Here is a 72089-nt window from a genome sequence, read left to right as displayed (position 1 = left end):
ACTGTTAAGATACTTTACTGTATTATATAATACAGATATTCTTGATTTTCACTGGAGTACCAAAGAAAGCAAAATAACCTCCACAGACCATATAACGTAGCAGAAACACAATATGAATATTAACTAAAACATCAGAGACAAAGGACTAGAAATATGGGAATAAATAATTTATTTTTGTTATCAGTTGTGGAACTTGAATTTAGGGCCTGAGCATTGACCCTCTCTGTGGTCAAGGCTAGTGCTTTACCACTGGAGTCACAGTAACATTTCTGGTTTTGGGGCAGTTAATTGGAGATAAGGGTCTCACGGAGACTTTTCTTCCCTGGCTGGTTTTGAACTGCAATCTTCATATCTCAGCCTCCTAAATAGCTAGGATTACAGATGTGAGCCACCAGCACTAGGCTAAATAAATTTTTAGGTTAATAAAAATTTACAGTAATAATGGAATAGTTTCACTCACGGCAATGCAATGTAGAAAAAAGGAGGAATAACCATTCTAAATAAAGTTCTGTAAGGAAACAGGGTCTGATACCTAGGGTCTTACAATTTATACAAATGCCTTTGACATTTATTTCAAATGCTTTGAGATAACACTAAGGATGCTAAGTCAGAAAGGAAACCATGATGTATTAACAATTTCATAAATTCTCTACCTCCCTGCTTAATCTTACACAGTCCCTTTAACAAAGCAAGAAATAATCCCCTTTTTATTAAATGGAAGCACATCTTTTTTTTTTGGTTTGTCAATAATCTTTCTCTAAAAAGACATAATTTGTGTTTTGTTGTTGTTGTTGTTGTTTTGTTGTTGTTGTTTTTGTCAGTCGTGGGACTTGAATTATGGGCCTGGGTGCTGTCCCTCAGCTCTTCAGCTCAAGTCTAGAACTCTATCACTTGAACCACAGTACCATTTCCAGTTTTCTGGTGGTTTATTGGAGATAAAAGTCTCATGGACTTTCCTGCCCAGGCTGGCTTTGAAGCACAGTCCTCAGATCTCAGCCTCCTGAGAAGTTAGGATTACAGGCGTGAGCCACCAGCGCCCTACAAAAAGACATAGTTTGAATTAAATGTGTGTATATACATACGCAAATATATATGAAAGAATATATGTGAATTGTCTAAAAGTCTTTCTTTTTTATTCATTTCATATCAAACATAACAGAAATGGAAATTAGCCACAAAATTTGTACCCAATTCCTCAGGCAACACCATCAACACACACATTCCTGGATATATTATAGATTTCTTGATTTCTGATTTCTTCACAGTTCAATGTCCAGGTTTCAATGGATCTTCAGTTGTCCTATTGCAAATTAAGTGGTTTCCATGATTTATGACATAGAGCAATTTCTGCCTTGGGCAACATCTCCTTAAAAGGTCACATATATATATTCTTCACTGCAGTCAGCAACAAAAAGAACCCTCCAGTTGCTAGTATTGACCCCTTGACAGATACTGAAAATTATAAATCACAAGTTATTGTACATACAGATACACACTCAGGCACAAACAACACAAACCTGATTTATTTTCCATACCATCAAGATGCTTACATTGTGTCTAACTAGAAAACAAAAGAATACCTACTTCCTATGAGTATCTATTCAAACATGAACATTAGAATATCAGTAAATATTTTCTATGAATACCTAGTATTCAAATAATAATAAACAAATACATATTATATAATATAACATATATAGTATAATATATTGAATAGTAATAATGCCCGTTAAAATAACAATGATAGCTACTAGGATACTAGAGAATGAAAAGAACCTGTATCACTCTTTTTCTTTTAAATTAATCTCTTGGTATTTTATATTTACATTTGTTTTAGATTTTAGTTGAGAAATAATGAAAAGGAAATATTATGTTGTATTGTAAAGTCTCAGAACACCTGAACATTCATAAATATTTGTGAGAAGGATTTTACTTAAGCTACTAAATCAGAAGTGCTCAAGAGAGGCTTTAGGGTCTGAATACTGGCATTCAGAGGAGCAACACTCTGCCACAGCCCTTGGCGACCATGGATTAATTAGTCTATACCTAATTGCTCTCTTCCAATTGTTTGTTTTAGGACTATCTTATGGATTTCAAATGCTTGTTAAAACATTTCACACAAAGCATCTTTTCCTTAAGTTTCAAGAAGTGTTTCCTTGCATTAATAATAAACTTATTATAGAAAAGAAATGTGGTTTTATCCAGGGAGTTGTGAAAAACAGTATAGGGAATTAACTACAAAGCAGATGCCCCATTAATCCAAATAGCTTTCTTTCTAGCTACACAGAGATGCAGAGACAATTATTTCAGAAACATCAAATTTTAAAGTGCCCTCAATCTACAGTAATGGCAGAAATGAGATGATTCTTCTCCCTGAAGAAACTTGGAGCTCAGGTAAAACATAATCGTGAACATTTTTATTTGTATCATTAACCTTAATATATAGAGAATCTAAAATAGTAGCAAATTATACTGAGTCATCTTTCTTTTTGGAAAATAAATATGCTTGTATCTCTACTATCATTGAATACACAATGACTAAATACGGGTGAAGCCTGTCATCCCTCCCATCCCTTTAGCTACTTTCATAACTTCCTTTTGCTAGATCTCCAACTTTGGTGATGGCATGTCATACTGAAATTCTGTTCTCGTTCTTTTTCTTACCAATCATTTATCAGATTCTGATGTTTTGTTTGTAGGAATTCCAAAAGGAATAAAGAACAATGGGTATAGCCCACTAAGACAGTATATGCTTAGCCTGTGAAAAGCCTTGAGTTACATACACAGCACTAACATGGAAGAGAGAGAGAGAGAGAGAGACAGACAGACAGACAGACAGACAGACAGACAGACAGACAGACAGAGACAGAGAGACAGAGACAGAGACAGAGAGAGACAGAGAGACAGATTTCTGAGAAACATTTTGTCCAATTTAGTAGATCACACAAATCTTCGTCTGACTGCTCCAAAATTCACATAATCTTCCCTGAAACTATAAAATGTCTCAATTCTTTCATCTTAACTCTTTTCTTCTGTTATTGTCTTTCTCTACCTTCTCTTTTCCCTTATAATCCCACTGTACTACCTTCATTTTCTTTTTATAAATGTTTACATGATTCTCTAAAAATTAGTCCTTACATAGTTGTTATTATTCAGTCTCCAAAAGTAATTGCCTCAACTGCCCTGAAAATTTATCACAAGAGTCTATTCTGTTCTGGATACAGAACTTTCTACTCATTAAAATGGCATCTATATAGAGACCAGACATCCATTTAAGGATACTTTCCTATTTCACAAAGAAAATACTATAGTACTTGATACTATTTTCCATCAGTCTAGGATTCTTTTAAAGAATACAGATAGCATAATAAAATTATTTAATCAAGCTCTTTATATTTACATGTATACAGTTCTGCTACTTTTCTCTACTTTTATGTCATTTTTCTATCCATAATAAGCCATAATTGCATCATAGGAAATTTTCTCTGTAATATTAGATGTAGTCTTGAATTGAGCAGGTTATCTAGAAAATAGATGATGACAAAGTATACAATGTATATTCTTCATTTAGGGTATCCTTAATATACCAGATCAAAGATGAAAAATGAATTGACAGTTAATATACAGAGTGATAAGAGTTATAACATACATAGTATACAGATAACAGGAGAATTTCATTCATAATGGTCTGTGCTGTAGGAAATTCCTAAGAAGAGGAAGTACATGTCAGAGACTTGGAAAAAATTATAATAAGTGAAGTAAGCCAGACCCAAAGAAACATAGGTCCCATAGTTTCCCTTATTTGCAATAACTAGTATATGTTTGAGACAAGCAGAAAAGATCAGATAAGTTGATATTATGTGAAATAAACCCAAAGATAAAGATTCAAATGTTTTTGCTTTCATGCAATTGTTTCTAATATATTTATAAGATGATTTCTTTGTTGTTTTGTATGTCCCTCCCCCACGGTATAACTCCTGCTTTCACTGTATTTGATGTTGGTATAATTTGTGGAGGGGAAGGGAAAAAACAAATTGTTTAAATAGGGATACAGGTGAACCCACTGCAATGAGATGTACAAGATGTTATGTTGAAAAATGAACTTTACAACTGATAAGAAATGTACTCATTACCTTGCCCATGTAATTGTAACCCCTCTGTATGGTATTTACACAATAAAAAAATAGTGATAGAATAGAAAACAGAAAAATAATAAATTGAAGAATCCAAATAGAGAAACAAAGCTAAAATGAGATATTTAGGAACAATAATCAATTTTAAAAATTTGTTCATATAATTATCTAAACATGTGTGCTGTTTTTTTAAGCCTTACCCTTTTCCTGAGTGTGACATTTCCTTCTAACTACTTACTCAATACTTATAGTTAGTTTTTAATATTAATATAATTATTTTAATTATCCCTTTCCATTAAAATGTGTTACACAAGAACACTAATATTTGGAAAAGATATGTATGACAATTGCCACATGAACAATGTGATTTTAGTATAAGATCTATTTCTTAGCCAGGAGCCAGTGGCTCGTGCCCATTAATTCTACAACTACACAGGAGACTGAGAGCTAAGGATTGTGGTTTAAAGCCATCTGGAGCAGGAAAGTTCATGAGACTTATCTGCTATTTACCTCCAGAAAACCAGAAGTGGATCTGTGGCTCAAAGTAGTAGAGCATTAGCCTTGAGCAAAAGAGTTCAAGGTTAGCATCCAGGCCCTGAATTAAGGCCTCATAGCTAATCCCTGCCTCCCCAAAATCATGTCTTTAATAAAAATTATGTGATATTGAAAAACAAAAAGTGGATGGATGTGCTAACACATCTTTGTAATCCCATGTACTTGGGATATGGGACAGGAGAATCATAACTAATGGCTAGCTCAGACAAAAGTTATTGGGGCTCTATCTCAAAATCAAGTCATGCTGTGGTCCCAGCACTATGAAGCCTGCTAGGCAAAAGTGAGAAACTTTATGTGAAAGCAAACTAGAAGCAGAAAGCCTACAAAACATGAGGAGCCGAGTTCAATTCACCTCACTGCCCCAAAATATGCTTAAATGCAGTATAAAACAACTTTCCAAATATTTCGATATAGCTCAATAAAGATGCTAAAATTATCTGGGTACCATGTTCAATAATTAGGCGTATCAAACACAATTCTTTCAACTACCCTGTAAGATCTTGGCTCAATTTAAGATGTAAGCCGGGAGCTAGTGGCTCACACCTGTAATCCTAACTACTCAGGAGGCTGAGATCTGAGGATCGTGGTCCAAAGACAGCCCAGGTAGGAAGGTCCTAGAGATTCTTATCTCCAATAAAGCAGTAGAAAGCAGGAAGTGGTGCTGTAGCTCAAGTGGTAGGCCGCTGGCCTTGAGCTGAAGAGCACAGGAACAGGGCCCAAGCCCAGAGTTCAAGCCCCACGACCAACCAAAAAAAAAAAAAATCAAAATACAAAAAAAAATATGTAGAAAGCTCAAAAACTATGGCTTAATTGATATAGTAGAAATTCAGACCCAAGCTTTCTAGCCCCAATATATCTATTTTAAGCAACTTTCATTTTACATAGAATTATTTTATCCTCAAATTAAACTACTTAGGATTCTTCCAAACTTTTGGGCCTTTAACCAAATATCAAAATAACCAGATTCTTTTGGAGCATGGGGGTCTTCTTTTGGGTAGCAAATTAAAAAGGTGAATATTTTTAATGACAAAATTCTATTTACTTTATGCTTATTCTAGCAAACACTCAATTATAAGTGTTGGTCAAGCCAGGTAGACTGATACATCTCTTATCCCCAATATTTGGAAGGTGGAGGCTGGGGGATAGCAAGTTCAAAGCCTTCCTGGAAAAGTCCTGAGAACCTGTGTCAAAAGTAGTCCGTGAAGCAATGCGACTAAAGGTATTATTCACATGCTAGAGTTTTTGCCTAGCAATCTAGCAGCTTTGGGTCCAATAAAAAGTTTGTCTCTATTAAAGTCACAGTAATTTCTTTAGCTTTCATGGAATAACTACAACTTTATAGAGTATTTATGATTTAACCCTTAAAACAGTACACAATTTATGTTGCATTCATGGTAAATGAGTCTTATTGACTCCGTTTTCCCCAGTGTATTCCATCTATTTGCTACCACTACAGTTATTGATATATAATAGCCTTAATCTTATTTGACCTACAGTTTTGAGTTAAAGAAAGATGTACTGGGATGACATACAAAATAAATAAATGTTTCCTTCACCCACATTTTTAAAAAATGAAAGATGTCTTAATTAAAATTAAAAATTATATATGAAATTATTCAACATTTTTCTCATTATATTTCTAATTCACCTTCATGAATACTTAAATTTCTGGTAAAAATGTCTATGGAGTTCTTTTTAAAGTTTGTTTCAAAGAGGTAAACCAGTAATTAGATACAAATATAATTTCTAATTCTAATGAAAATGGTTTCATAATATTTTATCCCTCAGGGAATGTTTTAAAATCTTCTATTTCTCTGATTGGCTAATTACAATTTGATTTGACAGTTTTACTTTTTTCTTTTCCTTCTTTTATCTTTTTCTTCTTTCTTTCTCCCTTCCTTTTTCATTCTTCCTCATTTTTGATAGCTTAAATGAAAACCTGATTCTTATTCCAAACATATGAAATTTCACCTTGCTTAACTCCTTAAATACATTTAATAAACATGATTCTGCTTGTTCTGCCTGAATACGATTCTAAACTTGAATACTTCAAGAGCAAAGTTCTAACAAAACCTGTGTTGAGAGCCCCTTTAACCTTTATATAAATTACTTGGCTTCAAATCAAATGTTGCTTTTTTTCTTCCTCTTCTTCTTTATTTTGAGCCAAGCAGATTATTTTCCTTTGTACTAAATTGAGTCTAAGGGAAATGAGTGCCAGAAATTTGGTCCATACAGCATTCTGTTTCCTTGTCAGTGTCTTCCAGACAGTTTTGGCAAAAGCTAAAAGCAACTGCAAGTCATTTTGAGTAAAATGTGCTATAGTCATCAAAGGGAAAAATACCAACACATTAATTTTTCTCCTAAAGTGTTAAATTATAGCCACAACATAATATAGACTTAGAGCCCTACTTTCTAACAAAGTCTTTAGTAGTACTAATACTTTACCGAAATGTTGCAACCTCTTGTTTGTAATTACACTTCTCTACGTGCACTGAATTATATTTCATTTATAAGTAATTTAGTCAATTGAGCTATTTCTTTCCAATCCTTCTATGGTAGAGGACCCTAAAATATGGGTATGTACATGCTCAAGCTTTGTTTATGAAGCCAGGCTAAGATATTCCTATCACCACCCACCCACCCTTGCCAAATTTGGTGGGCTCATTGCATTGTCTTTTAGGCTAGCTCAATTGTTCCCACCAAAGGACAAATACTGAGAGGTTTTTTTTTGTAATTTAATTTTATTGTCAAGGTGATGTATGGATGGGTTACAGTTACACATGTAAGGTAGTGAGTACATTTCTTGTTGAACTTGTCACCCTCTCCCTCATTTTTCTCCCACTTTCCCTCCTCCCAAAATCTTCCCCCAAGTTGTAGAGTTCCTTTGCAACATATTGTCTTGTGAGTATCACTGTTGCATTTCCCTCCCCTAATTTAGGTAAGCATATATACAATACCCAGGGTACCAATATCAAATACAGTGACAACAGGGGATAAGCAAAAGGGGGGAAAAACACAAATGAAAAAAGAAATCACGTAGTACATTAAAAACAGCTACAAAGATAAAACTCTCTTGTTACAATATCTTAGAGTTCATTTCACTTAGCATCATTTTATATGGTCATATATATATAGCTATTGACCTATTCTGCTCATCTGCTAGGGCTATCTAAGACATATACTAGTTATTACAGATGAGGTAAACTATGGGACATATGTTTCTTTGGATCTGGCTTACTTCACTTAATATGATGTTTTCCCCAAGTTTTTCCCTTTTCTTATAAATGGGAGGATGTCAGTCTTTCTGATGGAAGCATAGAATTCATTCTTATTGTTCAGTTAGAGGAATCCTTCGTGGCCTCCAATCAATTAAAAGTAGGGTTATTCTTCATGATTGTTCAGAAAGTTTGGCCAAGACTTGAACCAACAAATATGGGATGGTATCAACAAAAATGCTGTCAACAGAAGTCATAGATAGAACATGCATCCTAATTCAGGTAGTGATCAAGTCCACAGTGGCCTGGCATGGCCAAATACGGAAAGCATTCTGTCTTCCACTTGGATTTGAATCTGAAATTGGCTAGCAACTGTGTTGTCAAGAACAATAAGAGAGTGTAAATGATTGTACACCTTCCAATCTTTGAACATCATTCTGTTTCCTGACACACTTTGCCTGACACAAGTCATCTGGAGAAATGTATAAGACATGGAACTGTGTGATTTGTGAAGATACTGTATCTATTTCAGTTTTACTATGACTTCTGTCTCCCTTTGACTCTCCACAATGAACCTTATCAATTCTCACAGAGTTCAATGAATAATTCTAGTCCTCTAAATCTACAAAGTAGCAAGATTTTAAATATTTCTATGAGTAATATGTTCCTTACCTTCTTTTGTTTTGGGGCTTTAGTAGCACACTTTGAAGCTCTAACAAGTGTTAGACCATGGGCCATAATGGGGTAAAAGAGATTCATAAGAAATTTGTGTATTTCAGAAGCACATGGTCAAGCACTCAGATGACAAGACATTTGGGCCTCACCAGGTTGTGATCCTATACAGAGTCCATCAATTTACCCCAAGTCCAAATGACATATTATCTAATGTTCCCAAGTGTAAAGGAGATTCTACCAAAATATTGTGAATTCAGGGTGGTAAAAGAATTTACAGAAATGAGGAACAATACCTGTAAACAATAGGCAGCTTGATAAAGAAGTATAGACTTCTTCAAATTTTATAGACCATAGTTGGGCTATGTGTAGTTATTAGATTAGTTTTCCTTCCACAGTTCTATGGTTTGGGTTTCACACCTGGGAACATTTTCCACACTTAGCCCCCATCTTCTCATTCCATGTGACCCTTGGCAATTTATTTAAAGTATAAGTCCTACCAGAGGTCTTTTTTTAAATCAACATTCCCCTCTCAATGAACAACAACAAAAAACATCTCATTTATATGGGACTTGGGCTATAGCTTCCGGGAACTGCTTCAAACTGGGCAGGACAGTAGAAATGTCCTTACACATTTATTTGTTGTTCGGTCAGAGGTTTATGAAGCATTCTTCAGGAGCATGGAAAGGCCCAATTTAATACTAAAATATAACTGTGTGGAAATATAGCCTATGGGTCTGAGGAGCACTGGGATGCTCAATAGTATTAATTCAAAGCAGTGCTGTAAAATCCCTGGTAGCTTAATGGCCTGCAAGTGAGTGGAAGTAAATTTACTAAAAATATTAATGATGCAGGAAAAAAGTGTGGAGGAGAAGTAATAGAGAAGCAAAGATCCAAAGAAAGGGGGATGATAGAAAAGCCACATTCAAGTATGCTCATTCTGTATGACTTCACAAATGATGAGTTGCAAATCAATCAGTGTTGCTTTAAAATTAGGATAAATGAAAAAAAAAAAAAACAATCAAATGAATTGACTGAGGACTCCAGGAACATACCTAAGTTTCAAGCCACATTCCAATACAGAGAAGAGAATGCAGTCACCTATGAACTTAATTCATATTAAACAGTGTCCTCATTTGTAGCTGTGACTGCTGTGGAAAGTCATCCTTAGTGCCTTATTCTCTTAATCGAGAGTATGGTTGTTTAGTTTCCAAATCTAAGCTTAAATTTATCTTGATTGAGTAACTCCAAAACAAGAGTCTACCTCAACAAGATCAAAGTTTTTTTGTATCTATTTTATTGTAAAGATACTGTCCAGAGGGGTTATAGTTACATGAGCAAGGTAATGAGTACATTCCCTATCGAGCATTGTTGCCTCCTCCTTTGTTTTTCCCCTACCATCCGTTCCCTCCCACCTCTTCAACTCCTCCCTGCCCCACCCCTCTCAAAGTTGTAGAGATCATTTTGCGTACAGTGTTTTGTACTTCTCATTGTTACAATGGGTCATCCTGTATCCCTATTCAGCATTTTGTTATTAGACAAGTATATATACAAGATGCAGGGCAATCGAATAAAATACAGTGAAAACAGGGATTATGGGGGAAGAACAAACAAAAGGAACAAAAATATCAGATAGTGCATTATGAGTACATTAATAATAAGAAAAATAAAAGCAAGAATGATAAAACATCTTGTGTCCCTATCTTTGGGTTCATTTCGCTTGTCATCATCCTATATGATCATATGTACATAGCTTTTGACTTTTTCTGCTTGTACTAGACATATACTAGTTATTGTAATAAGGGAAACCATGGGACCTATGTTTCTTTGGGCTTGACTTACTTCACTTAATATATTTTTTTCCAAGTCTTTCCATTTCCTAACAAATGGGGCAATGTCATTCTTTCTGATGGAGGCATAGAATTCCATTGTGAATATATACCACATTTTCTTGATCCATTCATCTAATGAGGGGCATCTGGGTTGGTTCCATATTGTAGCTCTGGTAAATAATGCTGCAATAAACATAGATGTGCTGGTAGCTTTAGTAGAACCTTGTATATGATCGTTTGGGTAAATGCCAAATTGCTGGTTCATAGGGGAGCTCTATGTGGAGTCTTTTGAGGAACCTCCATAGTGCTTTCCAAAGTGGCTGAACAAGTTTACACTCCCACCAACAATGTCACATCCCCTCCCACCATCTGTTGTTATTAGAATTCTTGATTATAACCTTTCTAACTGGGGTGAGGTGGAATCACAATGTTGTTTTGATTTGCATTTTTTTTATGGCTAGAGAAGCTGAACATTTTTTCATGTGTCTATTGGCCATTCTTATTTCCTCTTCAGAGAAGTTTCTCTTTAAGTCTTTCACCCACTTATTTATTAGGCAGTTATTTCTTTGACCATTTGTTGTTGGGGGATTTAATTTTTTTAGATATGAGACCCTTGTCTGTTGTATAATTAGTGAAGATCTTCTCCCAATCCGTGGGCTTTCTATTGATCTTGCTAGTTATGTCTTTGCCATGAAGAAGCTCTGCAGTTTCATGCAATCCCATTTTAGATTTGTTGTGTTTCTGGGTCTTCAAAAAGAACAAAGTCTTTAACCCTTGGACAACAGGCAATATGTCTGAGCTCCTTCCATTCCGCAGGAACATAGTCACTAGAGAAAAAAATGTATCAATTGATGAGTGTTTGCACCATGGAATCTTGGCTTTTGGCACAGGTTTTCTATTAACAGGAGAGAATTTGTCCAATTCCTGTCCATATTCCTGATGTAATTATGAGGCATACCAGTAGAGGGATCAGATGTCAGTGCCCACATATAGGGAAAGACATCTGGGTTTCTCCAGAAATATAAAAAGAACATACAATAGGAAGGAAGAAGTGTAAGTTTACATCCAGTTGGAACCTGAAAGGCATGGATTGTAGCATCAAGTAATCATAGCAATGAACACATCTTCTTTTTTTGAGTGTTTTTTATTGTGAAAATACCGTACTTACAGAGGGTTTACAATTACATGAGCAAGGTAATGAGTACATTTGTATCAAGCATTGTTGCCTCCTCCTTTGCTTTTCCCCTACCATCCCTGCAATCACATCTCCACAACAACACTCCCCCCCCTCAACAAAGTTGTAAAGTTCGTTTGTCAACATAGCATCTTGTACACCTCATTATTGCAATGGGTCCACCTGTATCCCTATTTAAACGATTTGTTTTTGCCCTTCCCCTCTCCAAATTATGCCAACATCAAATACAGTGAAAACGGGGGAGGGGGAAGGGACAAACAAAGCAACAAAGAAATCATCTTATAAATGTGTTGGAAACAATCGCAAGAAAGAAAAAAATAACATTTGTCAATGATAGTATTGCAAATGGTGTGTATCATCATTTGCAAAGTTTCGTTTATTTCATTATACCTTACACTTAACTCCGCACCAAATATAATTAAGCAATTTCATAGCTACTTTCAACTATTTGTGTGTGTGTGTATGTGTGTGTGTGTGTGTGTGTGTGTGTGTGTGTGTGTGTGTGTGTGTTGAGGATTGTGCTACAGATTACCATTGACTTTGTATCTCTTCATAGCAATTTGTAAATTGTAACTAAAAGATAAAATCAGTTCTATTAAATCTTTATTATGGCCCACATGTCAGCATTATATTGATAAGTACAATATTCAAGGAACCCACGTAGTAGTGACTGCAAGTTTATTTTTACATGTTACATATTACATATTATAATGAGTTCTATGTTAAAAAAAATCTATGAACCATGGTAGACCTCTAACAAACACTAAAAGTTATCAGTGCAATATGGTTACATTATCTTCCTTGTGTTCTTAATTACAGTGTATTGATTTACAATACTCAAAAGTAAAATGATTTCTAAAGTTGTTTCTTCAGATATATAATTGTTACTTAAATATATATTACTTGATAGCTCTCTCTCTCTCTCTCTCTTTCTCTCTGTATGTGTAGAGTATTTTTAAGTAATCTTACCTTCCCCCAAAGCAGTCAAATGTAGGTTTTGTTTTATTTTGCTTCACCTATTTAACAAAGCAGGCCATATACAAAATAACTTTAGAAATCTGATTAGAAGTTGTAATAAATAATTTTATATCTGCATACATTTTTAACTTTTAGAAGGGGTCATTTTTTCTTTTTAATAACTAACTCCATATACTGGATATGAAAATGGAAGGTCCTGGGTAGATTTAATTATAGTTGCCTCTTAGAGGGGAAAATCTTTTGTACAAAGTTTTAGAGCAATAATAGCTCTGAAAATTGCCTTTAAAGAGGCCATGTTTCTGAAGTAGTTTGTCCTTTTAGATTTGAGCATACTGATTTTTAAATGAATTGTTATGTCAGCACTTCATCTATCCCAAATGATAAGCATGATAAATCTACATTATGATTTGAGAAAAGGACATTAACAAACTTTGGTATTAGCTTTAAAACTAGCTATTTATAGTAACAGGTCAGTTTTACCCACTAGCAATCTTGTCACAAAAATGCAAACATTCATTCTTTATGTTGACTGAGCTGAATATTTTTTCTGAATTCACATAATAATTCTATAGTCAGTACAGCATTTATTTTAACACTTAGCAAATTAAATTCATGTGCATTTGTTTTGAAATTTATCTTCTTGGTTAAAGCATATAATTAATTTGCAATATTATCAAAATATAAAATATTTTGATAATTGTAGCTTGCATTTTTCATTATTAACAATTATAAAGTAATATCTTGGCAATAAATCTGTAATATATTAATAAATAGTAATATAATTATATATGAACTTCTAAACTCTTGCAGCAATTGTTTTCTTTTATGTTTATTTGTATCTAAAAAGACGAAATTAGGTCATAGACTTTTCCTCCCACAACTTCATTTTATCCTACTTTGTTAGCTGATACTTATGAGGAATTTAAGATTATGTAGATCAAGGGTTCAAAACTTTTCATTGAGATATTTTTTGAAATAAGTTGATTCTTCAAAAAGAATCATTTCAATTCAAATCATATCAGCTGTCAGCTGTCAATAGAGAGCAAACTTCACAATTAATAGGAAACAAACTCAGCAGTTAGGGAATAAGTAGGCAGCAAAACAACAACAATAACAACAAAAACAAAACAAAAACCCTAAAATGTATACTCTTTCGGTTAGTCTTCAATCACTACAATGAAATACCGGAGGTAATTATAAAGAAGGAAAGTGGGTTTACTTTATTTTATTTTATTTTATTTTGCCTTCAAGTAGTATTATGTTTTAACACTTTTTTTTTATTGTGAAAATACCGTACAGAGGGGTTACAATTACATAAGCAAGATAATGAGTACATTTCTTATCAAGCATTGTTGCCTCCTCCTTTGTTTCCTCTTCCCATCCCTTCCAATCTCCCCCTTCCCGCCCCCCCCACCCCTACGCCAAAGTTGTAAGTTCGTTTTTGTTTGTATTTTAGAATGTTCTAGATTTGGATGTTTGTAACCACTCCTTGCGGATTATGGAGAAGCAGCGTATCACATTCAGATTGTGACAGGGCAATCTGTTTTCTTTATGACAAGGAACAAAGAGCAGAGAGAAGGGGTGAGATTCTACAGTCCCATCAATTTCAAATGTCTGATCACTTCATATAAGACTTCAGAACCCCATTTCCTCCACAGCACCTTCCCACAGCACTACCCGGGGAACCAAGTTTTGGATACTGGTCCTATTTTTTTTTTCAACAAGACTTTTACAGGCCTGTTGTGTTATTGGTAGTATTACTGATTACTTTTTTTTAAGTGGAGAAATAGAAAGAATCCGTAAGATACAACATTTAAATTGTGTTCCTACCTCTGACTGTATTGTAAATAATTTCTTAACTCCCCAGTTGTTATCTTCAATAGTCATCAAACATATTGAGCACCTAACTTAAATACAGCTCACAGGCATGATACCTAAATAAAATCAATCCAAATATGGAAGGAAAAATTCTAATTGTAAGTCTATACAGAGAATATAAATATACAGAGAATATAAATATCCCACCAAAATCTTACATATAGGAAAAAAGTCATTATCTTTTCTACATACCAACAATGAGTCTTTTGAGAAAGAAAAATAATTCTTTTCATAATATTAAAGTAAAAAGAAGTTTATGGCATGCACTTAAATAATGAGGTGATATACTACTAAAATAAAATCTATTAGACCCTGAAGAGAGAAGTATAAGAAGATATAAGAAGATGTAAAGACCTCTCATGTTCCTGGATTGATAGAATTATTGGGAAAATAATTATTTTGAGAAATATTGTTAAAGTGGCTATACCAATGAGAGCTATACTTCTGGATCTATAGATCCAGTGCAGTTGCCTTCCCAGCCTAAATACCATTCTTTGCAGAAATAGAAATATAGCCCTGAAATTCAAATGGAAGTATAGACAAAATAATTTTGAGCAAAATTAATATTTCTTTAGGAATCAGAGTACATTAGGGTCCAACAAAGCCAAATCACAGAGTGGTTAATCAGCAGACAGTTTCAGAATAAAAGGAGGTAGGAGAATACAGTCATATAACATAATGGTATATGTTAACAAAATTAAGAAAATTGAGGGGATGGGAAATGTTGGGAATGATAGAGAAGAATGTTGAAAGGGATAATCTTGATGGAGATGAGATGCATTCTGTTAATCAACTGATTTAGTGAATGGTAACTCCTTTGTACAATTACTTAAAGTTAAAAAAATCAGGGAAAAACTATTCAGAGAAAAACATTGAGATAAAATCTCCTCAGGGTGATGAGAATTTAGAATCTAAATGGAGCGCTTGTTAACAATTTCTAAAATAACCAAAGCTAAAGGTCTATATGTCTGAGACAAGTAGAAAAAGTCCCATACGATGATGTTAGGCGAGATGAACCCCAAGATAAGGACACAAGTGGTTTTTTTCTTGCTTGCTATTGTTTCTAATATATTTACAAGGTGATTATTTTTGTTGCTTTGTATGTCCCTCCCCCACAATATAACCCCTGTTTTCATTGTATTTGAAGTTGGTATAATTTGGAGAGGGGAAGGGAAAAACAAAACGTTTAAATAGGGATATAGGTGGACCCATTACAACAATGAGATGTACAAGATGTTATGTTGAAAAATGAACTTTACAACTTTTGCGGGGGGAGGGAGGAGGGAGGGGGGGAGGGGGGGACACAGCAGGGTGGGGAGGAGATGGGAAGGGATGGGAAGAGGAAACAAAGGAGGAGGCAACAATGCTTGATAAGAAATGAACTCATTACCTTGTCCATGTAATTGTAAACCCTCTGTACGGTGTTTTCACAATAAATAAATTAAAAAATTAAATTAAAATTAAAGATTGAAACATACCTCACACCGTGGATTATGTCTAAAATCCCATACATTGAAGAAACAAAGAAAGAAGGCTCACAGTCCAATGACAAGTACGAGCAAAATATGAGACACTGCCTAAAATAACAACAAATAAATAGATTAATTAGTTAATTAAGACTAACAACAGAAATCACAAATCAAATTATTTTAAGGTTTCTTAATCTTAGCTAGAATATTTCTAATACTCAGTTACACTGAGCTTTTCATTCAATGTTGTAATTTAGCGTTATGACAAATGCTAGGAAATGGACATTTTAAAGCAAATCCTTTTCCATAGGAGAAATCTTTGTATTCAAAACTAGTACTTAATTCTCTTCAAGTTCCTTAATTTTTAGTTTCTCAATAGACTCCCAATATAGTCAAGCAAGTTTCTCCTGACCTTTAATAATAATGTAAACCTAATTAGACAAATTATTTAGTAAGATAAACATTCTCATCCATGAGAAAAATGTCATTTCTGAAAAATTTTCTTTAAGTCATGGATATTAATGGACTTAACATCATTGATTCTCTTTTGATCCTCAATAAGGCAGCAAGAGAAACAAATATTCCGGATCAAGATGATATATTTTATTCACTGGAAATATGTGTCACATAAAATTTTCTACCAGATATCCATTTGCCTTTTAATGTTTGTATATGGGTTCAAAATCCTTCCTCTTCTTACTGCAGTTTATGTAAATGTTTGACTAAAGTGTTCTGGTATTTCTATCTTATTGAAAAATCATTCTTTATTCCTCTTATGAAGTATTTTGGCAAATATATTGTAAGACATTTGAAGGCAATATATGTTTTCACTCATACTCATACACTTAAAATTTTAACAATAATGACAAATTTGGAGTTGAAGTTTAACCCACATACTGTATGATTTATCAGCATATGACGAATACTTTTTGTGTATGTGTGTGAGATTGCCTGGGCATTCATTCAAACAAGATTATCATAAAGCCATTAGCAAAACCATATTCATTGCAGCATTATTCACCATATCCATGATATATAATCAGCCTAGATACTCAGTGGACAAATGGATCAAGAAAATGTGATATATATACATATACATATACATATACATATATAGATATATATACACATACACACACAGATTGGAATTTTACTCATCTATTATAAATAAAGATATTGTACTCTCTGTAAGAAAATAGAAAGACTTGGAAGAAGTATATTAAGTGAAGTAAGGCAGATCCAGGGAAACGAAGGTTACATGGTTTCTTTCTCTAGGGCAGGTAGAATTACCTATTAATAATTGGGTAGGTATGCAAGTGGTAACAAATAAACTCATTGATATGCAATAAACTCTATTGAAAGCCCAAATAGTTTAATCTTTTAGAAAGTCTAGGTCTAAGCCCCAAAAGAACATCATAGGAAATGGGTACATCTAAGAAATCAGGGGGAGCCAAAGTGAGAGAGGTAGACAAATGAGAGAAAGGGAGGGAAAATGAAGTCAAGAATTAATTGTACATACCACAAAATAAAGAAAAGGAAAGGGTGAGTAGGAGGGGCTGGAGAATGTTAAGGGAGTAACATTGATCCAGATACCTTGTAGTCATAAACTGCTTTGTTAAATGGCAGATCCTTTGCACAGCTACTTAAAGAGAATTAAAAACTGATTTTTTTTAAAGAAGAGTCTTACAAATTTTTTTGCCTGGGCTGACTTCGAACCATGTTCCTTAGATCTCAGCCTCCTGAGTAGGTAGGATTACAGGCATAAGCCATCATCATCCACTTGTTTTAATTATCATGTGTATTCATATTATTATTGTATTCCTATTACTAATATTACATTTTTGATTCATATTCTATTTGCCTTATTTCAAGTCTACAAAATCTTCATTTTCTTAAGAAGTGATATTCTATTCTTTTTTTGTTTGTTTGTTTCCCTTTTTAAGCTAGCTCTCCACCATCAACCACCTCGGACCTGATAAAGTGTAGTTTTCGATGAGTGCTGCAACATAGCAAGAAACCTTGTCATTGTACTACATAATCTATGCACAGTTCGTTTTCCATAACTCCTTTGAAGTTCAAAATCATATTTCATATATCCTGATCCCAATTGTCCTCAGCAACCACAAATCTCCTTGTCAATCATTTCTGAAAAGAGAAAAAGGAAGTTAATGTGGAAAATTTTCCCAGTCTAGGCTTTCAGATTGTTTTCTATGTAGCATAACATTAAATCTATCATTTCTAAGACTGTTCTGAGAATCTCATAATTGCAGCACTTAGATTTAAGAGACATAATTTATCATTTTGTTTGCAATTGCAGTAGTATTTGTCAATTTTAAAAGTACTTTTCTAATTTTGTTCCTTAAGGTTATGTTGACATTTCCTTGATGTTGAATAAATAACCTAAGTTCCCACTATCATTTAAGAAATCTAATGTGTGTTACAAAGGGCTATGGTTGCAATTTTATTTCTGGTGTTACATACATAGCATATTTACAGACTGCTAAAAGAATATTTTCTGTTATTGCTCCCTTGAGCATGACGCACAAATATGGTAAAATAAATAACTAAATAAATACCACATACTCTTCAGTCTCTTCCCTTAATTACAGGTCTAGATTTGATCACATGTGTGTAGTTAAGTAAATGCTTAGTTATGGCTGTAATAATTTACTTCATATTGCACAAGCTAAGTTCTAATACACAGGCTAGAAAAAGAAGAAATCCTTGTTTCCACATGTATTGCTATACTTTCATTACTGCATTACATTAAAGACCCAAATAAGCCTCAATTTTTTTTATTATGAAAATATTGTACAGAGGGGTTACAATTACATGAGCAAGATGATGAGTACATTTCTTATCAAGCATTGTAGCCTCTTCCTTTGTTTCCCCTTCCAGTCTCATCCTCCCCCCTCCTCCCATCCCTCTTCTCCCCCCCCCCCACCAAAGTTGTAAAGTTCCTTTTCGACATAAGGACTTGTATGTCTCATTGTTGCAATAGGTCTACCTGTATCCCTATTTAAAAAATTCGTTTTTTCCTTCCCCTCCACAAATTATAACAACATCAAATACAGTGAAAGCAGGGGTTATACCATGGGGGAGGGGCATACAAAGCAACAAAGAAATCATCTTATAAATGTGTTAGAAACAATTGCATGAAAGAAAAAACATTTGAATACATATCTTAGGGTTCATTTCCCTAACATCAACATATCCGACCTTTTCTGCTTGACTCAGACATATACTAGTAATTGCAAATAAGGGAAACCATGGGACCTATGTTTCTTTGGGACTGGTTTACTTCACTTAACATAATTTTTTCCAAGTCTTTCCATTTCCTAACAAATGGGACAATGTCATTCTTTCTGATGGAGGCATAGAATTCCATTGTGTATATATACCACATTTTCTTAATCCATTCATCTACTGAGGGACATCTGGGTTGGTTCCATATTTTAGCAATGGTAAATAAGGCTGCAATAAACATAGTCATGTTGATAGCTTTAGTATGTTCTTGTTTGTGAACATTTGGGTCAATGCCCAAAAGTGGGATTGCTGGGTCATAAGTGAGCTCTATGTGGAGTCTTTTGAGGAACCTCCATACTGCTTTCCAAAGTGGTTGAACAAGTTTACATTCCCACCAACAATGAATGCAGTAAGGTTCCATTCTGTCCACATCCCCTCCAGCGCCTGTTGTTATCAGAGTTCTTGATGATAGCCATTCTAACTGGGGTGAGGTGGTATCTCAATGTTGTTTTGATTTGCATTTCTTTTATGGCTAGAGAGGTTGAGCATTTCTTCATGTGTCTATTGGCCATCCTTCTTTCCTCTTCAGAGAAGTTTCTCTTTAAGTCTTTAGCCCACTTATTTATTGGGCAGTTGTTTCTTTGAAGATTTGTTGTTGGAGGATTTAAATTTTTGAGTTCCAGGTATAAAATTTTTAATGGATTAATTCTCTTTAAAGTTGAAAAAGCCAGTCTTATAACTCCCAATATATATTAGTTTTATGTACATATAGGTTCATGATGCCTGTTTTAATTATGAGAATGCACTAGGCAAATTTGTATAAAAAAGTGCAGAAAAGAAAGTAATATCAGTATTACTTTACTGTCTCCAAAACCAATTGTATATCGTTTTTAGACTTTTACTCATATCTGATTTTAATTGTCATTATAAAGTTCACCATTCCAACTTCTTTGACTTTTACTGTCCTCCAAATGAATGCCTCAATTCTTTTTTATTTCCATGGATTTAATAAGTAAAGTTAATTCTGGTTTCTGGGCACTGGTAGCTCAAACTTGTAATCCAAGTGACACAGGAAGATGAAATTCAGAGTATTAAGGTTCAAAGTTATCTCAGGCAAAAAGTCACATAGACTTTTCAAAATAACTAACAAAAAGCCAGTATGCAGGCATGGCTCAGGTGGAAAACCATGTGCCTAAAAACCAGGAAGGCCTAGATTTATAATCCAGCATTGAAAAAGTATAAAAGTACTCTTTGTCCTGAAGACTTAGCCACACTACTCAATAACAAAAAATTGCTTTATTCACTAATCCTAGTGGAAAAGTAAAAATCAAAATTCTTTCATGAGACAAAGAGCTTGAAACATTGTATTGTACAATTTTTAGATTATCTGCACTAAATATTTTTTCTTTTGAAAATTCTAAGAAAATAAAATTTTACTTCACCCTTAAAGGTACTTTAGAAGCATATTTTCTTTTTTTACTGTTATTATCAAGTAATTTTACAAAAGGTTGCAATTCTATGAGTCAGGTTATGAGTATAATGCTTTTTGAAAATGTCATGCTTTACTTCATTCTCCCCACTTTAGTTTATATTACTTTATTTCCTAGAAAGTATCCTTTGGTCAATATTTATAATTAACATATAATTAAGATTTATCTTATTCCACGATACCTTCATGATTTTATTCAAAAATTTCAACTCCAAAATATCACTTGCTCATATGGGAAAACTGCATCTCACAATGTTCCCTTTTCCTCTTTGGTGTTCTATTTTGCTTATGTAATCATATCATTATGTACTTACTGGTCTTGGTTTATGTCTACCTTTCCACAGTACTGAGTAGAATAAAAGCAGAGGTTCTGGTTTGTTGCAGGACCCCAGTGTATACAGCTCTTACTATAGGATAACAGAGACTGAGGCATATGTGAATGTGTGCGTGCAGCATAGTGTGTTTGTTTGCATGTGTGTATATGTGTTAGAAATTAGTAGAGATGATTTTCAGCAGTTAGGCAGAATCTCTAATAAGCTAGGCTGCAATTATAATTGACCATTACCATGAAGAGGAAAAATGAAAATGTTTTCATTACAATAGTCAGTTCATCTTTAGTTTAGAAATATGTATATTGAAGCCATTTGAAAAAGGGTAGCCTGAAACTACAATTAATGATATACCCTAGTTTAAATCGTAGTAGTTAGTAAGAATTATTGATGTAAGACAATAAATATGTTTCCAAATTAACTTGTTTTCTGATATTGCTCAAGAAAATTTTATAAGAAGGAACATGAAGTCTACAGTTTTATTTGACATCCAGCCTAGACAAGCTTACTCATTTTACATTTGAGTAATTTGGTTGAAAGGCCCTGAGTAACCAATTGTTTATAAGTAATTTGAGAGAGGCCGTGTGTAGTATAGTATTAAACTTTTGAATATTAAGAACTTGATGCTAGCATTCCCGACAATATAGAATTTATATATTTGATTTTCTGTCAGTCTCTTTCCCCTTCAAGCTTCACAACAACTTTAAAAAGAAAAATGTTTTATGTCTTATCCAATCTGTAAAATCACGAGTTTGATCAAAGAAAGTAGAGATAGAATTTTCTCCTGAATAAGGAATTATTCTGTTTTAACCAACCTGTAACTATAAACTTGTTATCTTTGTCTTACCTAATGTACGTATTCCAATTACTCCCAAAAAAAACCTCTGACTCATAATACATCCCATTAGCAAACCACGCAATATTTGTGTGTAGTAGGCTACATTACTAAGGGGAGAAAATGGATGCTTCATGATTCTCACAAAGAACCGTATGCTGGGTTTTGCTTGTATGCTGCCTCCACACATAACCCTTAAATGATTTGAGAAAGTGGAAAATGATATTGTTATTACATGTAATATGGATACTTAAAACATCTATATCCAATTCATATACTATAATCCAGTGACAAAGGCAGAAAGATCTTGAGCTGTATGCTAGTACACAATGAAGATGAGGCAGGCAGGGCTACCCACGATGACACTAATCTTGTGCGTAGGTTCACAGAAACAACTGTTACCAGTGTCAAGTAATCAACCATCGCCTTTGTCCTACAATTCTTTCCTTGCCCCATCTCCATTAAGAGGAATAAGGCAAAGAAGGAAAGTGTTCCACCATGAACAGACCTGGACACAATACTTCCCTATCCTGTAGATGCAATTCCAAAACTTGAACTTAACTTTGCATTAGGTCACAGACAGGACTGGTGGTGTTTGGGCAAAACTGACTTGGATCCAGCATTTAATTTTATCTTATTAGCATGGACCCTTGACAGTATCAGAGGCAGTTGCTACTGATAATGCAATTTCAAAACTTCACAGCTAAAATTTGAGGACACCTTAAAAGTTTTCCAGTGTCTTGTCTGGCTTTGTTAAATACTAGTGCAGTGTTTCACAGCACATGGAGCAATAGGTGACTTGCTTATCTGCTGTTGGTACCACTTCTATGAGATTTCTCCAATCCAACTTCTCCTAAAGTCTTCAGGTAAAATGGTTTAAGCCAACTGCTCATCCCAGCAAGGCACATAGTGTATGCAGATAATTACAAGATACATAATCTACCTTCTAACATCTGATTAGAAATACATCATCATTCTAAAAGAAATGGAAATGAGTATGGAATTTCTAATGCAAGACCACCAAGATAGAGAGAGTATTTTTTTTCAAAATAAATGCATACTAGATTTTTACAAAGAAACCATTAATATATGTTGTAGTTCTTCAGCTATAATGAAAATATCTCAATCCAACATAGGAAAAAGACACTTATACAAATTGTTAGAGTTGTATTGTCATGAAATATTGGTTTGGGCTCATACTAGTAAACTTTAATTTGACATCCTGATGGCTAATTTCCAAATACATAAAGAGAAAAATGTAGATATGAGAATGAAATGCTATAACCATAGTAATGAATCAGGTCTCCTTTATGCTAGTATCCAATAACAAGTTGGAAAAGACATCATTTTGTACCTATAAATTTTATTTAGCACAAGAATCTATTACTTGGGGAATGTCTCATTTAGGTTGAAATAGAATATCATTCAAAATATTGTACTCTAAAATCTGACTCTATTCTTATTTCCCAACCAAAATATCACCATACCTCTCTGGGATACAAGTACTATCAGGATCTAAGTTGTATACCTATAGTTATTAGCATTTAGTGAATGATCAAAAGCTAGTGTGAAATGGAAAATGTCACATTTACAAGTGAGTTCTAAACTTGGATAATTCTCATGCTTGATGTGGCCTGTCCCAACAGCACTCATATTAACTTCATAATACAAAAATGTCTAATTAGAACCAACTTGATAAGCAGCCAGTTATCTGCATTAAACATATGTGTTACTATTCATTGTTTAAGTAAACCTATTATTTGTAAGAAAAATCAGTGTCATTAGATCAGAAAGGCTTACTAAAATAGAACCATGCTAAGCAAAACTAAGTACTTCCATTTTAGAAGAAAACATACACATCATTTCAGAGTAAATGACACATTAATAGACATAATTAGCACTATAAAGTGTTCAAGAGTCTTGAGGAAATTAATATAAGTATTGAGCTTGAATGAGGTAGATTGCTGCAGAGGCCATCTACATATTCTATTATGAAGAGGTATTAAGCATATTAATGCTTTTAACAAGCTAATAAAGAAAGAGATTCTTTGAAGCTGAAAACTGAAAAGTAAATGTAAAGCGAGAACTAGATTCCCAAATTAATAGAGATTCTATTTAATAAGCTTTCTTTTTTTTTGAACTGTGACAAATTATTGACTTACATTTACATTTTCTCATCTGAAGTTGGGTTTTGTCAGAATTGCTAGTTTTTCTCAGTTTCATGGGTATGCAATGCTTCAGTTTTGTATAGAAACTCACTGGCCTGGTGAGCACAAGTTTAGGAGAAGGGACATCCACATTACCATCCATACTGCTCTCCATAGTGAATGGGATCTGCTTCAGGATATCATTCTTTTAAATATCAGCAATTTACTGTTCTCACTGGTCACTGAGTACTATTTCATTTTCAAGAGATTTAAATGTTGTCCAGACAAGGCTCAAGATGTGAACATATTAGACAAGCTGCCATACCATTGTGTGTCTATTTCTTCTGTAACCTCTGTTGCAAGTTTATTTCTCAAGTAATAAAGTCCCATTCATTTCAGAGTTTCTGAATGTCTAGTGGATTAATTCAAAAGATTTCTGTGACTTATCCTTTTATCCTTGAGCTCCTTTCACTGGTCCTAAATTATGCTACTCAGTCCTGTTTTGGAGATTTTTTTTTTCAGCAAAAATCTCAGGAGTTTATTAAATGTGGTTCTTTTTTCCAATTACTTTTGTATTTGCATTGTTACAACACTAATCAATCCAGTGTTAATTCCTAATTTCCATATTTGTCTCTACCTTTATATTTCAAAATATTTACAGAACACATAGGAGTTTAACTTTGCACTCTCAACATTTTACATGAGTTGTGGTTTGATGTGTGTGTGCTGATTTCTGTTTGAAAATATAAACTTACTATTATTAAATCAATTATCCAAAAACATCAAATAATATCAGCACAAGTCATCAAGATAACAAAGTATTGATCTTAATTCTTCCAATATGAAATACTAACGTGACATAATTCATGGAAATTCTAAGCTTACAGATTTATATTTTGTATTTATTTAGTTCAGAATTGTGCTATTATGACCTAGGCATGTGCCTAGCACTTTATAACAGCATCTAGTAAAATAGATCAACTTTAAAGAAGCCAATAGATCCACATTTTCAGATTACCAAAACAAAACTAAATCTTGCAAATAAAAATTTAAATATGTTGACAGAATTAAATGCTTTCAATATGCATTTTATATAATGAAGTGTAATGTTCTCTATGGAAAAGTGACAAAAGGAGTTCACACATCTCTAACAGGAGTTCCTAGTTAGCCAATTGCTTTGTGCAATTTTTTTACTATGTTTCTGGAAATCTTACCTTGTTCTAGTACAAATTGACTTTTTCATTAAATTCAGGAATATTTGCTGCAAAATATTATTAGCCTTTGTTCCACATGATTTTTAGTTATTTTATTTCTCCTTAGTTCTCAATAATTCTTAAATGAAGCAGTGATTCTAGACCCCCAACATTTTAAGTTAGATTTTAAATTATGTTTGCTAAGGGAGTTAACAGTTGCTAAAATGGAGTGGAAGGCTATGGAGGTTAGGTAATGATAGATTTAACTGAGTGATCTTGGCAAGTCAATCAACATTTCAGAGCCTTAGTTCATTCCTCCATAAGACAGAGAAAATTTTTACCTCATGAGATACTGAAATAATTTAACTAGTTCATTCAAAATCTAGAAATCACTACTAGCACAAAGCATATCGTTCATAAAGGGTAATACCATACAGATATTCATAAAGGCATGGATAAATACACAATGAAAGAGGTTACAGAGATACAGAGAAAGAGAAATGTATACATTTGTCTGATTCCGGTAAAAAATTCTGGATTTACTTCAGAACTTAAGTGAAAAATTAGCAGGATATAAAGGCAGCCGTTTACCAAATTAAACTCAAATCCACAGGGATTTGAGTCCAACTAGAAAAACGAATTACTCTTAGATTTCCGAAGACTTTTAAGAAGTACAATGACATTTAAAGGTGGTAAAAACAGAAAATATAACTGGGTTTTAAGATATACTCTCGTGTCATCATCAATTTATAAAATAATTCGTAAAATGTGTAAACATGTTAAAAAAAATACCAAGGCCTTTAAGGTTAGAGGATATTGTCCAAATCAAAATGTAACTCTCAGGGATTAAGTCAGTCAAATACTGTGTTAGCCACCCTGCTTGCCTGTTGCATGGTCTTCTGCCACTGACCCATGCTGCCTTCGTGGCCACAGGTTCCCTGTGTGATGGAGATCATGGTCCTGAAACAGCCTGCAAGACGTCTGCGCAGGCATTCAGTTAGAGCTGGTATTGACATGCCCCTCACCCCAAAGTGGGCAGGTGGAGAGGATAGGGTAGGGGCATCAGGAGCAGCTCTTTTTTTTTTCATGTTATTTTATTTGTGAACATATTGTACAGAGGGGTTACAATTACATGGGCAGGATAATGCATACATTTCTTACCAAGCATTGCAGCCTCCTCCTTTGTTTACCCTTCACATCACTTCCCAGCCTCTCCCCTCCCCCCCCTCCGGCACCGACGTTGTAAAGCTCGTTTTGGACATGACAACTTGTACTTCTCACTGTTGCAACAGGTCCACCTGTATCCTTAAACAACTTGTTTTTCCCCATCTCCTCCACAAGTTATACTGACATCAAATATAGTGAAAGCAGGGGTTATACTGTGGGGGAGGGACATACAAAGCAACAAAGAAATAATCTTATAAATGCGTTAGAAACACGTGCATGAAAGAAAAAACATTAAAATACATATCTAAGGGTTCATTTTCCTAACATCACATTATCTGACCTTTTCCGCTTGACTCATACATATACTAGATATTGCAAATAAGGGAAACCATGGGGCCTATGTTTCTTTGGGCCTGGCTTACTTCGCTTAATATAATTTTTTCCAAGTCTTTCCATTTCCTAAAAATCTAAAATACACTTGGAACTCAAAAAATTAAATCCCCCAACAACAAATCGTCAAAGAAAGAACTGCCCAATAAAAAAGTGGGCAAAAGACTTAAAGAGAAACTTCTCTGAAGAAGAAAGAAGGATGTCCAATAGACACATGAAGAAATGCTCAACCTCTCTAGCCATAAAAGAAATGCAAATCAAAACAACATTGAGATACCATCTCACTCCAGTTAGAATGGCAAAAATCAAGAACTCTAACAACAACAGATGCTGGAGGGGATGTGGACAGAAGGGAACCTTACTTTATTGTTGGTGGGAATGTAAACTTGTTCAACCACTTTGGAAAGCAGTATGAAGGTTCCTCAAAAGACTCCACATAGAACTCCCCTATGACCCAGCAATCCCACTTTTGGGCATTTACCCAAATGTTTACAAACACGACCACACTAAAGCTACCAGCACAACTATGTTTATTGCAGCATTATTTACCATAGATAAGATCTGGAACCAACCCAGATGCCCCTTAGTAGATGAATGGATCAAGAAAATGTGGTATATATACACAAAGGGGCAGCTCTTATTGTGACTTTGTCCATTCTGTCTGGACCACCAGGATCCAACTACATCCTTTTACTCATTGTTTCTTTCTGACCAATAAGGTACAAGGTTTTAGGCCACACCCACATTCCATGCTCCCCAGGATCCCTAGCTTTCTTTTGGCTCACCATTCCCTGCAGTGGAAATAGAGAGAATGGAGGTGATTTTGGAAGTCAGATAGGAAATAGACATAGTTGGTAGTGATTTTGAGAGCAGAAGTGATTTCAATGATCCTGGGCCTCTGGCCCTATAGCCCTCCTACCTTCCCTGTCCAGAGAAGTTTGAGCAAACAAAACAAAACAAACAACAACAACGGGGGGGGGGGGAGCCTTCAGGCAAGAAACTACTACAAGCACTCCTGCAGAGGAATTGTCCTGATGGAGCCAACAAACCAACAAAAAGAGGAAATTTTAAAAGGTAAAAATTTAAAAGACCAACACCACTAGGGAATGTAAATCAACCAAGCATGAAACCAAAAACCACAGGTTGAAAAAAAATGCATATCAGGAGGAGAAGCTGGGCCAGCTAGAGAACATAGGAGACATGAATGAGCCAACCCAGCCAAGTAGCTCAGAATTAACTGGAACAGCATGACCAGTACCTGGCCCAACTGCAGCAGCTCAGAGCCACCTGTGAATAGCACCTGGTCTTCAATCAGCAGCTGACCTCAGAGGAGGAGGCCCTGAAGCAACATCTGCTGAGGCAGAGCCGCTGCTGGACCAGCTGATACAAGAGCAGGTGCAGAGCAAGTTAGAGGTCCAAATAGTCAATCAAAATTTACAGGACTCCCCGAAGGTTCTGAAAACCACCAAACATCAAAAGAGCAGCTTGGAACCCAGCTGATTGTCCTAGCTTTCCCTAGGAAAGATGAAGGAGTAAGCGAAGAAGAAGAAAAGGGTGACTGTCTCAGAGGATGTAGACAACCAGAAATCTTATGGGACTTGTACCTTAGAGCACTACTCATTGACAAATCACGAATAGTGAAGCTCAGTTGGCAGCTGCAAGAGTAACAGCCCTGCTATGGGTGCCTGGCTAACCGGGCCCTCTTGCCCCAGAGCTGGAACCACAGCCTGTCTAGGGAGAGGAAGTAGGACATTCAGGCACCCAAGGAAAATCTGAAAATCCATTTCAACCATGTCCTTCCTGACAAGGTAGACTTCTAGAAGCAAGTGCATGAACTATAGGATCAATACAGCAAGTTCTCGGAACACACCATCACCACTGACGTGTCCATTCCATAAGGAACAGATGGCAGTCCTGCATGAGCTGTAACATAAGAAAGAGGAAAGAGCTGCAGGTGCTGTTGTTACACCTTTCAGGTGAAAGCACAGAGCACCAGCATAAGGTCCTGGCAGTAGCCCACACACCTGCTGTTGAGGCCCACAAACATGAAACTTTTGGAGGAACAGCAAACCTTTGAAGAGGTGATACTTGAAGACAACCTAGAACCTATACAAGGAGGAACTGAGTGGCTTGGCCGCTGGAATTCCCCACCACAGAGCAGATTGTGTCTTTGCAGCCCAATATCCAGCACCTACAAGAGCTTATAGGTTTGGGACATGAACCCTGCTTCTGTTTCTTCTAGAAACAGACTGATGCAAATCATAGGTTGGAGATAATTATTATCGAAAGAGTTGGCAACTTCTATCTGGACTCCTGTCCTCTAAAATGTACTTTGGGGCCTGGCAACATGTGACATTATCTCAGGCCTAATTACAAGGAGGTAGGAGGTGGGGAGGGGTAACTGAAGGCCTCATGGAGCAGAGGCTGGTGGGAGATGGTCCATATTCAAGGGACATCTAATTGTGCATCAGATGCCAGGGAAGGGGTCCAGGTGAGGGTTACTACAAAGAGTTAATTCTTAGAAAGAAAATGATGGAAGACAGCACAGTTTCATATTCCTATTTTATAGTAGTGATAGTAATTACTTAGCAGAATATTTACATACTCTATTACTTCAATTTCATGGCACAGTTTAATAATTGTCTATGATCTTAATTTTACATTATACTTTCTTAACATTTATGTAATACTTTTATATGACTTTTATACAAGGTTTATTAATCCTTTCATGCTGTTACATAGTAAAGTTGCTTGTATTTCTTAATAATTTTATTGTTATTGTAAAGGTGATGTACAGAGGGGTTACAGTCACGTAAGTCAGGGAATGAGCACATTTCTTTTTGAATAGTGTCACTTCTTCCCTCATTTTCTCCCAGTTTGTCCCTTCTCAGCCCCCAAGTTGTATAGTTCATTTTCAATATAGCATCTAGTGAGTATTATGGCTGTATTTGTTCGCTCTTTGTCCCACTATTTCTGTGCTACCTCAAACCCTCCCCCAAACAGATAAATTTATATGTAAGACAAAAGGTACAGAAATAAAAAACAGCAACAGAGAAAAAATAAAGGAAGATAACAAAATCCTCTTGTTTCCATTTCTTGGAGTGCATTTCAATAAATATATTTTTATGATCATATGCACAGAGCCATTGAACCTTTGTGATCCTCTCCTGAGAATCTTCTTTGGACTCACTGTGTGAATGTATAGAGTCCTGTATCATTTATCATGTACAAGGGTAATTTTTGTTTTTTACCATCCAATGTGTTTGCTTATAGATTTACAGGTACCTTCTAAGTACAACAAGTGAGGGAAAACATGCAGCTTATGTATCTTTGAAAATGTATTGAACTCTGTAATATTATTTTTCATGCTTGTATGTTAAAAATGCCACAATTCAGATAAGAAAATTATATTTAAAAACTCTTGAAAAAAAGGGAAGCATTAGTGGTGAAATCATGGAAAAAAGGGAAAAAATGTGAAAACAACTTAAGGTGTCCTGTGATCAAAAACCATGCACTAAAGAATACAAAATTTGGGCTGAGAAAGTGGCTCAGTGGTAGAGCGCTTGCCTTGCTTGCATGAGGCCCTGGGTTCGATTCCGCAGCACCACATAAGCAGAAAAAAAGCCGGAAGTGGTACTGTGGCTCAAGTGGTACAGTGCTAGCCTTTGAGCTGAAGAGCTGAGGGACAGCGCCCAGGCCCAGAGTTCAGGCTCATGACCTGACCCCCCCACAAAAAAAAGAATACAGAATTATCATCAATTGCCTATCGGACATCACGTATCACAATATATTTTGTAGTGAAACATACTGCAGTAAAATGTATTAGATATTATTTGTTAAATAAAAAACTAAAATAAAATAAAACTATTGTGTTAATGAAATTCTCACCTAAAACACTGACTGAAATATAAAAATATAATAAATTAATCTATGTTTATTTTGTAAAATAAAACCTACTGAATACAGATATGAAATTTTGTACCATGTTAATTCTGTTTTAATTCCTCAACATTGTGATAATTATATGACCAAAACCTTTCCAAACAAAAAGCCATATTCTCATGAAAAAGTGTAAAAATCTTCACTTCTTTGGAGAAAATTTGATTATAGATATTCATCAGGACAATTTGTGTAGCCAAAGCCATATACACCATGCTTAATCATTTTTCCTTACACTTCATAAAATTATTTTGCTTGTTCAAATGTTCAACTAATTTATTTACTGGTCTGGCTTTTTTCAGCCAAATGCAATTTAAGCTATGTTTCACCTAACAGTACACCATTCATTTTTCAATTATTTTTTAAAAATATTTGTGCATGATCCAAATAGACAATATTTATGAGTCTTCAATAGCAGCTACATCTACTGAATTCCATGCTACTTATCTCAATTCAGTGGTCTACTCCTCAAAATACTTAGGCTTGCAAAGGTTTTGATGCTTTTTAAAGTTTTTTGATATATCTAATATCATGCTAAAATATCAGGAAAAAATACATCTACTGATAATATTTGAATTGAAAAAAGAATCCTTATAAACCTCTCACAAAATCAAATGAGGAATTCCCATGTAAGGAGAAGTAAAAATATTTAGTTTATCATTATTTTATTCAATAAGGAAATATGTAATTTTAATTAATCCCTAAAGGAACTTTCTCCATCATGTGGCAAAAATTAGTAGTGAAAAATTTGTGCTCACTGTGATTGAAAAGAGAAGTAATATCTAAGAAAAAACATTTAAGAAAGATTTGTCTACCAAGGTTTTGTATATGTTCTCATTTTACATTCATTTAAAAAACAAATTGTATATTTGGAGCAGTTTTCACATCATGGGATTTTAGTTTTACTTATTATGAAATGAAAATATAAGTATAAAATATAAAATACTATGATTAAATATGGTGAATTTAGGTGAAAAAGTAAAAGAGGTTGCATAAAAACTAATTTATAAAGGTACTTATAAGTAATTTTTTATGTATTTTTCATTTTGATATATTTTAATAATCAAATATTTTTTCTTCAGATCCCAGGGTCCCATATAATTTTAATGTAAAGTTTCTGTTTGATATTAAGAAAGACAAGAAATATTAGTTTCTATTGCTCCCATGTATAGAATAAATACCAAATGACAGGTGAAATTTTTAAATTCCTTATCACTATTTAACAATTCACTTTGGGACATGAAATCCAAGGGATATACTTTTTATTGTTATTAAAAATGCTTCCTTGAGTAGCAGGAATATATCTTAGCAAATGATACTAACATTTTCAAGTGACATTTACAGTAAAAATTCTCTAATATTTATCTATCTACAGTATTTATTTTAAAAGTTGAAAACTATAACTTCACTACTTTCTCAATATCCTTCTGTTTCAAAAGCTTAGCAATTCTTTTTTTTTTTTTTTTTTTTTTTTTGGCAGTCATGGGCTTGAACTCTGGGCCTGGCCTGGGCACTGTCCCTCAGCTCTTCAGCTCAAGGCTAGCACTCTACCACTTGAGCCACAGCACCACTTCCGGTTTTCTGGTGGTTTATTGGAAATAAGAGTTTCACGGTCTTTCCTGCCCTGGCTGGCTTTGAACCGTGATCCTCAGATCTCAGCCTCCTAGGTAACTAGTATTACAGGTGTGAGCCAGTGGTGCCCAGCAGCAATTCTTGATAATTCCAAAAATTAGAATTTTACTTACTATATAGGAAAATTGGAAGTTGATTTTTGGGGGGAGATCATTAAAATATATATATATTTTTTTGGGTTCGGTTGTGGGCCTGGGCACTGTCCATCAGCTCTTTAGCTCAAGGCTAGTGCTCTACCACTTGAGCCACAGCGCCACTTCCAGCTTTTTTCTTTTTGCTTATGTGGTGCTGAGGAATCAAACCCAGGGCCTTAAGCATGCAAGGCAAGCGCTGTACCACTGAGCCACCTTCCCAGCCCTAAAATATTTTAAAGGGCAGATAGATAGATAGATAGATAGATAGATAGATAGATAGATAGATAGATAGATAGATAGATAGATAGATAGATAGATAGATAGATAGATAGATAGATAGATAGATAGATAGAACTTTAAAAATAATATTTTCAGCATGCCAGTTGTGATGCCACAATCCTGTAATTCAGTACTAGAGACACTGTAAAATGATAATGCAGAGTTCAAGGCCAATCAGAACTATGAAACAAGTTCTAGATCAGCTTGTGCTTTGTACTGATATATTGCCTCAAAGTAGTAGTAGTAGTAGTAGTAGCAGCAGTAGTAGTAGTAGCAATGCATGAGGACAGAACATTGGGAGAGATAGATATACAATGTATGATAGATGATAGTTGGTAGAAGGCAGACAGACAGATAGATAGGAAGGTAGGTAGATAGGCAGATAGACGTAGTAAATCAGAGAAGAATGTTAAGAAATGAGAAGCTGAATGAGTGAATGAGTTTATCTTGTGGATTGACCTCATTGAGATGACCTCTCAATGAAATTAACAGGGAATTCATAAATGACCATCCCCAAACCATGAATATCTACTCTCTGATATTCCTCCTGTACCTTTTTTTCTTTAATATTTTAAGAACAAAAGTCCATCCAAAGAGACATGCCCTGAGACAAATATTTTATTAGATATTTATATCTTTCTTTTTTGTCAAAACAAAGTACAGCAAATTCAATGAAAACTAGTGTTTATTGAGTCTCTGAAGAAGCCTTGTAAATACCATGTCTCTTGCTCACTTGAGATCTATACAAAGTGAGAAGTTAGGAAAAGTATTCAAGTAGTCAGAAAGTACATATATAGTATCCTTACTTTCTTATTTAAATAAAGGATAAGTTCCAGGACACAGGTATCCTAAGCTGGTAGTAAGATTCCTAATTGAAACCTCAGATTCAAACAGAAGTGTGCAATAGAGCACAGTAATGCTAGACCAGGTGGAGCAAGAATCCTCATATTAGGTTGTGGGAAAAGAACAGAGGAGACCTCTCAATACCTGTGGTTAAGGTATTCCAGAAAAATAAGAACAACTGGATAGACCAAGTACTGTCTCTTCAAACATTTACAAATCACTTGAGGAAAAATAAAAACTCTGGGTTAAATAAAACCCAGTGGATGAAAAGGTGTTTAAACTAAATGATACTCAATCACATGGAATCAATGACAGGTGGTGAAGGCACATCCCATTGCAGAGAATAGTAAAATCATTAGACACAAGCTGGTGGAGAAAGGAGTTAGAACAGACTGCTTATTACTTCACAGGCACTGTAATGAGTGCATAAACAGAATATTTAATTCTAACTGGATTAAACATGGTGCTTTGTTCTTTATTCTAAGATTGAAATGATGAAACTGTCAATAAGTGAAATTAGAAGACTGCTCCAAGACCATCTTGTGCATAAATGAGCCTCAGAAGAGAACAGCACAAGTCACTCCAACCACAATTCTCTCAAATGCAGTCACATTTAGCCTGTATACAGCAAATTATTCTAGAATTTTACTTTTCACTTTAATAGTTATGTCGTTTTAGTGTTTAGGGACTAGTAGATCAGTTTTAAAATACATTTGCACATTCAGTGATCAACACAGACAAGTTCAATAAATAGATTATTTCCCACATTTTCTAGAGAACTAGGAACTTAATCATTGAAGAGAGTGAAGATTAATAGCTAAAGTCATCTGCTATGAAGATTGCTATGGTGATTTTCAGCATATTTTGAGAAACTATAAAGAAATATATAACAAATCATATTTTATGCTAACAATATTGTTCTTTCTTTTACTGCTCTGTTTGTGTGTGTGTGTGTGTGTGTGTGTGTGTGTGTGTGTGTGTGTGTGTGTGTGTGTGTGTGTGTGTGTGTGTTACTGGAGATTGAACTCAGAGAGGCATATTTACTAGGCTGGTTTTCTAGATGGTTTGAACCATACAGCCAGATTAAATTTTCTTTCTTTTGTTTCATGTCCATGATCAAACTCAGGGCTCAATTCATTTTGTTATTAGCGCCACACAGGGCTTTGTAGTATAATACGAAGTTAGTGAATATGCCAGCAATTTAGTCAAAAAATGCATACACACATTTCTTTCTCCCAATTTTAGCATCTACTTGTAGTAATAGGCTTTATAAAAACCTATTGCACATACCCTTAACGTAATATTATACAATAATATATTGTATGCTCTAATTTGCCTATGACCCATCAGATGAGATCGGACAGGTAAGCTTAACTTGTGGCATGCATTTCCTTGCCAGTGCTTAAGAAGTTTTGTTATTGCAGTATTTAAAGTTTCAGATTTTTAATTAGAAATGTTTAATGTGTATTATATTTATTCTTTTCATTGGGTTCTCAGAATATTTAGTTCATATATAGTCATATGATATACTTAGCATCATATGACTATATATTCAGTTTTTATACTTTTTTATTGTAAAACTACTGTACAGAGGGGTTACAGTTGCATGAGCAAGGTAATGAGTACATTTCTTAAGCATTATTGCCTCCTCCTTTGTTTTTCCCCTACCATTCCCTTCCCTCCTACCTCCACAACTACAACGCCCCCCACAATTGTAAAATTTGTTTTTAACCATAGTGTCTTGTACAACTGATTGTTACAATTGGTCAACCTGTTTTATCCCTATTAGAGAAGTGTATATACAAGACGCAGGGCACCGACATCAAATACAGTGAAAACAGGGGTTAGATTGTGGAGGAGGAACACACAAAGAAACAAAAAATTCATATGGTACATTATAAATACTTTAGAAACAATAGTAAGAAAGAAAAAATGACTTGTGCCCCTATCTTGGGGTTCATTTCGCTTAACATCATCTTATTTGCTCATATGTACATAGTTTTATATCTGAAAATTTTATTCCAAATTTATGTTTATACGGTTTAACTTTCAAACATATTTCACATATTTTATTTGCAGAGCCAAAAGAAAGTCACTACATTATCTGTTTTCACTGAGAGAAGGTAAACATAAAGAATAATTGCTACTTTGTTTGATTCTTCCATTTTTAACTTTGGGAAGAAATTAAAGTGTGTAATTTTTATTTCTCATGCCATACTACCTCTAAAGTTCTTCAATGTATGCCTTCAGTTTGCAAACATTGAGCAACAGTGCCCATAAATATTCAGCTAAGTGAATAAATTAAGGCCAAATACACTTGAAAGATGCTTTGATAATATTCCTTGTGAGACGATGTTCTTACCAATTTATGTTCAAGAATGAATTCATGTCACTTAAATTAATTTTCAAAATGCTTGAAAAAATATTATCTTGTACTGAAACTGTCTTATATTCAAAACCACATTGTTCACAGGAATGCACTACTGAGTTTTCTTTTACACTTACAGGGTTTTTAAAATAAATAAATAAAGCCGGGCGCTGGTGGCTCAGATCAGGAGGCTGAGATCTGAGGATCGCGGTTCAAAGCCAGCCTGGGCAAGAAAGACCATGAGACTCCTATCTCCAATAAAACCACCAGAAAACCGGAAGTGGCTCTGTGGCTCAAGTGGTAGAGCGCTCGCCTTGAGCTGAAGAGCTGAGGGACAGCGCCCAGGCCCAGAGTTCAAGCCCCACGACCGACCAAAAAATAAATAAATAAAATAAAAAAAAATAAAATAAAAATAAATAAATAAATATATATAGTAAAAATGTTCAGAGGGGTTACAGTCACATGAGTAGGGTAGTGAGTACATTTTATAGCCAGCATTGTTACCTCCTCCTTTGTTTTCCACCTACCATCACTTCCCTCCCCACCTCCCCATCTCCTCCCACCACCACCCCACATTGTAAAGTTGATTTTCAGTCTAGTATCCTGCACATATGGTAGTCACAAGGGGTCAGCCTGCATCCCCAATTAAGCGTTCTGCAATATCCCTTCCTCTCCCCAAATTACAAAAATGTATATACAAGATGCAAAACACCGGCATCAAATCCCATGAGAACAGGGGTTATATCGTGGGGGAAGTTCAAAAGAAACAAAAGAATCACATAGTGCATTGTAAGTACATTAAAACACTAGCAAGAACGAAAAAACCACTTGTGTCCCTGTATTGGGGTACATTTTGCTTAACATTATCTCATGTAGTTATATGTACATAGCCTTTGATCTTCTCTGATTGTCCTAGACACGTATTAGTCATTGCAAACAAGGAAATCCATGGGATGTACGTTTCTTTGGGCCTGGCTTACTTCACTTAGTATAATTTTTTCTAAGAATGAGGTAATTTCATTTGTTCTGGTGGAGACATAGAATTCCAATATATATATATATATATATATATATATAATATTTTATTTTTTATTTATTTTTTTAATGTGAGAATACTGTACAGAGGAGTTACAATTACATGGGCAAGATAACGAGTATATTTCTCATCAAGCATTGTTGCCTCCTCTTTGTTTCCCCTTCCCATTCCTTCCCATACAACCCCCCTCCCTCTACCTGATCTTCCCCCCACCAACACCAAAGTTGTAAAGTTCGTTTTTCAGCATAACAACTTGTACATCTCATTGTTGCAATGGATCCACCTGTTAAATGATTTGTTTTTTTCCCTTCCCTCCACAAAATATACCAACATCAAATACAGTGAAAGCTTGGGTTATACCGTGGGGGAGGGACATAAAAAGCAACATAGAAATCATCTTATAAATATGTTAGAAATAATCATGAAAGGAAAGAAAACAAAAACATTTGAATACTTATCTTGGGGTTCAATCCCCTAACAGCAACTTATCTGACCTTTTCTGCTGGAGTCAGACATATATTAGTTATTGCAAATAAGGGAAACCATGGGACCTATATTTCTTTGGGCCTGGCTTACTTCACTTAATATAATTTTTCCAATTCTTTCCATTTCCTAACAAATAGGGCAATGTCATTCTTTCTGATGGAGGCACAGAATTCCTTTGTGTGTATATATACCACATTTTCTTGCATCCATTCATCTACTGAGGGGCATCTGGCTTGGTTCCATTCTTAGCTATGGTAAATAATGCTGCAATACATACGATTGTGCTGGTAGCTTTGTTATGTACTTGTTTGTGATCATATGAGTAAATGCCCAAAAGTGGTAATGCTGGGTCATAAGGAAGCTCTATGTGGATTCTTTTGAGGAAACTCCATACTGCATTCCAGAGTGGTTGAACAAGCTTACACTCCCATCAACAATGCAGTAGGGTTCCCTTTTGGCCAACATCCCCTCTAGCATCTGTTGTTACTAGATTTCTTAATTATAGCCATTCTAACTGGGGTGAGATGGAATCTCAACGTTGTCTTGATTTGCATTTCTTTTATGGCTAGAGAAGCTGAGCATTTCTTCATGTGTCTATTGGTCACTCTTATTTTCTGTTCAGAGAAGTCTCTCTTTAAGTCTTAGCCCATTTATTAATCGGGCCGTTATTTGTTGTTGGGGGATTTAGTTTTTTTGAGTTCTAAGTATATTTAGATATGAAACCCTTGTCCGTTGTATTGTTAGTGAAGATCTTCTCCCAGTCCCTGGGCTTTCTATTGATCTTGCTAGCTATGTTCTTTGCCTTGCAGAAGCTCTGCAGTTTCATGCAATCCCATTTGTCCAACCTTTCTTTGATTTGTTGTGCTTCTGGTTCTCTATTAAGAAAATTTCAGCCTGTGCCAAGGAGAACTATGGTTTCTCCTATTCCATCCTGTAATGTTTTCAGGATGTCTGTTTTGACTTCTAGGTCTTTAATCCATTTAGAGTTGATTTTGGTGCAGGGTGATATATAAGGATCTAGCTTTAGTTTTCTACAGGTGTTTAACCAATTTTGCCAGCACCATTTACTGAAGAGGCTGTCTTGCTTCCATTCTATTTCTTTAGCCCCTTGTCAAAGATTAGGTGGCTGTAGGTCTGTGGGTTTATTTCTGGTTTTCAGTTCTATTTTTTGGTGCTCAGGTCTGTTCTAGTGCCACTACCAAGCTGTTTTGATTACTATAGTTTTGTAGTAGAGATTGAACTGTAGAATTGATATTCCTCCAGGGCTGTTCTTTCTACTAAGGATTGTTTTTGGTATTTGGGGTCTTTGATTGTTCCATATGAATTTTTGGATTGCTTCCTCTATTTCATTGAAGAATGAGTTTGGGATATTGATAGGTATGGCATTGAATTTGTAGATAGCCTCAGGCCATTTTGCCATTTTCACGATGTTAATCCTCCCAATCCAAGAGCATGGGAGATTTTTCCACTTGCTTAAGTTCTGCTTTTACATATTCAGTTTTTAAACAAATTGATTAGAACTGTATTGGGCACTGAGTTATTATAACTTGACAAATACAAGTCTTTTAAATCCTCCCCATTTTAGAACCTGAAAATGTTTACAATTAATCAAAGAGATAGATAAAATAGCACAAAGATTCAAGGTCTAGTAATAGTATAATATTTTAAATCTTTTATTCAATAAATGAAATGTCTATATTTTTACTCCAACCCCAAAATTGTGCTACTATTCTCTACCATCTCCCTTTATAGTAAAAAGTAAAGTTAGATAGAGTAATAACAATTAGTCATAAAATAAGAATATTCCCATAATTATGGCTTCAAGGGCATAAAACATTGACTGCACTCAAAAGTAGATTAATTTGTCTGAAGGAAACTACTAATTTCTATGAATAATTAACTCAAGCATCTTTTAGAGCCATTTACACTGAATCATTTTGAACAAATGTTACTTACATTAATCTCAGATGGCATGAAATCATGTCTTCTACCTACTTAGTTGTAGACTTCTCAGAATCTTCATTGACTATTTAATCAATACTGCATATTCAATCAGTGCAATCATTTTGGTGAAAATTAAGTCATTCAATTGAAATTATTTGGCCCTTTTCATCACAAAAGAGTAATTTTTGTGAAAGAAAAGGCTTCTATGAACACATATTTTCACTGCTGATGAAATTATCATCATGAATGATGTGGGAAAGTTTTAGAGTCATAATTCACAGAAAATGATGCTCTTTATTTTGAAATTGATAAGTTGGCACTTGATTCTTTTAGGATAATGGCCTGGACATTAGTACTATAAGCATTTCACTGTTCTGCTTCTATATTTTTATCTCTGAAATTGATCTATTAATAATCATTTATGCATTTCAACAAAGTAATCAATGCTGCTTAATGTAATGTTAAAATTGGCATTAATCAGTTCGGCCCAGGGACAGCATAATTAAATCCAAATTAGGATTAAAAACTGTATTGTGACTCTTACAGATTAAACAAGTATTTTAATATCATCTTTTTAAGCTGGGCATCGGTGGCTCACACCTGTAATCCTAGTTACTCAGGAGACTGAGTTCTGAGGATCACGGTTTAAAGCCAGCGGGGCAGGAAACTCTGTGAGACTCTTATCCCCAATAAACCACTCAGGAAACTGGAAGTGCTGCTGTAGCTCAAGTGAAGAGTACTAGCCTTGAACCAAAGAGCTCAGGGACAGCGCCCAGGCCAAGAGTTCAAGCCCCACGTCAGAGCCCCCCCATCCAAAAAAAAATTCTCATCTTTCAAACTAAAGTTTATCTTTTTAATTTCTTCCAATTCAGGAGAGAAAACAATAGCTATGAAAACCATCACCCCAAATCATTTCCATTGAAATGACAAAGTGTTAAAGTCTGGCTACTCAAGCAGATAAGTCATACACACAAAAGTTAAAGAACATACATATCCAACTCCCAATAATTGCATAATACTTGTTTAAAGTGCATGAACATTTTCCTGTACAAATTCAAATAACTTTCTAGCTCACGTTTACCTTTGTTTACTAAAATTTACTGTAAGTGAAATATTGTAACCCACTGTGAAAGTCTGAAATTGAAAAAAAATACTTAGAATTCTGGAGATAGGTTTTCTATTCCTGACAGTGTCAGAATAGCCCATTTTGTACTTTTCATTTACTTCCAAGAGAGATGTTTCTCATGAAGTATAAAACTAATGGTGCAGGGATTCTCAAGTATTCTTTTACAAGCCCATAGATTCATTGAGCAAAGCTCGTTAAAATGACTGGACTGCTTTGTAGAAAGTAGAGTGTTCACAGCATTTACCAGAAGCATTTCTCAGATAAAACACTTACAAACATTGATTATATGAAATTTAGTCCACAAATACCTAGTACAGAAGAGGAAAGTCAGTACACTTTTCATATTTTTCTTTAAGGAATGGTTTGGTTTTTGCAAGGTGTGTCTTCAAATGTTTGAAAGATTAATACAAATTAGAATATATTGTGTAAGGGCTGGGAAGGTGGCTCAGTGGTAGAGTGCTTGCCTTGCATGCATGAGTCCCTGGGTCCAATTCCTCAGCACCACATAAGCAGGAAAAAAAGAAAGCTGGAAGTGGTACTGTGGCTCAGGTGGTAGAGTGCTAGCCTTGAGCTGAAGAGCTGAGGGACAGCGCCCAGGCCCAGAGTTCAGGCCCTTCGACTGGACCCCCAAAAAAGAATATATTGTGTAAAAATGGAATGTGTAACTATGAATAATGAAAGGAGGGAGGGAGAGAGAGAAAGATTGTAGCCCACTGGAAATCAGAATTTGTTACTTCTGCAGCCATAAGCCAGATTTGCTGTTTGCTTTGATAACAACTAGTGATATAATAACAAAATTGACAAGGTTTCTTATCATTTAAAATCACATAGTGGTCCAGAATTAATGAAAGTAGAAGATAATATTGATTAGGTCAAATTACTTTCCAGGATCTATGATTCAACCTATTGTTCATATCAAACTCACTCACTCTTCTGCACACTTTAATGTAATATGCCTTCAAAGTATTCGTGTAAGTATATGATATCTTGTGATGTGAAGAAGAAGTAATTAGCTTTTTCTTTGGTTCTAACATTAATTATTCCAACTTATTAATGATTCAGAATAACTAATCTTTAGGAGTTTGAGAGAAGCCAGTGAAAGTTGAATAATATTGGGGCCTCAGAAAAGATGCCAGCTCTTCATTGTAGGAAGTCATTCATTTGAAGGCAGAAGGCACAGGACAATTAAAACTTTAGTTCAGAAAAGAGAAAACAAAAATAATTTACAGTATGAACAACAGTCTTCCAGATCATGTCATTAGGCATTGGTAGTAAATCCTCAGAGAGCTACCCAAACAAGTCTGAATTAATAGTACTCCACACAAATATAACCATTGGTAAAAGTAGGCCTTCCTTAAATACAATCATTTCTTGCTACAGGATTCTAATCTGTAGCTTAGTATCTAGCTAAGGAATAAAAAAATGTTCTTCCACTCAACTGTTTCCTATTCTTAAGGCAGAAATGGCAATGGTAGAAAAAGTAATATAAAACTGTTTATAGCTGTTTACAGATACTAGATTAGTATCAAAAATAAGAGTCCAAAAATGAAAATATTCTCTTAAGTCATCAATTCAGGTTAAGATGTTGGCAGATAGTCAAGAATAAACATATTGGAGAAAAATTCATAATTAATATCCTAGGACTCAATATATATTACCTATTTAACATAATGGCATAATTGCAATTTTTATATGTATTATATTATTATATATTATAATAATTTATTCTTTATTCAGTTGATACTGTTTTAATTCTCTATGCTGCATAAGATTGTATATTATTCTCATTATTAATGATTCTTACGTATATGTGTGTGGTATTGGAGTTTGAATTCAGGATCTTGCAATTGATGACAGTGCTCTACCACTTGAGTCATGTCCCTAGCCTAACAATTTCTTTTTTTTTGTCGGTCATGGGGCTTGAACTCTGGGCCTGAGCACTGTCCCTCAGCTCTTCAGCTCAAGGCCAGCGCTCTACCACTTGGGTTACAACGCCACTTCCGGTTTTCTGGTGGTGTATTGGAGATAGGAGTCTCACGGTCTTTCCTGCCCAGGCTGGCTTTGAACCGCGATCCTCAGATCTCAGCCTGCTGAGTAGCTAGGATTACAGGTGTGGGCCACCAGCGCCCGGCTTTAACAATTTCTTTACTTGAAAGATTTTTTCATCTTAGAAGTTGATATGGGAAGATACATTTAGCAAATGATGATCCCACACCAGCATTAGAAGAATGTTTCCTAAAAAAAAAAAATTGATTTAACTTATTTCCAATACTAATATATCACTCTGCAAAAATAATTAAAATGTTTTTCTAAATAATAAAGAAAAAAACTATTGATTCAGGAAGTCATTTGTCAAATATTTCAACAAAAGCATTAAAGTTTGTTCATTAAGGAATTACATCAATATCATAAAAACTGACTTTGTGTGGTTAGTCATATTCTTGTTATTTGAAATATTCTTCAATCACATTGAGCTAACCATCTATACATGTGACTTATTAAATTGTTGCTATAAATATTATATGACAATCTTATCTACTTCAGAGGCACAAATTATAGTATAATGATTGCTACTTGAAATATAGCATTAGAGGTTGGTGCCTGAAGATAAAACACACTAAAGTACCACTGATTTATTTTGTTTTTGCGGGGGGGTGGGGGGGGGGAGGGGCTCAATCTTGGGGCTGGAACCCTGGGCTTGGGCACTGTCCCTGCACTCTTCAGTTCAAGGCCAGTGCTCTACCGCTTGAGCCACAGGGCCACTTCCTGGTTTCTGGTGTTTTGTTTTTGTTTTTTTAATTGGAGATAAGAGTCTCATGGACTTTCCTGCCCGGGCTGCTTTGAACTGCGATCCTCAGATCTCAGTCTCCTGAGTAGCTAGGATTACAGGCATGAGCCTCCAATGCCCAGTGGTACCATTGATTTTTATAATCTAAAATTTCCTTGTATGTTTAACAACAGGGGAATCTATCTGATATATATATATATATATATATATATATAGTATATACAAATATGTATATATATATATATGAAATGTATAACTTTTTTAAGCTCTTGATTTAGTCAATAATAAAAATTTCAAACCCGGTTGTAGAAAATTATGGCCACATCTCAAATAGAAATGAATAAATTCATTTAACCTTTACTTTTCACTTGAATTCTAAAACATGGCTATTATTTCTTTGAAAATTATTGCAGAACACATTATGGCATGAAATCTGAAGCATTTATCTATTGTTGAAATGAGAACAGGGGTCCTATGGCCAGTTTTGAATGGATAGGACTTTGACATTTGCCATGATGATTGGCATTAATAGGTTTCTTAGCTGGCACCACTACAATAGATGCATAAACTCCTGTCCCAATACTGAGTACTTGCATACAGGACTTTGGATTGGCCCAGAATGCAGGAAGAAAATTTTCTGTAGTTTATACTATGTGGGTCTTGACCCTAGAGTATCAGTTTTCTGTTAGCCTTCCTACTGGAGAAATCTAGCTGAATATTGGAAATGTACACAATATTTATACAACTTTCAGATAATTGAAAACAATGTCACTTTTCGATACAATGAACAAGGCACAGGTTAGACAGTAACAAACATTATATTATTACAATACCTAAAGTTCCATTATTTGAACTATGTATAATTGAAAAAGCTTTTGCATTTATTCCAAATCAAGACCAATATCATTTCTTGAGAATAATTAAAATAAAGTTGTTACTTTTCTTATAAATTAATATTTTTTCCTACCTAATTAAAATACTGGGCCTCACTCATAAATACAGCCATCTGGAGAGTCTTTATCTGTTTATTTTTGAGAAATAACCCATACTTTTACAAAAACTGAAATTGTCTCATGAAAGTATATGGATAATTTAAACTAGTAGGAAGATCAATTAGACTTAATATCCTCACTCTTTCTAACATGCAGGTCTATATGCTATTTTAGCTCATGTAAAGCATATGATGATGACATTAAACCTGAAACAAGGAAGCAAGGAACACACTAGTAGGTGATAGTGCAAAAATATATTGAAATGGATGGATTAGAAATTTCATGCAAACAAAGGACAAGAGAGCCATTTGGATAATGGGAGGGTATAGATAGTAAAATTCAGTAGAAGAAAGTATAAATAGCACTCTAAATTGGAGGAGAATTTTCAGTGTTGGAAAGGAGAATATTATTTTCTTTCTATAGAAAGCAATTTTATTCATTATGTTTCTTTGGTTAGGCTGGCACTGTATCACTTAAAGCCACTCCACCAGACCCACGTCATGTTTTCTTTTTGTTTTGTTTTGTTTTTGGTATACGTGTGAACTAGGTTTTAAAAAAATACTTAATAAACAATTGCCATAAATTTGCTTCTGGATTTTTAATGAGTTTCTGGACAATATAGTATTGAAATACATAACTAGTGAATATTTATTTTCCATCTTAGTAGTGGAAGTATAGGAAGGTAATATCTGGCATGAATTGAAATTTGGAGGACACACATTCCTTTCTTGAAGAATATGTGTATCAGGGAGTATGGACATAGCTCAAGTGGTACAATGTGTGCGTACAAGTTATAAAGCTCTGAGTTCACATCCTGGTGCTAACAAAAAGAAATACAACAAAAATTTTGGTTCTGTTTCCTAACAAATGGTGCAATGTCATTCTTTCTGATGGAGGCATAGAATTCCATTGTGTATATGCACCACATTTTCTTGATCCATTCATCTACTGAGGGGCATCTGAGTTGATTCCATATTTTAGCTATGGTAAATAATGCTGCGATAAACATAGTTGTGCTGATAGTTTTAGTATGATCTTGTTTGTGATCATTTGGATAAATGCCCAAAAGTGGGATTGCTGGGTCAGAGGGAAGCTCTATGTGGAATCTTTTGAGGAACCTCCATACCACTTTTCAAAGTGTTTGAACAAGTTTACACTCCCACCAACAATGCAGTAAGGTTCCCTTCTGTTCACATCCCCTCCAGCATCCAGGCCCAAAGAAACATAGGTCCCATGGTTTCCCTTATTTGCAATAACTAGTATACATCTGAGACAAGCAGAAATGGTCAGATAAGTTGATGTTAAGTGAAATGAACCACAAGATAAGGACTCAAATGTTTTCTTTTTCTTTCTTGCTATTGTTTCTAACATGTTTTAAAATGATTTCTTTGTTACTTTGTATGTCCCTCCTCCATGGTATAATCCCTGTTTTCACTGTATTTGATGTTGGTATACTTTGTGGAGGGGAAGGGAAAAAACCAATTGTTTAAATAGGGAAACAGGTGGACCCATTGCAACAATGAGATGTACAAGATGTTATGTAGAAAATGAACTTTACAACGTTGGCGAGGAGCGAGGGGCGAGAGGGAGGGCAGATGGGAAGGGATGAGAAAGGGAAACAAAGGAGGAGGCAACAATGCTTGATAAGAAATGTACTCATTACCTTGCCCATGTAATTGTAACCCTTCTGTACGGTATTTTCACAATTAAAAAAATTGGTTCTACTTTAACTTTCTTTGTCACAAACTTTCGTACTCATTAAGAGAAGCTATACTGATCATGTTTAAGGACATGAATTATGCCAGACATCTTAGTTGAAAGAGTTATGAGCTTAATTATGTAAAGTGCTTACAATCATACTTGGTATACAACAGGTACTACACAAATGTTAATTTTATGTTCTTAGTTTGTTTTCTTTTGCTGGTACTGGCCTTAATGCTTGCTAGGCAAAGGCTATACCACCTGAACCCATAATCTAACATATATTTTTGCCTGGTACCAGTATGAGTCTGTGATCTATCTAAAACCTATACATTCTCTGGGTTCACAGTCACATAACATAGGGCTCATTAACTCTTTCTAGCCTAGCCTTTAACAAAATATTCCAGATATCTGTCTCCCAAAAAGCTGAGATTGCAGGTATAAGTCACTGTGCCCTGTTAGTATATTATTTTACCTTTAAAATTTTTATTATAAAACATCTACCAAAGACAAAGTCAAAAAAATTCAAACAAGGAAATAAATCCAAAAGTAAATAAGCAAATAAATCCTTAAGCCATCACCCGTTAATTTCTTTTCTTCCAAGAAAATTTTAAATTTTTTTAATTTAAAAAATGAGAACTTTTGAAAACTCCAAAAGAATAACTTTACCTGTGTTTCCTGTTCTAAATCAATGTTTATTTGAGTTGTATAAATCACATGTAATATGAGCCAAGTTAGATGAACCCAAATTACATTGGTAGCATTTTTTTATTCCAAATCTTTGTTTCATAACCCATAAATCAAGTATCCTCTATAATGCTTACCTAACAGTAGTTTAGTAATATTTATATATTGTATGCCCTGACTTTTTCTGTTCTCCTTGTTCTTTAATAATATCAACATTCTAATTTATTGCTTGGAACATAAATATACACTAAAGTTCAGTTTATCAAAACCCTGCTATATGGTTCATAATCATTGTTGATAAAGGCTGTGGTGATATTTTTAGAAGTTACATTTTACACGCAAAGTATTACTTTCTGAACATTTTCCTTAAAAAAAAAAGTTACAGAAAATTGGGAATAAGAAATGTTGATAAAGGTCAAGACCTAATGTAGAGTAAAATAATATTGTGTTTGTGAAAAGAAGTTGGCTATAATGTTTAGAATACAGTTAAGATTTTAGAATATTAGCCAAGCTTTAAACGAATCAACCTTATCCTTTTCATAATGCAACATCATATGTGTCTATAGTTTAGAATATTACAAATTGAAGAAATTTTCATTTCACGGGTATATCAAGTTACTGCTTTTTAAACAATAACACATTATAGAAGAAACATTATGCTTACATATTTTAGAAGTTTTAAGTGACTTAAAAATCGTGTTGCATATATTAAATACATTCAAGCAAAAATAAAAACTATTTACTTTTGCCCAGGAGAGAGTATATACTACAGAAGTAATGTGATATTTATGGTTAGAAATTTAAAGAGAAAGTAAAAAGAACCTTTTGTTACATTCATTTAATAATTCCTTGTCTGGAATGTTTACTTCCCTGGAACACACACAAACACACACATATGAAATACTACTATATATAATGTATATATTACTTTACCATGTAATGTATATTTTAATACATTTTATACATTTATATATATATGTATTCATTATATGTATGTATGTAAGTACATATATGAGTGTGTGTTTGTTCGCAATAGTACAATTTATAAGTGGATGTGAAATTCTGAATGAATATTCCTTGTGTAATATTTTCTAATGGTTACCTATATGTATCAAAGGCCATAGGAATACTGATTTATCTTAGAGCTGCCTTGTATTTTTCAGGAAAAAAAGTTGTCTGCATGAGACAAGTGATTGGTGAAACTTAGTCAAGTATTTCTGGAGGAAAACAATATATTGTTTATCAGTTAAATCCCCTCACCCCTTATGTTTTGAAGTATTGTACTTCAGAGTAGCATGTTTGCCTTTGTGACATAGGTTAAACTCAGAGAACTTCCCTTGCTTATGCCAAGAACCTCCAGATTTGCATTCTTGGTTTGATAGCTTGTTTGCTGAATTGTTCATTCCCATTAATAAGTTGTAAGCAAATGCCTATTAATTGAACATTAAGACCATCCCCTTTACTAGCAGCTTGAACATGACCTTCAAGCTGAGCAGGCAAATAATTTTATCAAGCCCCTCTGGAAGATGGACTATTCTCAGGATATGACATTTATCATTCCATCATACAATCATGTTGTCCAACTCCACCTACTTGACTATTCCATATTTTGTTTGGTCATAGTTACTCCTTCTCAGAGAAATGAAGAAAAGAGAAAGAAATATCATGCTCTCCCTGACTTTGATAAACTTGCAGATTGCAACAGTCATCCTCTTCCATTCCCTCTTCTCTACCACAGTAGTGCCTTCAGTCCCTCTTGCAATAAAAATCTCTGCTCACTCATGTTCAGAGCTGTTTTTTTGTTATTTGACAAGGGAAATGTGAAAACTAAAAAGAAAACAGGGAAGCCACATGGGGACAGAAAGCAATTACTGACAATATTAAGGTAAGTGCTTGTGATTGCTTTGATCATAGAAACATAAACTAGGAACCAGAAAACCTGAAGACATTTATTTGCTCAGCGCTGCTTCTTAACAGTTGGTGTGACCTTGGGCAAGTCATAAAACTTTGAAAACTTGAATTTCTTCTTATATGAAGCAAAACTCAAATGCCTACCTACAAGAATATTGCAACATTTGAAAGAGTAATACACAAACACACACAGGAATTAAATAAATTGTAAGGTCCCTTCATTTTGCATTTATTACCTATAAATTAGCTCTCTTCTGCATGTTGCTAATCTCTCCAAAGTGCTTCTGTCTAGAAGGGTAGTTTAAATTGTTTGCAATAATATTGACTGTGGTTAGTCCCATCGGGAATAATAAAAGGTGAATAGAGAAAAATATTTAACTTGGCAAGAAGTATTTTCTGAAAAGACATTCAAACAGCCCGAAGAGGATTATCTAAAGGGCAATCAACCTTTAAGAGAACTCCATGTAATTAAGTTGAACTATTTCAAGTGTTAAATAAAATTTGTTTTAAAAACATGATAATTTATGTGTTTATAAACAATCTTATGTCTTAGGAAAAGTTTTCGAATGAGGAGAAAGCTTCGTATCATAAACAGAAGCTGGAACCAGACTTTCTGGTGATGTTTAGCAAAAGTATACTGTTTAGAGGCTGTAAAATTGATCTTCCCATACGGTAATCTTTTGGAGTATTGTTTTATTCTCTTAGTAATTACTGATCTTTAAGATTGAAAACATTTTAACTTATGATATATAGTTCAAAGAAGTAACAGTTTGATTTTTCATTTATCTTTTCAGACACAAGATGTTAACTTCTTAAGGTTTGTCCCTAGAGACTAAATTATTTCTCTGTTTTATATCAAAAGGCCTCTCCTTACTTAAATATATTTTGTGTATTTTAACAACATAGATTAATTTAATTCAATCATCATTTTTCTTATATCGTGTATCCTAAACAACTGGAAAGTAATCATTTAAGTTCCAAACCCATTTGTATGATTCATTTTATTCAGGAAGATTTTAATTTCCCTGATGACATATACATATGACCATATAAGATGATGCTAAGGGAAGTGAACTCCAAGATATAGAAACAAGAGGTTTTTGTTGTTGTTGTTTTTAATACACTATGTGAAGTTATTTCTTTTTTCTTGTGTTTTTTTTCTTTTTCTCCCTATGGTTTATCCCTTATTGTCACTGTATTTGATTTTACTACCCGGTGTATTATATGTGTGTGTGTGTGTGTGTGTGTGTGTGTGTGTGTGTGTGTGTGTGTGTGTGTGTGTGTGTGTGTATTTATATATTATATGTGTATTGTGTGTATATATAAATGTATATATACATATATAAATATATATACACACAATACGCAGGGTAGTAAAACCATATGTTTATGTGAATTACATAAAGGGGAACAACAAAATGGTGAGACAAAAAACAAAGTGTCAACCAATGCAATAACAATACTCACAAGACAGTATGTTGGAAATGAACTTTACAATTTGTTGGGGGGGGCATTGGGGGAAAGGAAAATGAGACACAAAAACTCAAGGACTTTATGTAGATTTAATTTAATGTCATGCACATGCTTCCCTCTTTGAGTGATGAGTACTCATTTAATTAATGAATACTCATTGCATTGGAGATTAGCTTGCTCTTCTTGCATAAGTCAATGACTGTCGTTGGTTTTCATCTAGGTCCAAGGTGGTTTGGGATCATAATCTTGAATATACAGAACTTTAGAATAGACATGCTTGGAACTCCATGTACTCAGGTACAAAAAGAAGTATACAGGGGCTGGGAATATGGATTAGTGGTAGAGTGCTTACCTAGCATGCATAAAGCCCTGTGTTCGAGTCTTCAGTGCCATGTAATCAGAAAAAAACAGAAGGGGCACTGTGGCTCAAGTGGTAGAGTGCTAGCCTTGAGCAAAAGAAGCTCAGTGACTGCCTGGGCTCTGAGTTCAAGCCCCAGGACTGGCAAAAGAAAGAAAGGAAGAAAGAAAGGAAGAAAGGAAGGAAGAAAGGACGAAAGAAAGAAAGGAAGGAAGGAAGAAAGAAAGAAAGAAAGAAAGAAAGAAAGGAACAAAGAAAGGAAGAAAGAAAGAAAGAAAGGAAGAAAGAAAGAAAGAGAGAAAGAAAGAAAGAAAGAAAGAAAGAGAGAGAGAAAGAAAGAGCGAGAAAGAAAGAAAGAAAGAAAGAAAGAAAGAAAGAAAGAAAGAAAGAAAGAAAGAAAGAAAGAAAGAAAGAAAGTAATGCACAGGCCAGATATTCAATAAGGTCTTAAAAAGTATGATTTAGTTAAATCCGTGTTGAAAGTGAGAGATAAGATTCCCTAGTGTATTGAATATTCTATTGAATATTTTTCTACTAAATGAAACTAATTTCTGAACTATAGTACTTCTAAGTTTAATTTACTAATTCTTATGTAAGACTATAATAGTCACAGAAGAACATATAGTGATCAAAATAAATCCTGCATAACTCATTCTCTATTAAAATGCATTGTATTTTTTAACCAAATAAATGATTCAACAATCTTCAAGTGTTTAATCCTTATTTTTCCTATACTATCATTCATTTCCTGCTATCTTACTGATCCTGTCAGCTTTCTAAGGTTTTTTTCTTTTTTTTAACTTAACAGGATTTATTGTGTCCAAATTTTATCAAGCATCACCCTGTGCTACAAGGATTAAAAAGAGAAAACCATTGAAAAAAAGTTAAAAGTAATGAAAATAGACAGAATTTATAATTGGACATTGTCCAAAAAGAAATGTATTCTTTACCTGGCTTATGAAACTGTAACCCCTCTGTACATCACCTTTATAATAACAGTAGAAGTTATTTTTAAAAAGTAATCAAAATAAACAGGATTTATATTACATAAATAAATGAGTATTAAAGTAAGGAGGTCCTAGAGGTCAAAGTCTGATGTATTCGTTTTTTATCCTCTATTATTTTTTTATTCTCAAGGTTATGGACAGAGGGCTTATAATTACATAAGTAAGGTAATAAGTATATTTCTTGTCAAACTTGTTGGTTCTTTTTCTAATGATAGAAGTACATTTATAAAAACTCTGCCCTTCTGATCTAATCACCTCTCCAAGATCCTAACTTCTAGCACCGTTTCTTTGGTATTAGCATCTCCACATACCTATTTGAGGGAGAATACCAATGTTAAACCATAAGACTTCCACATTCTGACTTATCTGATAGTTTTAACACCGGTGGAAGTGATATGCAGAGATTTGAAATACATCATTGCCCCCTATAAACAGTAAATGTACCAAACGGCTTTTGCAGCTGTGCTGAATTCCATGTAGGACTTACTGCAATCCCATTTTGATTTTGTTTAGTTCATAAGCCTAAAATAAATACTTTCCAAATGAAAGAGTTCTTAGTCAAAGCAATGCCTTGGGTAGCAGACCTTTTGCACTGGAGAGTTCATGTCACACTGAGCAAACTGCAGGAGAGCTAAAATCCTGAGCTAGGTTTTCCTTTGACACCAGCAGTGCTATGCTTCTCTGTAAACCAGTTTGTTTTTATGAATCATTCTCTCTGTATTTGTAAAGCACAGATAATAGCCTTTGCTTTGTAAGAGTTATGGGATTACTCTTAGGATCAAAGAAACTACTACAAATCAAAGTGACATGTGAACAGTAAAACAGAAGGGATGGCTAGCCAAATTGAAATCTCAGCCTTTGAGTGCCCTGTCATAATAACTCAAAACATTTGATTTACCTGCTTTTTCTCCTCCAGAGATCAGATTAACATCATGAGAATTTAAAATGTCTGTTCTTAAAAGTTGTATCTGAAAATGTTTTTCTGATTCAAATATCACACTCTTCAGTAATCATCTTTATATTTTCCTGCCACGCATGGTTTATTTGTTCTCACTAAACTGTAGATCACAGAAAAGTAAGAAAGTTTGATCAAATGCAAATTTGTAAATGATTATCTGAGAGTCACTTTGTACAGGTAGAAAACGTTAAGTATTTTTAGAGGAAAATTATGTCCTATGCTTCTTCAGATCTTTTAGTTGGCATGCCATTCACATACACCTGAGGCTTCTTCTTATAAACAAATGAGCAAATGTTAAAGCTACACAACTATTCCTTTTTGAAACATTGAAGAGTAAATCTAGATGGAAATGGGTTATCATATAATAAGCAGAAACAATCACAGGGTGAAACTTATCCTTGCTTGTTGCTTATTGGGACATATAAATACTAGGTATCTATTTAGGTAAATGTACTAAACAGAATAAGTTTGTTTAAGGCCAAGAATCATTCAATATGGCCAGATGCTAATGTGTTGGAACCAACAATTGTTTCATAAATCTCAAATATCCTCAGCGTGGGGAAAACACATGTAATTAATTAGAATAATTTAATTGCTCACACAATTTAAAGTTGCCATTCTTTATCTAGCATTTCATCTCATCCTGCTTCAGAAGAACTCTACTAAGTGCTATCCTTATTTCTTATATGTAGACATAATTTTGTTTCTCTTGACTGATCCGTGCCTTCAATTTGAAGTTACATCACCACCACTTTCTCTTCTATTTCTCATCCCATTCATGTCAGGATGAATAACTACAGAACGAAATAAAGAACAATATAGACACAATATTAACAATATTACCCTCAGAAGCTAGAAAAAGTATATTTTTCTTCCTCAAAATAAATGTCTACCTGTTGCTTTTTGGTCACCTTATAAAATAATCTTTTCTATGTTCTTATTAAATTTTACTAACTGGGGTAACCACCATGCCCTTGTAAGAGAATGTCTACTCCTTATCAGGTGGGAGTTTCCCCAAATTCCTACAAATTAGTTTAGAAGCATTATTGAAGTCTAAGATGTTTATAGCACATGGACTAGAGAATTTCCTGTTTTAGATAGTGAAACATCTGTTTTATTGAGTGTATATTTATTTGTAAACTAGTGGTTATAAATGAACCCTTAAATATGTATTTTAATGTTTTCGTTTCTTTCATGCATATGTTTCTAACGCATTTATAAGATTATTTCTTTGTTGCCTTGTATGTCCCTCCCCCACAGTGTAACCCCCGCTTTCACTATATTTGATGTCAGTATAACATGTGGAGGAGATGGGGGCAAACAAGTCGTTTAAGGACTCAGGTGGACCTGTTGCAACAATGAGAAGTACAAAATGTCATGTCAAAACCAGCTTTACAATGTCGGTGTGTGGGGGGGAGGGGGGTATAATTGGTTGGGGGGAGGGGGGAGGCTGGGAAGGGAGGTGAAGGGTAAACAAAGGAGGAGGCTGCAATGCTTGGTAAGAAATGTATGCATTATCCTGCCCATGTAATTGTAGCCCCTCTGTACAGTATGTTCTCAAATAAAATAAAATAATATTAAAAAAAAAGAAAAGTTACCAAAATTGAGTGACTCTAATAAAATAATTTTTTATCAATTCTCGTTCCAGAGGCTAAAACTCTGATCAACTAGTAATAAGATTTTTTCTAAAGACTATTCACATGGGGTTTCTTTGACATTTAGATCATCACTCCCATCTCTTATCTTCATTTTACATAGTTATCTCCTCATGTAATACTGTCTCTAAACTCCCTTTCTTACAATGGAAGAAGATCTATTATTAAAGCCTTATTTTACATGAGCAAAGACACTATTTCTAAATAAGGCCATATGTGCAAATACATTATCTCTAAATAAGGAGGGAAACACAATTCAACCATGACTCCAGTAAGTAAATCTTTTATCAGGACAGGCACCATTAGGTCTTATCTATAATCCTAGCCACTCAGGAGGCAGAGATCAGGGGGATATTGAGTAGTCTTGGCAAACACTTTGTAAGACCTCTTCTTAACAGAAAAAAAGTCTGATTATGATGACATGCACTTATCATCCAGATATAACAGGAAGAGTAAAGAAGACAATCATAATCTAAGCCAGACCAAGCAGAAAGCAAGGCTCTATTTCAAAATAGATAGAGTGGCTGGCCACCAGTGGCTTCTGACTATAATCCCAGCTACTTTGGAGGCTAAGATCTCAGGATCTTAGCCCAAACCCAACCCAGACAGGAAAGTCCATGAAATCTTATCTCCAAATTACAATAAAAACAACCTGGAAGTGGAGCTGTGGCTCAAGTGGCAGAGCATTATCCTTGAGATAAAAACTTCAAGGACAGGGCCTAGTCTGTGAATTCAAGCTCCAAATCTGGTACACGCATGTGTGCACGTACACACACACACACACACACACACACACACACACACACACACACTCAAATAAAAGAGTACAAGGGGCTGAGTATGTGGTAGACCAGCTGCCTGGAGAGCAGAATCCCTAAGTTCAATAGCAAGTTGTAAAAAATTAATAAATGTCTTTCATCTTTCCATTTGTTAGATTCTTGTTTACAAGACTGAAAGCAATCAAGCTAATACTAATAGAGAAAATTCACACAAAGGATAACGAGTACTTTCAGGATTTGCTAAATAATTTCTGAAAAATACCTTTGGAGTTAAAAGACATTTTTCATTTTATGTTAGGAAGTGAGATCTTCTCAATAGGACATTATGTAGGACACCAAGAAAACACAAAAATACATGTCATTTTTTTATGATAAATAATTGTTTTCAGATGTAACCTGAGTAAAGTGTGCTCCTACCTAAAAAGCAGCTCTCGTGGGCCTTAAATGTCAGAATGAAAGATTAGGATGTTCTTTAAGGATAAAGGGATGTCACTATAGAGAAGAGATAGGTATATTTAGAAAGAATATTCTAATGTAGGGTGGTTTGCAGAGGGGAGTTCTGTTAATTACAGGAACATAATTATGAAGAAAATGACTATCATTTTGAAAATGCAGCAGAATGTGGGAAATGCAAAGTATTTGACATGTTTTTTAATGTTATTTATATCTGTATATTACTCACCTTGTATAACCACCCAATGTGCATTTCAAAAATTGCAAATACCTTGGTATTTGAAAAATATCAAAGGCAAAATATATTGTGTATCGCTACCAAAATTAGCTGAAGATACCTAAGCCATTCAAGTATTCACATAAACCAGGAATATTATTTAGTAGCTCCATTTCAAGTGCATTTATTATATAAACTAACTTATTAATGTTGGTGACTCTGATTTGCAGATGAGGCATCTAAAAATTAGAATATCTGAGTTCTTTTTATGTTCATAGTGTTAACTAGGCATAGAACAGAAATACTTGCCAGGATTCTAATAGGGGATCATTTTATTTCATTTCAGATGAATACATTTCCAAAGAAGACTCTACTTTTCTGTACAATATAATTAACTCTATCATTTCTCCATTAATCACCTATTAACTTCAGAGCTTGACTTTTCCCTAGAAAGGTCAATGTGAATCTGCTTACATCTTCACTTCATGGTTAAGCTGAATGAAAGGTGTGTTACTTGTAGGTTGAGATTGAAAGAATTTCAGCAAGAAAGTTATTTCCGGTAACTCCTTATAAAAATGTCATTAAGCTATTAAAACTAGACATTAATCATGTATACATTCAGTGTAAAAAATATGTGCAGTTTAGTTAAAATAATCCTTAAGAAGATTAATGATCAAAGCTTCTGCTAAAGTTTTTTATAAAAAGAAGAAAACATTTCAATCAAGGAAAAAGACAAGGTGTGATTCCTTAGATAAATTATTTGCTAGTTATGAGAATTTTGACTTTTAATAATAAATATACAACTGTTATACACCTTACCATCTGGAACTGGCATGGTATGGAGCATCCACATGACAAAAATAAAAATAATATGTTACTTAATATGAAAAATTATCTCTCATTCAAGACCACTCATATGAATTATTTTTGATTGATTTTTTAATAAATCAATGTGAGTATAGTGCATAGATATTAGGGAATGATTAAGAATGATAGTGTCATGATTGCTATGAGTTTGCTAAGCATATGAGAAGGAGGAGAAAAATGGCAGTAGCTGGTTCCTGTAGCTCAATAAAACATATGAAAATGAATATTTGCATTAACTATTAGGAAAAATAATTAGGGAAATGGTCTCCTTAGAGGTAATTTAAATATTTATTTTTGGCAAAGCCAGATGATTAGTTAAGGACCTTAAATCTCTACAATGCTATGATTACAATGAAGAGTTTAGCTCAAGTTTACAAAGAAGTTACAGTATAAATCTAGGTTACTTCTCTCAAAATCTTCCTGTAATATGGATTGTCTTTTTCACTCTACTGACTTTGGATGAACAAAGATAAACATTGAAAATGATATAAACACATAGATTTCCTGTTTAAATAACCCATTATTTCTTGTGTGAATTATGGGATTTTTCATGGCCAATCATTTGCTAAGTACTGGACACTTTAAAATGATCACCCTGATGACAACAAGGTCAACAACAAAAAAGACCTCTTGTTTCCATATCTTGGAGTTCAATTAGATTAGCATCATTTTACAAGGTCATATGTGCATAGCTATTGAGCTATTGTGACCCTCTGCTAGGACTATCCCAGACATATACTAATTAGTACCAATGATAGAAACCATGGAGCCTATGTTTCTTTGGGTCTGCCTCATTTCACTTAATGTGATTTTTTTTCCAAGTCTTTCCATTTCCTTATGAATGGGGCAATGTCATTCTTTCTGATGGAAGTTTAGAATTTCCTTATGTATATATGCCACATTTTCTTGATCCATTCATCTATTGAGGGGCACCCTGTTGAATTGGCTTTGGAATTCTCTTTACTATTCTTTCATATATACAATTGAGGTAACAATATAGTCTAATTTTGACATAAAGTTTATTTCATGTGGTATAAATATAGCTAATCAAGTGTTTCTTTTGGTTGTTACTTGCATGAGTATCTTCTTGTGTCCTTTCCCCTATTTGACCTTTAGGAAAAAGTAAATATCAACTAGGCAGGATATAATTAAATTTCTTATTTTTAATTCATTAACCCTCTTTATATTTTGACTGAAAAATATGATCAGTTACATTGTAAGTAATTTTTATAGGTTAAAATCGACATTTTATTCATTTTCATTTGTAGATCCTTTGCTTCTTTCTTCTCTTCTTTCCTTATTTTTCTGACTGCATGATCTGTTAAGTGCTAAGGCTTGATTTTATCCTTCTCATACATATATTGACATAATACACATCTTTTAGGTTATTTATTTCTTAGTAACTCATTATAATTATTATTATCTTATAACCTAAAATCCTGTGTGGTTATTGAGTTCCATATCATTGAGATACTCTTGGACTTGACCATATATTTACCAAAGCCAGTGAATATTTTTACTTTCATATTTTGCTGTTAGGATTTTGTGTCCTTTCATTTGCACTTGAAGAATTCCCTTAAGCATATCTTGTAAAGAAGTTTAATGGTAATAAAGTTCCCAAAATATGTGTTTACTCTGAAGGACAGCTTTGCTGGGCATGTATTTTTTAATGTACTTTAATATATATATATATATATATATATATATATAATTTCTTAGCTTGTAGTTTTTAACTTTTTTACTTTATTTTTAATCTTGTAGAACACTGAATATTCTCATTCTCTCTGGCATTTTTGCTGAGAAATACACTTGTCAGCTAATGAGAATCCCTTTCTACATAACTCAATACTTCTGCTGCTTTTCAAAATAGAGATTTCTCTTTGAATTTTAATAGATTAATTATACTGTCCCATGGTGAGGGTCCCTTTGGCTTGAGTCTGTTTGAAAATGGTTGAGGTTCTAGTATTTGGCTTTCTGAACTGCTTTAATCTCTAGGAAAGTTTTTAACAATTATGTCATTAAATAAGCTTTCATTCTGTCATTTTTCCCCCGAAACAATCTCTACTCCAAGGTCTCTGTTCATTTTCTATAAATCTTATTAGTCATCCTCACATTCTCTTTTTTTTCTTTTTCTTATTTGAGTAATTTCAAAACATCTGTCTTAGAATTTATGATCAATTCTCTGCTTGATTTAAATTGCTGTGAAATCTCTCATATATTTTACTTTTCTTTATTGAGTCCATCTGTCCTAGAGTTTGTGCTTGGTTCATTTAATTATATTTATCTTTGTTAAATATCTTATTTATTTATGAAACATTTTCTAGGCTTAATTGACCGGTCTGGATTCTCTTGTACATTTCTCAGTTACCTTAAGATTACCGGTCTGGATTCTCTTCTACATTTCTCAGTTACCTTAAGATTGCAATCAGTTACTGAAGAAACACATTTTTGGCAGTGTCATGCTTCCTTGATTTTTCATGGTGAGCGTGTGTGTATGTGTTCATGTGTGTTTGTGTGTGTATCTGGTTGAATGTGTTCCTGAACTACTGTCCATGCATCTGATTGAACAACAATACTTTCTTAACTTTACAGAAATGCTGTTGCACAGGAAGAATTTCCCCTGAAAATGGGTCTCCATGTATTACTTGAAGGTGTGACTACTGCAGCCCAGTGGACAGTGTACCTTAGGTTTACATTTCTTCAGCTTTGGTCTACATCAGTGAGGATTATGGTGCCCCGGTGAAATAAACCATAGGAACATTTGATAAGAGACAGCAGTGTAAGTTGATAGGGTTCTAGGAGAGCACAAAGAAGAAATCTCATTCTTAATATGAGATCTGGAAAGGGTCATAGGCCTCCCTGTGTTCCAGAAGCAGGTTGTCAGGACCATCTGTTGGCAGTGCCTGAGATGCAGAGTCCAAATAAAAACTGTTCCAGCACCGGTATCTTTGAATGAGTTCCACTCTGTGAGGCAGCCATGCAACCAAGGTCTGTGAATGAGTTTAGGTTGTGGCTGTCTTTCTAATTTTGGAGGGCAGGGAACAGTACTGACCCTATTCAGAGGAATTTGGGGCAGAAAACTAGTTTTGATAGCTGCTATTGGGGAATCAGAGACAATGTGCAGCAGTGGCAATGGCATCCTTGGGAGATGAGGCCTGATACTTTCATGACTCATGGACTCCAGAAGTTGAAATGTGTGAGGACAGGTACAGCACCAATAAGACGACCAGAATGATGGAGTAAGGTTCGCCTGGATTAAAAATCAGATAGAAGGATGACAATATTCTTCTGTCTGAAAATGGGGTTGTCTCTGATTCTAAACAGCTAGCTAGCCTAGATTTGTTTGTTCTGTAAAGTATCATTAGCTCCAGAAATTCTATGTCTCTAAGATGACGTCTGTCTTGTAAGCCCTCTCATTGGATGAGAAGCTAATCATCCCCACAAAGGTACCTACTGAGAGTGTATGCACTGTCACATTTCAGCTCAAACACAGTGGACATAATTGCTCTGTGTAGCTAAGAAACCATTTCCTGGGAGTCAGGTGTTCTATTCTAGTCTTGCAAGGCTGATTTTGCTAGTCAAGTGCTCAGGCCCTCCTGGAGCACAGCAATAACTTGGAGAGACATGGGGTGTTGTCCACTACATTTTGGCTTCATGGAGTAGGACCTAACCACAGCTCTGTCTGGGTTCTAAGTTACTCAGTCCTGAAGCAAAGCACACTCCAGCAGTAGTCCTTCTAAGGGGAAATCACAGCTGTGAAGATGTCAGGTCACTTCCTACACGGGGCCTAGCACTTGAAAAATACAGGGTCCCCAGTGGTGAGAAAAGTAGGCACCAAACTGCTGAGAGATCAGCTGAGTCTCCATTTAACTATTTCCATGAGTGCTGAAAGAATTTGCTTCTGGTTCTGAGCTGATCTTAGCAGAGAGATTGTGTGACAGAAAGGATGTTTTTACCTCTCTGTGTGCTCTAGAATGTTTTTGCTACTCCCTTGATATTCTTTGGTGTTCTCTATTAGCTATACTCATCAGTGTGTAGTTATTTATTCATGTTTTGTCTTTCTTTGTGGGAGGAACAAATGTTAAGAGCTCCTAGTAGGACATTTTGGTTGAATTATATATAGAATTAAAGTATTTCAAAATATGTTGTACTCAATACAGTTGTACATTTTCATTTCAAAATTTTGCTTAAAGTACATTTTTAAAAGAATTTCAATCTTAGGGGATAAGGGAGATTTAGAAATTTAGATTCATATCTTTTTAAAATATAATCATTAATATGAACTACATAAAGAATAATTTTTGGAGTTGCCTATGTAAAGTACAACTTGGTTTTTTTAAACAGTTGATTTGTCTAATATTTGTAATTGAAGTTTGCCAACAATTCTGGGTTTTCATTTTTTAATATATATTTTATTGTAATATATATAATTTTATTATTAGAAATAATATATATTTTACTGTACAGAGGGGTTACAGTTACATGAGTAAGGTTATGAGTACATTTCCTATCAAAGATTGCTACCCTCTCCTTTGTTTTTCCCATACCATCCCATCTCTCCCACCTTTCCAACTCCTTCCTCCCTTCCCACCCCAAAGATGTAAGGTTCATTTTCAACATAGTGTCTTGTATGTCTCATTGTTACAATGGGTCAACCTGTATCCTTGTTTCAACATTTTTTATTTGCTTTCCATTCCCCAAATTAGGAAAATGTATATACAAGATGCAGGACACCGGAATCAAATACAGTGATAACAGGTTACATCATGGGGGAAGAACATACAAGAGAAATGAAAAACTCACATATTACATTAAAAATAACGGTGACAAAGATAAAACCTCTTGTGTCCCTATCTTGGGGTTCATTTCACTTAGAATCATCTTATATGGTCATATGCAGATAGTTTTAGACCTTTTCTGCTTGTCTAGTAAGATTAACCTAGACATAGACTAATTGTTGCAAATAAGGGAAACCATGGGACCTATGTTTCTTTGGGTCTGACTTACTTCACTTAATATAGTTTTTTTCCAAGTCTTTCCATTTTCTAATAGATGGGGTGGCGTCATTCTTTCTGATGGAGGCATAGAATTGCATCATATATACATATATATGTATATATAGAGAGAGGGGGGAGGGAAGAAGGGAGAGGGGAGAGGAAAGAGAGAGGAAGAGAGACAAAGACAGAGAGAGGGAGAGATGGAGATGGAGAGCACTTTTTTTGATCCATTCATCTATTGAGGGGCATCTGGGTTGGTTCCATATCTTAGCTATGGTGAATAATAGTGCAATAAACATACTTGTGATGGTAGCATTGATCTAGTTCATTTGTAAGCTCAAAACTGTATCATGCAATGGTTCGTGTAATGGTCACTTAATCTTCCCTAGAACATTTTAAATGCATTTATCCTATCCTGGATTTTTAGGTAAATATTTAATTCAGTAAAATATTATAAGACCATGCATTTTCTTTACTCACAGTGTAAAAGAAAATCGAGAAATCTTATTGCCATATGTATATATGTATGTGTATGTGTGTATGTGTACATGTGTGTACATATATGAGAGAAACTTTCAGAAAATACTCAGGAGAGTATGTTACATAAATGTGACTATGTGTGCCAAAACAAGCAGGACTCTTTGGAAGATACATATTTGTTTTTCCTATCAACCTCAAGCTACCATGTTCTGCCAGAATAATGGACTTCTCTGAATGTATAGTAAAATATTCTTATGTCATAAGAACAAAACAACCTAAAATAAAACTTTCCCTAATTGTCTCACCTACATAAAAATAATTTCCTTCTTAATCCACATTTATATAACCATATTGTAATCCACAACTAAGCCAAACCCGTTTACCTAATTTTGTTTCCAAAGCATGGTTTTCAGAAAAGATAGTGACCATTCTATAAACAAAGTAATAATGAAGATAAAAATTTTCTTTTTTTTTGGGGGGGGGGTGTCCAGTCATGGGGCCTGAACCCTGGGCCTGGGCGCTGTCCCTCAGCTCTTCAGCTCAAGGTTAACATTCTACCACTTGATCCACAGGGCCACTTCTGGCTTTTTTTCTGCTTATATGGTGCTGAGGAATCGAACCCAGGACCCCATGCTTGCAAGGCAAGCGCTCTACCACTGAGCCACCTTCCAAGCCCCTAAAATTTTCTTTACTGAAGAAAAAAAGCCATTATATAACTCTTCTTGATAAAGCAATCTTAATCAATTTTCAGCATTTAGGTATTATATTCAGACACATAAATTAAGATGCTAGTGCTGCCCTTGGGTACACTTTAAAAGTTAACTATCTTAAAATCACTCATACCAACAAAAAAATTACTTATCCGTATAATTTGAGTTTCAGTGTTCATTTATAAGACCTAAGTAAACTGAAATTTTGTCTTCCTTTCTATTCCTTTTGTCTGAATATAGACTAAGGAATTCTATTTTCAGACTCTGTCACTAAACTAAATTTGAAAGACTGTCCTCACATGCAAGACACAATTATTTAGAAGGTACATTAGTACTAGCCTCAGTAATCTAATTAGGATGAATTAATTATATGCATTTGATTTTAGTTGATACAAGAATTCATCAAGGCTTCATGTTCCTTGGGAAATGACAAGATCATGACTTGTCTGATGGCTACACTTAGAGACACATGGGTCCCTTTAGACATCAAAGAACCAAATAACAATAAACACCAGCAGGAAGAATTATAAAATACTTCCATATTTTTATTTTACTTAAAATGTAATCATTCTCATAGTTCCCTGCGAGCCTCTGCTCTTTGCTCTTTCCCATCATGATAGATTATTTTGTCATAGAAATAAAGTCATTTATTTTTGAGCAGATGCAAAATGAAATATGCAACTGACATTCTTATTTTTATTTTATTATAATTTTGGAACAAAACCAACTTCTAATGAATTTGACAACTGCTCATCATTTTTTGCTTCAGAGTAGACATAAAGAATACATAGGTTTTAACATATTTATTGGCTCAAGTTAAGAAACCATTTGTTATGTAGTAGTGGACTTTAATATATGAAATACAAATCATGATACATGAAAATTAAAATTCTTTATCATATTTTTAGTTCTTGATTTTGGATAGATATAAGTTTAAAAATGTTCATCAAATTGTTAAATGTCATTTAGCTCATTTTGTTAACCTTTTAAAAATAATTTTGGTAACTTCATTTATTTACTTCATTTGCCATTGAGGAAAATTTTTGTGATGAAACCATTTATAATAGTATTTTTAAAAATCAAGATGATAGTTTTAAAATGTTTAAATAATTTAGTTTTAACAGAGCTTCGTCTTATGTATTATTACTCTCCATTGTTTTCTTCAGTCAGAGTTACAAATAGTGAAAATTTTGAGCTTTTTAAAAACTTTTACGCAATCCAGGCTAACCCTATTTTTATTTAAAAATGTGAATTGTTGGTACGTAGTTAGGTAGGTAGGTAGGTAGGTAGGTAGATAGATAGATAGATAGATAGATAGATAGATAGATAGATAGATAGATAGATAGATAGGTAGATAGGTAGATAGGTAGATAGGTAGGTAGATAGATAGGTAGATAGATAGATAGATAGATAGATAGATAGATAGATAGATAGATAGATAGATAGATAGATAGATAGATAGATAGATAGATAGAGAGAGAGAGAGAGAGAGAGATAGATAGATAGATAGATAGATAGATAGATAGATAGATAGATAGATAGATAGATAGATAGATAGATAGATAGACAAATAAACTATAGATCATTGTAATATGTTTGTACACATAATCATATTGAATTTTTAATGGAGCACTAAAAATACTGTTCATAAATATATATAAAGCTTTGAATCCAGATATTTACAGGCTTCACTTTTACATAGTTTTTGTATTTATTTTTCTGTAGCTTACTATTTTCTTTATTTACACAGCTAATAGTCATAAACAGCAAATAACATCTGTATGCTTCATAGTGAAAATAGAAAACTAAGAACTTACATTTTACTGTTGAACCTGTGTGTGTGTGTGTGTGTGCGCGCGCAGGCCCGTACATGCTAGTCCCTGGGCTTGACTTCAGGGCTTGAGCATTATCCTTTAGGTTTTTCACTCAGGGCTGGTTCTCTACCACTTGAGCCACAACTTTACTTCTGGCTTTTTGCAGGATGATTGGAACTAAAATAAAAGTTTCAGTCTTTCCTGCCTGAGCTGGCTTCAAACTGTGACCCTGAGACTTCATCTTCCTGAGTAGCAAGGATTACAGATGTGAGCCACCGACTCCAAACTCAAGGAACTCTATATCTTATGTATGTATGTATGTATGTATGTATGTATGTATGTATGTATGTATGTATGTATGTATGTATTTTTTATGTTGATTGTGGGGCTTGAACTCTGGGTCGGGCACTGTCCTTGATGTCTTCAGCTCAAGGCGAGCAGTTTACCACTTGAGCCACAGTGCCACTTGCAGTTTTCTAGTGGTTTGCTGGAGACAAGAATAGGGAAAAAGAAAGGTGGGAGAGGGGGGAGGCGGTAACAATGCTTGATTGGAAGTGGACTCATTACCTTGCTCATGTAACTGTAACCCCTCTGTATAATATCTTTACCATAAAAAATATATTTACAACAAAAAGAATCTCATGAACTTTCCTGCCTCAGGTGGCTTCTAACCATGATCCCCAGATCTCAGCCTCCTGATTAGCTAGGATTACAGGTGTGAGCCACCAGTGCCTGTTTTCTTTTTTTTTTTTAATCACAGAATTATTCACCATAGTTAAGATATGGAACCAACCCAGATGCCCCTCAGTAGATGAATGGATCAAGAAAATGTGATATATCTATATCTACATAGATATCTTTAGATCTATCTTTCTATCTATTTATCTATTTATACCCATGCACACACACAGACACACACACAATGAAAGTCTATACTTCCATCAGAAAGAATGACTTCAGTTTTAAGGAAATGGAAAGACTTGGAAAAAAATCATATTAAGTGAAGTAAGCCAGACCCAAAGAAATATAGGTTCTATGATTTCCCTTATTTGCAATAATTAGTATACATCTAGGATAATCTTAGTAGATGAGAATAATACCTCAATAGATATGTATATATGACCATAAAACATGATGTTAAGTGAAATGAACTCTAAGGCATAGTTTTTATATTTCTAGAAATTTGGATAAGATAACTAGCCTGTCTGAACAGGTGTATTTGAATTTATAAACTGCTGATAATCATATCTACCATGTATAATTTTTTGGGGGGGTCTGGTCGTAGGGCCTGAACTCTGGGCCTGGGCGCTGTCCCTCAGCTCTTCAGCTCAGGGATGACACTCTACCACTTGAGCAATAGCTCCGCTTCCGGTTTTATTTTTCTTTTTGCTTATGTGGTGCTGAGGAATCGAACCCAGGGCCTCAGGCAAGCAAAGCAAGTGCTCTACCACTGAGCCACTTTCTCAGCCCCCATGTATAATTTTTGAGACCTCTAATGAAGAATTACAATATAGAATGTTTCTTTCCACAATATTTATTGCCTTTCATATGTTCAAGTTAAAGTAATCATTATTCTAGCAATTATTTTAATGACTGTCATCAATACTAGTCATTATTTGTGATGAACCTAGTAAAAGGTTTAGAAGAAGTTTAGTTACTAATTTTCATTCAAAGATAGTTCTTCTGACTTATGAAAAGAAAAATAAAAATATACAGTGAAATAAATGATTGTCTTTTAGCAATACTAAGTGACAATTAATTCATAAATGAGTTTCTGAGTCAAATTTGAACTTACAACATATATTGATTCATGGAGGTTCTTGGAGTTGCACTGGGTGTGAGTAGAATGTTCTGAGAGAATCATCACTGCCCCAAAATAATCCAGGAAATTTAACCAGTTTTTGTTATAAAAATAATATAATTTTGCAGGGATAATTCAATATTGAGATCTCTTCAAGATATTTTCCATACCATAATATATAATTTATGTGCCTTTAGAAATTTCAAATCAGGTTGATCTCATAAAAATGGGCATGGCTTTCTCAAAATTTATGATAAAGTAATTTTCACTTATATATAATTAGTTCATCAATATAGAACAAACACATATGAATAACAGTTGTGTTTTCCAATGTAAATATACTTTTATGAATTGAGGTTTGCTCCATTTGCTTGAAAAGAAACAATAAAAGTAGCTTATACATCAAAGGGAAAAACAAGTAACTTGGTTGTATAAATTACAAAAAATTGCCATGTCCATTGGATCAAAGAAATGTCTAGATGTCAGGAATCCATTCTCTCTTTTCCATGTTTGTATGTAATGACAGCTTTCCTCCAAACATGTATTAAACTATATAGAAATGATCTGATTTTGTTTCAATTCTACTTTTATTGAACATTAACCTGTACTTGCGTTCTGCTGGGTTTATTATTGAACTAATTACTATTGGAGAAAAAGCTCTTTGTTCGCCATCTCTATGTGATACACAGATGTATTTCATAGTGTCTAAGTTTTGGAAAACACACTTTAGTGTAACTACACTGAACACTTTACAAGGACACATCAAAATAGATCCTCCATTCTTCCATGCTTCGATTCTTCTTGCAACTAGCTACCATTATGTGCTATGACAAATGTTTTTCCACTTCTCTGACTGTTGACTGTTGAAAGGAAGGTACGGACAGAAGAGTCAAAGACAATAGAATGAGCTCATGGGCTAATTATTGTTCTATTTCCAGCTTCATCTCCAGCATTTTTTCTGAACATATTTATTAGCGTTACAATTTTTTCGTGATTGTGATGCATTGTAGCTTTGCTCATTTTTCATACAAGCTAATTCAAAGGTGTCAAAAGTAATTATTTTCTTATATATGTAGGTCCAAAATATCTACACTCATATAACTTTTTACCTAACTTTTTAGCACATGCATATTTATAATACAATCATAGCTACTCCTCTCAAGATCAGAATACTTAAATATCTTGCATTACCATACTACTATGTATTTTTGCATTTTGGAGCAGAGATGACTAGAAGTCAACATTTGTCCACTTATATTACATCAAGGGTACAAAAAGTTATTTCTAATCATGTCCATTTAATAATTAAGCATTAATTAGTTCTTAAATACATTACAGACTAAATGAGTATAATCAAAATTTCCCTTCAAATTCATAACTAAATACCTGTGTATATTACATGTATATTATATAATTTTAGAGCAGTACCACTGTTGACTCAGTTTGATTAGTCCAAATTCAGCTTACTGGCTGGGCTTCTACTTGACTTCTGCTTCCTGTCACTGTGTGTCATCCTCTTTTTTTTTTTCTTTTTTGTCTTTTTTTTATTGTGAAAATACTGTACAGAGGGGTTACAATTACATGGGCAAGAGAGTGAGTACATTTCTTATCAAGCATTGTAGCCTCCTCCTTTGTTTTCTTTATAGAGTAATGTATTAGTTATTCCTCTCCTTTCATTCCATGTTATCTTCCTTCCAGAGTTAACTTTAGTTCCCTGCCAAATTTCAAAGTCAGCTTTCATCTTCTCACCTCTTCCAGTGAATTTTTTACACATCATTTCCATGAGTTTGGAGGAAACTTACAATAAAAAATAAAAACAAAATTATATTTAAATTTAAATTAAAAAATAAAACTTAAAATAAAAAATGTGTGGAGGTGCTACATATAATAGTAAACGTTTTGCCAAAATCTGCATAAAGAACCATGAGAGAGCTTTCAATTGAAATGTAGCATGGTAGTAATAAGAAACATAAAGGCTGTATTTAAATGCAATGGCAATATGGTTTTGTTTCATGCCAGTTGATGCACAGTGTGAGATGATTTATTTTTCTCAATGCAATGGAAGCTGATTGAGTGGAGGAAACTGAATGCATTTGTCATATTATGTAGCAGCTATCTGTCCAAACATCACTGCCTGACTTGTTAACTAATTAATAGAAACATTCATTCTGTTCACAGTTGTAACTCTGCATTTTATCATTTCTATGATCAGTTTGTCTTTTGGACCTTTAAATTTTACCTTTCATGAAATCTGTCATCCCATGTTTTCCCAGGACATATGTACATCTTCCTGTGGAAGAAAAAATATAGAATCAATTGTGTCAAATACTAATAATCAAATATATAAAGCTAATAAGTTTCTAAGATGGGGAATCTCATATGCGTGCACATGGGATAACAAACACAATCCCAGACAATTTATAAGCTATGAACTATAAAGAAACACACCACAACCCAACACAGAAAATACTTCTGCAAAAGCATCTGCCCAGCGATGACCTGTCGTTCTTAAACTGATAACTGTTTGTTTTGTTGAAGGATTGTCATTTCAAAACAATGGATGCAATATTTTGCAAAATATCCTTTCCCACAATCTCCATTTGTATACTCATAGTATAATATACCATGGATATTCCCACTGTAATATTTATTCAAATAAATTATTCCAATATATATATATATATATATATATATATATATATATATATATATATCGGTACTGGAGATTTCTTCTCTGTTATTTAAATTGACTCTCCCAAACAAGCATAGATTCTTACACTTACTTGACCCTTAATTCTCATTTTCAATTTATGCATGTAATGGAATTTAAATGGAGGGATAATAATGATTTTTGTTGTTTTATATTTATTTGTATGTTTGCATAAATGTGATGGCCTTATTATCATGAGATTTTATAAGATTTAATAGTGAGAGAGCTTATGTTAGCAGCTTTCTGACACTATGGCTGAATATCTGATGTATAAGCCCAGCATTCGGGAGGAAGCACAGGAGGATCATGAGGATACACAGAAAGACTCTGTCTAAAACACAATCACAAAACACTTGAGATAAGCAACTTAAGGAGGCAAAGCCTCCTTAAGATTAGTCCATGATCACTTGGCCATGTGACTTTGCACTTGTGGCAGCATAGTACATCATGGCAGGAGTAGTGCACAGAGGACCGGCTGTTCAGCAATGTGTGAATGGTAAGCAAAGAGAGGGACAAAACAGCCTTCTAGGACACAATGTCAACTATCTCAATTCCTCCAACCAGGTTCGACCATATGCTGGGGAATAATCATTTACCACATAGACCTTCAGGGAATGTCAGTACCAAACTAAAGCAGAGTCCTTTGGATGTAAAATCCTAAAGCACTTCGGATGTAAAAGTCCATTGGTGTACTGACTGAAGCTAAATCTAAAGGATGATGCAGGATTGATGGCAGAAACTAAGGGATGAATGCAGAAGTAGAGTAAAAGGGAACACAGCAAAAGGGAAATCAAGATCAGAGAATCACGTCTTGGTTACAACTTTGCTACTACACAGCTGTTAAGTATTGTATGTTTATATTGAATATTTATGATATATTGGTGATTAAGTGTTTGGAAACTATTAGATTCGGTGTTACTATTCTACAGGCACAGAGCTTTTAGGCCTTACCATGTTTTCTTTAATGAAATCTGCCTTTTAATGTTTATTCATAAGGTCCTAATTAATTGTCAAGTGTAATCCATCAAAATAAATTGGGATGCATTTGCAGAACATTGTGTAGAATTTGACCTTCACGTAAAATTTACCTACCTAAATCTTCCCCATACTCCTTGAATATGACCTCCTAAACTTTAATCCTTTTCCCAAATGTCTTGTATGTCAGGGGGAAATACAGCTGCAGAAAGTGAATAATAGGTTTAAATCCTTGTAATTAATAATTGGCCAGACCTTTTCTACTCAGCAGCCAACTTAGGCAGCCCTAACTATATTGGGAAAAGAGTCACACAAGCAGAGGTAGCATCATTTGCTCCTTGAAGGCATCACCTTCTACGGGGAGCAAAGTCAAGTGAAAAATAACTAGATTAGGATTTGTGCATAGAATATAAAGGTAGTTCACACTTCTGATATAACCACAAGATTACACAGAAAATTAAGAGGGGCAGAGGAGTGTGGACATTGTCGATGAGATCTTCAAAGAAGAAGAAAAGTTATATCAGTTGCCGTGATGTAATAATCTCATTTGCTCATGAGGTAGTATGAACAGTAGCTGCTAATCCAAAGAACAACTAAGGTAATTTTAGGAAAGACAAAATAAATCTTACCAACTATTAGAGAAATCTAAGTCTGTGTTCCAAATTAAAATATGTGATCATAAACTAAAAATTCAAGTATTTACCTGAAACTTTCACCTACCCACAGTGCTGAGTTAACCTGTAAAATATAATTTACATGAATTTTTGTTTTATGGTCAATGAAATAGTCACTAGTAGTCATTAAGTACTAGAAAATGGAAAAAATTAATATTTTCCATAGTTGTACAAATTAAAATTCCTATAAAGAACACATCCTAGTGTACAAATCTATAGATTATATTTATAAGATTTAACAAAAGAAACAACAACCATGTTTGAAACTCAGATCACGGAAAGTTCTATAACTTAGGGTTAAGGAAGTATTTCATTGAGGAAATGGTATACAAAATTGAACTTTGTGGGGCTGGGAAGGTGGCTCAGTGGTACAGTGCTTTCCTCACATGCATGAGGCCCTGGGATCAATTCCTCAGCACCACATAAGCAGAAAAATCTGGAAGTGGCACTGGATTCTAGTGGTAAAGTGCTAGTCTTGAGCTGAAGAGTTGAGGGACAGCGCCCAGGCCCAGAATTCAGGCTCCATAACTGACAAATAAAAATGAAATACTAAAAATAAAAAATTGAACTTTTTAGCTGATTCTATCAGCAAATCTTTGGTGGCTGAGACAGAGTCTCAAGCCAGTTCATGGAGAATAAGATTCCAGAGAACATAGAAGATTTAGTTTAATAATATTAAATATCTGGGTTGAGCTCACACGTTCAAGGATTATGTATACTAGAGCTATTAAAGTTTTAAACCAGACTTAATAATAAACATTACATTATAGAAAAGTAAGATTTCCATTGAAAATCAGGGACTGGATTAAATGATGTTTTCTTCACAAATGCTATAATTATCTTTCTATAAATGTAAAAAAATATAGCTGATAACATCCAAGTTAAACACTAAAAAATGATTTCTACTTAAACAGAAACAAATTGTGGCAAGACAATATAGCAGAATTTCTTTTAGCAACATCTATTAGAAAAAGAAAACAGAAACTAGCAAAGTATTCAGTGTGCTAAGTGAGGAAAGACAATTACTCAAATGAAAATATCCTTTGTTTTCATACAATTGGACAAAATATACTATTTTCAGTATCAAAACTAGATTTGTATAAGATGAAATAATTTCATTCTTTAAAAGTCAGAAAGAGATATATTAATGTTAATTTCTGTTGGGAAAAAGTATTCTTATACTTAATTATAATTTTGATATCAATTAAAATAAATGTTTAACTTTATATTTTTAAGGGGTTTCATGTGTTGGATTATGAGTATAATGTTTCTTGGGTAAGGTCACGCCTCTTATTCCCCATTTTTTACTCTGATCTCAACTGACAAGTTACATAGTTCATTTTTTACATAGTTTGTATTAAATACAATAACTACACTTGCTTACCCTTCTTTCCATAAAATAAATTTTAAGAAAATAATAACTCATATAAGGAATCAGATTCTGAATGTGCTTCTAATTGTTCAATAGAAAAATGAATATCTATGAAAGAATTCCAATGTCAGGCTAGCAGTAAAAGGGAAGTCAGCAGAGTAAGATTTATGAACAGAATGAGCAAGATCATCGACAGGAGG

The sequence above is a fragment of the Dipodomys merriami genome, unplaced genomic scaffold, assembly GCF_024711535.1.
Source record: "Dipodomys merriami isolate MVZ:Mamm:240054 unplaced genomic scaffold, mDipMer1.0.p SCAF_9, whole genome shotgun sequence".
NCBI lineage: Eukaryota > Metazoa > Chordata > Mammalia > Rodentia > Heteromyidae > Dipodomys > Dipodomys merriami.
Note: the sequence above shows the minus strand (reverse complement) of the source record.